The sequence below is a fragment of the Colossoma macropomum genome, unplaced genomic scaffold, assembly GCF_904425465.1.
Source record: "Colossoma macropomum unplaced genomic scaffold, Colossoma_macropomum, whole genome shotgun sequence".
Lineage (NCBI taxonomy): Eukaryota > Metazoa > Chordata > Actinopteri > Characiformes > Serrasalmidae > Colossoma > Colossoma macropomum.
The window spans coordinates 27,568,982-27,639,659 of NW_023494788.1; the positions used below are offsets into that span (position 1 = coordinate 27,568,982).

The 70,678-nt window shown below is 38.3% G+C and overlaps 5 protein-coding genes across 8 annotated transcripts; 1 reads left to right on the forward strand and 4 right to left on the reverse strand.

The window, feature by feature from the left end:
• Window positions 1-10,921: 10,921 nt before the first annotated feature.
• On the reverse strand, window positions 10,922-12,660 carry pttg1 (PTTG1 regulator of sister chromatid separation, securin). 3 transcript variants are annotated; one of them, XM_036567876.1, is made up of 6 exons: window positions 12,548-12,660; window positions 11,953-12,053; window positions 11,522-11,670; window positions 11,363-11,438; window positions 11,131-11,280; window positions 10,922-11,044 (listed from the first exon to the last, which is right to left on the reverse strand). In XM_036567876.1, exons 2-6 carry the CDS (start codon window positions 12,038-12,040, stop codon window positions 10,962-10,964), a joined length of 546 nt encoding a protein of 181 aa, XP_036423769.1. In that variant the 5' UTR covers window positions 12,041-12,053; window positions 12,548-12,660; the 3' UTR covers window positions 10,922-10,961. The 3 variants fall into 3 exon arrangements, with proteins under 3 accessions (XP_036423769.1, XP_036423770.1, XP_036423771.1); XM_036567877.1 differs by having other exon boundaries at window positions 12,466-12,612; XM_036567878.1 differs by having other exon boundaries at window positions 10,930-11,044; window positions 11,363-11,435.
• A 255-nt stretch (window positions 12,661-12,915) lies between these two features.
• Window positions 12,916-25,988, reverse strand: LOC118806453 (gamma-aminobutyric acid type A receptor subunit pi). The gene is made up of 10 exons (XM_036567879.1): window positions 25,795-25,988; window positions 23,898-23,977; window positions 23,681-23,793; window positions 22,570-22,637; window positions 22,239-22,456; window positions 21,936-22,018; window positions 20,532-20,669; window positions 20,234-20,386; window positions 19,013-19,206; window positions 12,916-13,701 (listed from the first exon to the last, which is right to left on the reverse strand). Exons 2-10 carry the CDS (start codon window positions 23,951-23,953, stop codon window positions 13,381-13,383), a joined length of 1,344 nt encoding a protein of 447 aa, XP_036423772.1. The 5' UTR covers window positions 23,954-23,977; window positions 25,795-25,988; the 3' UTR covers window positions 12,916-13,380.
• Window positions 25,989-53,057: 27,069 nt separating this feature from the next.
• On the reverse strand, window positions 53,058-55,109 carry foxi3b (forkhead box I3b). Its single transcript, XM_036567881.1, has 2 exons — window positions 54,334-55,109; window positions 53,058-54,177 (listed from the first exon to the last, which is right to left on the reverse strand). The coding sequence occupies exons 1-2, from the start codon at window positions 54,923-54,925 to the stop codon at window positions 53,615-53,617; spliced, it is 1,155 nt and encodes a 384-aa protein (XP_036423774.1). The 5' UTR covers window positions 54,926-55,109; the 3' UTR covers window positions 53,058-53,614.
• A 1,958-nt stretch (window positions 55,110-57,067) lies between these two features.
• On the forward strand, window positions 57,068-58,006 carry syce3 (synaptonemal complex central element protein 3). Its single transcript, XM_036567736.1, has 3 exons — window positions 57,068-57,180; window positions 57,613-57,721; window positions 57,825-58,006. The coding sequence occupies exons 2-3, from the start codon at window positions 57,613-57,615 to the stop codon at window positions 58,004-58,006; spliced, it is 291 nt and encodes a 96-aa protein (XP_036423629.1). The 5' UTR covers window positions 57,068-57,180.
• A 2,215-nt stretch (window positions 58,007-60,221) lies between these two features.
• On the reverse strand, window positions 60,222-68,062 carry lcp2b (lymphocyte cytosolic protein 2b). 2 transcript variants are annotated; one of them, XM_036567883.1, is made up of 15 exons: window positions 67,846-68,062; window positions 66,034-66,096; window positions 65,599-65,645; window positions 64,027-64,089; window positions 63,907-63,935; window positions 63,791-63,831; window positions 63,482-63,677; window positions 63,250-63,344; window positions 63,096-63,162; window positions 62,932-63,018; window positions 62,726-62,801; window positions 62,535-62,616; window positions 62,190-62,267; window positions 61,188-61,343; window positions 60,222-61,020 (listed from the first exon to the last, which is right to left on the reverse strand). In XM_036567883.1, the coding sequence occupies exons 1-15, from the start codon at window positions 67,921-67,923 to the stop codon at window positions 60,880-60,882; spliced, it is 1,299 nt and encodes a 432-aa protein (XP_036423776.1). In that variant the 5' UTR covers window positions 67,924-68,062; the 3' UTR covers window positions 60,222-60,879. The 2 variants fall into 2 exon arrangements, with proteins under 2 accessions (XP_036423776.1, XP_036423775.1); XM_036567882.1 differs by having other exon boundaries at window positions 63,791-63,834.
• Between the last annotated feature and the right edge of the window lie 2,616 nt (window positions 68,063-70,678).

Below are 70,678 nucleotides of genomic sequence, written 5' to 3' on the forward strand. Positions count from 1 at the left end.
CACACAGTTCAGTGGAAACACGTTGCAGTTTAAATACTCATACACAGTTTAGAGAATGCCTTGCACAGTTTGACCTTGCAACAACAGTTTAGTGTAGACAATGCATTGCAGTTTAAATACCAATACACAGTTTAGAGAAGGCCTTGCACATTTTGACCTCCCAACAACAGTTTAGGGTAGAGAATGCACCACAGTTTTAAAACCCATCCAAAGTTTAGAGAAGACCTTGCAAATTTTAAAGTCTGTGTTAAAACACCAACTAACAGGAGAGTAGGTTACACGTACAGTAAATTAACCAATAATACAGCATAATGTATTTGTTGAATTCTAAATTACATTACAAGACACCATGCCATAACTATGCTAGTCAGCAGTGAACTCATTTGCACAAGAGAAATTCTTGAGAAAATGCAGAGGACCTTGGTATCCTAAACCTAGTTACAGACAGGAAGAGCACTAATAATTGAAAAGAAAGTTTGGAGAAATGGTGGTAGTAATTACTTTGACTGGCCATACAGTGATTTCTTAGAGTGCTGTCAAATTCTGTCATCATTTAAAAAAAATAAATTCATTAATTAAAAAAAAAACAAAAAAACAAAACACGGGTATGCCCACACTATGCCCCCCAGCCCTTCCAACTCTGGTTTACAAATCCATACAAATCCTTCTCCTGAAGCCACTCCATGAAGCAGAAAAACAGAAAACACAAATTAATGAAAATAATAATAATAATAATATATATATATATATATATATATATATATATATATATATATATATATATATATATATATATATATATATATATATTTTTTTTTTTACTCACCATATCAAACTCAAGAGGAACAACAGAGAGTGAACCAAGGAAACAGTGAGGACATCAAGGAATGAGATGAGACCGTAGATTAGACAGCATGGTGAGCTGAATCTGCCAAATCAAAGGAACCCACTGTCTTTTGCATACTGAATTTCTTTAAGAAAGGAATTAAAGTCATGTTACAGAACATGAAAAATTCAAACAAAATGCAGCTAAATCCATTACCAGAAACTGTAAATAGGTACAACTTTGAGGCTTAATTGTCAATTCCTACATTTAGCACCCTTTTGGGTACCGGACGAAAACAAATAGAAACACAACTGCCGCAAAAACTACAGAGAAAAAATAAAATGAACATAATTAAAACAAACTGACAGTCTGAAAGAAAGCAGTTCATATGCACACAAGGTTTATTGAAATCAAACCCAGTGTTGGTCAATAATGGTGTTCAACAGGGTCTTACTACAAGTCACCACTTTTCTGGACTTCTTCCACTTGCAGGACCACAGAAGCAAATCCTCAACCTCTGGCACTGTGTCCATGATGAACCCAGCAAGGTGGACAGAGAAAAGCAAGAAAATTAGGCAAATAAGAAATGGCAAAACGCTGAATAAACTGTGTAGATATCGAGGTGGTGCTCATTAACGAAGAAAGACTTACCTGGACTGATGTCTACACAAAACACATGGAGATCCTATCTTATCCAGTCAGAGGAAAACTGTGCCTCGCTGATATGCTCTAAAAACTACACTTTAGCTCAGACACTGCCAAAAATAAAAGCCAGTGCAAGTACCTAGAAAGAAAGACAAAAATTAAACATAAGTGCAAAACAATGCATTCCAATAAGTATTCAGATTACTGCTCGCTAAAGTGCTTCATAAAGAAAAGTGTTTTTGATTTACGCTTGAAGACCGCGAGGGACTGTTTGGACAGCCAGTGGAAGTTCGTTTCACCACCTGGGTGGTGGGACAGAGAAGGGTCTTGATGCTTGTCTTCCATACATCCTAAAGGATGTCGGGTGAAGCCAAGCTGTGCTTGGAGCTCAAAGGGCTCGAGGTATGGATCGAGTTTTGATGACTGTCTTAAAGTAAGGAGGGGCTGGTGCATTTTTGGCTGTATTCTGGATCAGCTGCAAGGGCCTGACGGCATGAGTCAAGCCTTGAGGTGGCAAGAGGCTGAACAAACACCCGGGTGGCCTCCCAAAACAGACAGGGTCGAGTCCTCTGGATGTTGTAGACAAACCTGTGGGACTGAATCAGGGTCGCAATGTGAGCTGAGAACTGATAACTGGTCATCCAGAATAACACCAAGGCTCCTTGCATCTTCAGACGGAATGACCAAGGAGCTATAGATTGAGATGGCAAGATCATGGTGAGCTGCCATCCATGAAGAGATGTCGGACATGCCAAGATGCAACTGGCAACGTGAGTATCATTAGGTTGGAAGGAAAGCATTAGTTGGATGACATCAGCAGAGCGGTGGTAAGAGAAGCCATGAGAAGATATCACATAACCAAGAAAAAGAGTGTAGAGTGAAACGAGAAGAGAACCTAGCACAGTCTTTTGGGACACTGGTGGAGAGCCATGCAGCGGATGTGGACCCTCTCCAAGTTACCAGATCAGAGCGCCCCTCTAGATTGGACTCAAATTCTGTCCACCCAGTGCCAGTGATTCCAAGGTTGGTGAGGATAAACAGGAGGATCTGGTGGTTGACTGTGTCGAAGGCTGCAGAAACGTCAACAAGAATCAGAACCGATGACACTCTGGCTGATCTTGCTACCTGGAACTTCTCAGCCACTGCCATGAGGCCGGTTTCTGTTGAGTGCACTAGTTTAAAGCCAGATTAGTTGGGGTCCTGGAGCTCAACTGACTATACTATGTACGTTCAAGAATTTTGGTGAGGAAAGAATGGAGTGATGTTGGTCAGTAGTTGCTGACAAGGGCAGGGTTTTTCAAGAAAGGGAACGAAGGCCAAGGCGAAGTTTTGAAGGCCAATGGAACATGACCTCATGACAAGGAGCTGTTTAAGATAAAAGTGATGAAGGTCAGCAGGTCCATGGGGATTGACTGGAGCAGTCTGAATCAGATGGGATCCAGTGGTTGGATTGCTGGATTTGAATAGCTGTAGGATGTCATCTGTGAAAAGAGACAAAAACACATTAGGGAGTTAAGAGCAAGAGGATGAGGCCTGATGGCAGAAGTGGAGGCATAGGAAAAAGACTGTCAGATTCCATTAACCCTCTTCTCAAGGGTGACAATCCTCTGATGTAAGGGAAGAGGGTGGTGGAGGAGAAGCAGGGCTGAAGCGAGGAGAAAATGCTGAAGAGCTTGTGAGGATCAGATGCTGATGCTAGTTTCCTCTGTAGAAAGATGACGCTGCAGCAGTAATTTCAAGTGAGAACTTGGATCTTCGCTCCTACCAATCCCTCCTTTCTGAGTCAAGCAGGGATGTCCTCCACCTTCTCTCAGCCTTTCTTAGTTCTCTCTGGGTGCTGTGCAGGACATTTGTCTGCCAGGGCTACATGGGGAAGATTGTGTTTACCTGGAGGAGAGGGGACAAAAATGGTTAACTGCAGATGAAAGTCAAGAAGATATCTTTTAGCTGCAAACAGAGAGAGAGAGGAAAATGGTGGGGAAGGGTGGGGAAGGACAGCTGAAGCAAGAGACAAGGTAAGGATGGGGTGCAGGATGTGCTGAGGGAAGGAAGAACACGAAGGGGTGATTGACAGAGGGGAGGGAGGGAAAAGATACAAAGTGATGATCTGAGCAGTAAAGGGGGGTTACTGTGATATCCAGCGCTGGGTTAGGTCTGCTAAAGATCAGGTTCAGAATGTTGCCAACTCTGTGCGGTGGAGGAGACTATCATCCTTTGACCTCACTCTCAACCAGTGTTGGGAGGCAGAATAACTGCAGCTCATCCAGTCAAAAGGTTGAAGTCACAATGGAAATAGGGTTCCAACCATGGGGAAGAGACACAGCAGAATGTTTTAGTCATCTACTGAGTTGCCTAGAGGACAAGAAGGATGATAACAATGATATGAAGTTTAGTGTGGTAAGATACAGTAAAAGCATGGTACTCAAAAGTACAAATTGAAAGACCAGAAAATGAAAGTACAGTGAAACTGTATTTTCTAGACAGAAAAAAAAAACACCCACCACCCAGACCAGTCTGTTTCAGAGAAAAGGAGAAGTTAAAGGCAGAGGATAGAGCCCCTGGAAGCGGTGATTTACTGGGGGGGTAACACACTCCAAAACACAATTGAGTCAATACACCACCAATGATTAAACCCCATATATGTACAGTTTGGCGTAGAGAAGGCAAAAGACTAAATGGTCCTAGAAACACACACACAGCTCTCCCCACTCTGGTATCCAACTCTGTCTCATTAAAATTTTTCTGAAGTCATTTCATGATGCAGACTCAAAACACAAAGACAGAAAAGACAAATTAATGAGGCAAAAAGCCTGATTGTTGTTCCTTTTGAGTTCGATGTGATGGCTTGCAATTTTTTTGTTTTGTTTTTTCTTTACAACAATGTAATGAGTGCCTTGCTGTCCTTGGTGTAATGATCCTCAACAATTCTCTAAACACTGATATGCACTTCATCCTCTAGTCCATCCAGCCAGGCACAGACGTCAACAAGTCCAGGCCAGGAGGAACCTTGCTCAGTATAGTTCCATGCTAATAAAACCACTTTAAATTTTTACTCACAATGTTCGAGGAAGTTCATACAGATGCACAAAATAATGGCAATAATTTCATGTCAATTCTTTTCATCTTAACATCTGCTCTTTTACACACAAAGTTTAGTGAAATAAAGCCCAGTGTTGGTCAATAACAGTCTTCAACACTTTTCTGGACTTCTTCCCCTCGCAGGACCACAGAGGCGAATCCTCAAACTGTTGTACTTCGTCCAGGGTGAACCCCCAAAGTGGACAGAGAAAAGCAAGAAAATTAGGCAAATGTAAAATGGCAGAGGCTGAAGAAACTTTGGATATCGAGGTGGTGCTCCTTATTGAAGAAAGACTTACCCAGACAGACGTCCACATAAAACAGAAGATCGTTTTTTGCCCAATCAGCAGAAAACATCGCCATGCTGACATGCTCTAAAACTACACTTGCACTCAGACACTGCCAGAAGTAAAAGCCAGTACCAGTACTTAGAAAAAAAGATACAAAATAAAACACAGCATGAACGAAAAAACAATGCATTTCAATAAGGACTTGGATTAGTGCTCGCTTAAGTGCTTCAAAAAGAAAGGGGTATTTGGTTTACACTTGAAGACCACGAGAAAGTCTTCTGTATGGAGAACCAGTGTAAGTTCGTTCCACCACCTGGACGGTGGGACAGAGAAGGGTCTTGATGCTTTTCTTCCATACGTCTTCAAGGATGGTGGGTCAAGCCGAGCTGTACTTGTAGCTTTAAAGGGCTGGAGGTACACATCGAGCTTTAATGACTGCCATAAGGTAAAGAAGGGCTGATCCATTTTTGGCTTTGAAGGCAAGCATCAGGGTTTTAAATATGACACGGGCTGTTACAGGAAGGCTGTGAGGGGACTGCACACAGCTTAGGCCAAGCTGAAACACCATCTGTAGCTAGTATTTATTATTAAACACTAGGTTCAACAAGACAGCCTTGTGACTAGGAAATCTAAGCCAAAGTACATTAAAACAGCGTTACTTTACCAGCATAAAAACACATTCCAGTCTGATGACACAAGCACACAAATTCAGCTGTAGGAGATGATTGTTGTTAAATAAAGTGCAGCTAAAGCATTGATTAAGTGCAACCATGAAATGTCACTTTTCTGTTAAGTGATTTACAAAGTCTACTTTCAAAGAAATTTGCCAAAGCCACAGCACAGTGATCAACACTCCACAGTTATGTCCAGTGCTTGCTGCACAAACACAACAAACCCCCACAAGCGCTGTAACAAATAATACAGATAATTTTGATTATATGCAAGAGAAAACTAATCATTGCAAATAGATTAATTACAATTTAAGTAAAGAAATCAAACCGAATATGAGAGCATTTCACAATACATAAACATCAGCAGCGCACACCGTACACATTTGAATGTGAAAAAGTAACACTCTGAACGATCCTACACACTATTTGGCATCTAGAACACAAAGCAGTCAGAACTCCCAACGCAGTTTATGGGATCAACAAATTAGTCTACAGAAGGTATTGCACATATCGACTAGCCAATGATGTAGAGAACACAGTGCACAGTTGGATCTCCAAACACAGTCTGGACACAGTCTGGTGCAGAGAACACAACACAGTTTCACCAATTCGGTGAGAAAACAGTGCAAAGAAGATCTGTGAACAGATGACATCACATTAGATTTTGTGAATTAAAACACATCATCTTGGTTTCTAGAAAACAAATGTTTCAAAAGGGGCAAATAAATAAATAAATAAATAAATAAATAAACAAACCTGAGGGTTCTTAATGTTTTATGGATTATTTTGCCATCTCTTGGGTTAGGTTATGGTTAAAATTTAGATGGAACAGCAGTAGATTACAAATGTCTTTGGAACCTCTGAGTGAACAGTGAAATCTGTGCACACACAGATTTTAGGTGATGCTCTGTTTAAAAACTTCTCTCTTCCTAGTCAATGGTTCACTGGAAAAAGCCACAGGTATTACTATTAACATCAGTATGAAATCAGTAGTAATGTACAAAGCTACTGAAGGATTCTCCTGATGTTACATTTAAGAACTAAACACTTCATCTAAATGATGGCAAACAGTTATTTTTTTTTAAATAGATTAGATAAAGAAAACATCTGTTAAACTGGGTTTAAGAGAAATGACCAATGAGATCAATAGATGTATTGACCTAAAACTGATCAAATGAATATTAATCTATTTAAACTATTTGCTTTGTGGTATGTACAGCCATATGTCTGTGCATTTTAAGTTTATTTTTAATCAATTTAAATCAACTTTGATATGACTCTATCAGTGAGTTTCATAGATATATTTGTCTATTAAAATGACTAATAATACATTTAAAATGAGTAAAATAAGTATAATAAACAGAATCACTATTTTCAAAAGTAAAGCCTGTAGAATATCAGCAATCTGAAGCATTTTGTTTTAAGGCAAGCTTGATACAGTGACGTCAAGCACTGAGATTTACTATCATTTATTTTTACAAAAAAAGTTAACGTACAAAAATGCGTCCTGTTTAACAGAAGTCGTCTCATTTCTAATCTGAATTGACGTCATAAGAACCGTTCAGTGAGTGAACGTTTGGCTAGAAATTTATTCTAAAATAAATTAATCTAAAAAAAACTTCAGAACGTGTGTAATAATGTGTAAATGGATGTTATTATTTTACAGTAACTGAACTTCACAATACAGAACACTAAACAGGCATTTACTCCCATAAATAAAGACAAAACTGTGGAAATAAAAAACAGGATATTACAAAAATAATAATGATGGTGGAATTAAGGTGGAATTAAGGTGGAATGGAAAAATTCACGTAAGAAGATTGAGGCGCAAGGCTTTAACTGCTTATCATTTAAGGTGGAACAGAAAACAAATAGGAATGAAACTTAAGGATGGTAAGAAGACTAAACCGTTTTCGGGGGAATACAGATGTTTCCTTCATGAAGGACGTTCCACCCACCCAGTAGCTCGGCCAAGGAGAGATGGAATGAAACTACTGTCACGTCCCAGACAGCGAGCATATATCGGTCCACTGGCTTGATAAGGTCGGCATCCCGCCGGCTATTTGCCACTGCTGGTCCACCCTCGGACAACCCAGATTATTGTCCTGCATCCAAGCTCTAACTAGTTTTTAATCATCTCAAACAATTTTAAATACACAGAGCTTTTCTTTTTAGATAAATACATTAAGACAAATATTACAACCAACTAAGAGGAAAATAAATAATGACTGGGCCTGATGTGAAATGATTTTATAGAAAATGTTGTTGCTGACACTGTTAAAATTATTTTACTGATAAAAATGATTTGATAAACTAATTTATAATGTATAATGTATGAGTAGAAACTCTGCTTAACCACCGGTGGGCCGCCCAGAAAACGCTGAGCAAAACACCAGTGGACCATCAGCTTTGCCATCAGCGGGCCAACAGTGGCCCACAATCCTTTTGCTATCAGGGGTCTCTTTAATTCCCCGCTCTTCCTCAGCGCTCCTACAAACTGAGATTGATCTCTGTGGGAAATTAAACAACCACTAAACCACGCTCACCGCGCGCACAGATTAAGGCCTCAAGGCCGCGCGCAGTCACTAGATTTTCCCGCGTTGCGCTTCAGTGCTGCAAAACGCGCCAAAATTACCAGAATAAAAAACAAGCGCCGAGCTGAAGTTGGTCTTCTTATCCCAGATTTCCGTTCCACCTTAAATGGTAAGCAGATGCAATCTGATGCCTCCGGCACCGTTTAAGGTGCGACAGAATTGAAGGTGTAATGAAAAATTTGACATAAGAAGCTTGAGGTGCTACAATGTAACTGCTGACCATTTAAGGTGGAATGGAAAATTCAAACAGGAATTTAATTTAAGCCTCTTAAGAAGACTTTTCGCGGGAAACTCAGAAAAACATCCTCACTGTTCTGCTGAAAATCACAGCTCGGTTCTGCACTGACACTATTCAGAGAACCCAACAGACTTAAAGTGGAGGCGAGTTCGTTACAGAGAGCAGCAGCGCAGGTCCTACCTACTGAACATCCAGCAGAAATGAGTGGAACGCCGGCCCTCCACATCTGTATATGTACCGTTTCCAGCTTCCCATAATGCACTACCACTGTATCACGTGTTCTATTAAAACGCTATTTATTTATTTTTTAAATCCAATATTGTACTGTAGGTAATTCTTTAAGTTTTTAAGGGGTGTTATTTGTTTTTTTTTTGTTTTTTATTTGTTTTATATTAAAATTATTATTTTTCTGCTGCTCTAAAAAATAAAAAACGCATTTCTTTCGAAGCTGTGCATTGTGGAAAGGTGTAAGTAATATATGAACGTTAAGGCATCGAAGCTTTCTTTACCTTTTCAAAGCCTGTTGATTCTCATGGTGAATCAATGCTTGTATCAAAGTTACTGTTTTCGCATTACTATGAAGTCAAAATGAACAGGAGTGCTGGTTGCTGGATTTGAACCAATCCATGTCATGGCTTGGGACATCAAGGAGAATTTCGGAACTAAATTTTGCTGCTCTAATCAGGTCACAATATCTCAGCTACTTTTAAAAACATAAGAAATGCTTATTACATTTTACTGCACTGATTGTAATGCTCGTTTGTATTAATTCAAATGTTATATTGTGTTTTTACAGACAACTCAAATGTACGGACTTTGGTCTCTTACCTTGCAAAGTTTTGCAGTTTTGTGAGTGCATTTCTTAACCATATTCCATGTTCTTGTTCAGCAATGTCTCTTGTTTTAACCATTTTTCTGTTTTGTTGGATTTTGATCGTAATTTGCCTAGTTTGTGCCTGCTTGCCGGTGTACTAACCCTTCCTCTGAGTCAGTTTGTCCCTAATAAAGCGGGTCTGTGCATGTATACTGCCGCAACACCCCATTTGTTTTAACACATCTAGCAAATTTATAAAAACCTATAAATTTCAAGATTTTAATATTTTTAATTGTTTAATTTTGAATAATTATTAAATGACTACTTTGACAAACTGTTGACATGAAGATGTACAGATCTGTAATCACCTTTAGTGTACTTAGGCACATCTCATAAAGCTTGGTTTGGAAAACATGCAACATATATACGGAGTTTTAGGGGCACGTTATGCAAAGCTGCACCGGGCATTTTAATTTTTGGTAATACATTTTAGCTATGACACACCTACATGAAACATTTTGCAGTCCTACTAGAATATTTAATATACAATCACTACAATTTTTCTGAAATACATTTCTTAAGCATACTAAAAACTTTAGCAGTATACTGTAGAAGAATTAGTTTGTTTCTAGAACAAATAATTTGTCGCACATGAACAACATACAGTAGTCTGATTTTCATTATTATTTAATGAATGAAGTGTTGCTGAGACACACACGTGACAAAAAAATTATATTCATCTTTAAAAAAACCAAAAACAAAGAAATAAACCTAACAACAAAGGTGTATCCAGTCTACCTTAAGTACAAACTGCCATCAATGCATACAAAGAATGTGCAGAATTAAAATAAATATATTCTGGGGTAGGAATTGCTGGACAGCTGACTAAACACTAAACTAACAATTCATTAACAATTAAGAATTAGTTTTTGCAATGTTTCTATTTAAAAAAACACTCATGGTAGATATCTTCCTGAACTACTTCTTTTTACACATCTGTTTCACCCATTTCACATTGCCTTGTTGTTTCCTCATCTGAAACAGCATCTGGTGACATTCCAAGACAGTCTGCCCGAACTAACTTTTACCATTTCCAAATTCTAATTAGCCAAATAGAAGAAAATGTGTGATAACAGAAGCACCAAGTTAACATTTTGAATTCAAGCACTTTAAAGTTTTACCACAATAATTTTCTGAAAATCCCTTAAAAAGACACATAAGTGAAACTAATGTAAACTAGAAAGATAATCTAACTAGTGCATATTTTACCAAACTAAAGGTTGTAGTATGTTTGTCAGGCATGTCTCTGTACACTACAATTGATATTAGATGTGTAAGTCATAAGGATGTCTCACAGTACTAATTTGTTTTGATTTTAAATTTCATTAAAATTAAGGCATATCTTATCAAACCAAAGCTTGTATTTTATTTGTATGTTTAAGTAATTAAGTACGAGTGATTTTCTTTTGCAGTAGGTTTGTGCAGTGTCTCAGTGTTCTATTCTGTGAAAGTAGCAGGTTTAAAATAACGGCTTAAAGCATGATACAATTTCACCAAGTCATGTTGGTAACATTTTTCAAAACTAGAATGTGCTATACGGTTGTGACAATTCAATTTGTACCCAATATCAACCTCACTTTACCAAGCTGTATGGGTAGGGGGTGAAATGGGATTGGGCCAAAGTTATATTGTTAAAATTTAAAACACAGGACAGATCACAACATATTAATTCAAAGTGAGTTTATTAAAACCAACAGAACAGTATGCAAAACACACACCCACACACACACAAAAACTATTTAGCCTTAGTAGTCACACTCAGGGGGCAAGTCCACAGTCAGCTCATTGATAGTTTCTAGGAAAGCTTCCAGGTCATCTCTGCAGTACTCTGTGTAAACAGATCATTTAAAACACATCATTCAATTGCCTCGTCAATAAGCCCGTTGTCTAGACATGAATAATATGATCTAATACCTGAAGGCATCTTAAGAGGTGACTGTGGCAAACATGGATCCATGATAAAATCCTCCTCAAGTGAACTTGGGGACCACTGTTGTCTTCCCAAACCAGCCAACGAGAAGCGACTGAGGCAGACTTCCTCTGGTACACTGTATACTTCAAAGTCTGAAAATGATTCATTAAGGAAAAAAGTCACTTGTAAGCCAAGAATCAGAGTAATGTTTAAGTATTTTTGTAAAAGACCTACCACTTGGGTTGAATGGAAAGCACTTCTCAATCTCTGGATAGTCTTCACAAGCTGGCTGAGGGGGTACTTTACACTGCTATTAAAAAAAATAATAAAAGGAAAGGTGTTCAGGAATTTTGGAAAGAGAGCTTGGAATAACATGATATTTTAGTAACTAACCTGTGCTCCAAGAGGTTTACTGTGTGCTTCACCCTTATGAGAGACTGCTGGGGTGGATACAATCTTGTTGACTGTTCCCAGAGCTTTACGGGCTGATTGTACAGGAGCTCCAAGCTTCTTCACATGGAGTGGAGTTTTCAGAAGCTGTTCTATAAAAGTAACCAACCATACATACTTTACTACTGGATTCTTTAATTCTGGCGCTGAGGGAAGTGGAATCTACCACAGTTTGGTTTCAGACAGACCACCCCATTTCACATTAAGCCAATCTAAAAGACTGTTTACATCTGAACCACTGAATTATACGTAAGTTTTGAAATACCGGTGGAATTCCCTTTTAGGTAAAACAGCAAAGCGTACATACTCGACACAAATGAGGCAAACTTAATTAAAAGGGGAGCAAGTATAGAACTCAACCAAAGTGAGCTTACCAGGAGCTGACTGAAGTCTCTGTCGAGATTTGATAGTTGGAGCTGTGAGTCTGCCATTTTCTTGGTCGAGGTAAATCAGGGCATCCATGGTTTCTCACAGTCTAACAAAAGACAGATTTGTAACTAGTAAGCAACAACAGCTTACATAGTCGTAGGTTTTAGCGGACATAGTTCACAGCAAATGTTTACCCAAGAATTTCAGTTGTTTTCCTGTTGGGAAAAGAGTTCTGTGGCGAACCAATTCCACTGAATGTAGCTAACGTTACATGTTAATATGGGCAAACTCTGGTCGCCCTGCTGAACGAAAACCACCGCTTCTTAAGTACAAGTAACTTAGAAGCTGCGAGAATAATTAAGCTATAACGTTAGACCGTAACATTACAGGAAAACGGGGTTGTGACGCATTTAGCGCAGTTTAACAGTAAACTGCAAGTGGTTCATGTAGCTAAGCTAGCTAACAGTTAGCTGGCTGTTACGGCAGCACTGTTGTCATAACCTGGTGAAAGTACTTACCCAGTTTGATTACTAACCCCGTTAAACGACTTGATGCCAGACAGACAAACAATTTGGTCATAAAACGTGCCTGACGACTCACCACGAACTGTGCGAAGGCTCTCCTTAACCGTGCACACAGTTTAGCCTGATAAATCTGCTTTCCAGAGCAAAACGAGTTTGTTTTGATTTCAAGTTTCCCTGTTTTAAAAGGCAACCGACCTTCTGATTGGCTCCTGCGCTTCCTCCTTTTCTTCTGTAGTACTCCTGATTCAGTTCCTCTTTGTAACACTGCCGCCGTGTGGTCAAAACAGGCTATTTAGCGTTTAACGCAAGTAAAATAATGTAGTAGTGTAAGACAAAAGAATAACTAAATAAGTAATCAAATAAATAGATGACAATTATATTATTAAAGAGAAATAATTATAAGTAAACATATAAACAATTATAAAATAAAAAATAGGCAAATCATTTAGCAAATAAATAAATGAATTTAATATAATAAATAAACAAGTAGATGCAATTGTAGCCTATACAGAAGCGCACAGAAAGTAGTTTTTTCAACATACTCAAATGCATTTTTACTTCAACAACATACACATGGAATTTATATGACAATAACAATCAGATTCCAGTTGTCTCATCTTGCAGAAAAATAAATAATATAAATAAAATTCTTCCTTTTAACAATGTAGAGACATGAAGGCCATTACATATGAAATGGAAACCAACAACTATGTCACCGAATGTTGTAATCCGACGACTTGTTTTGGGTGTTGATTTATGTGATCACTACATTGTTTGTCGAGTACGGGTCCAGCTCAGCATTACAGGGCACTTAAGACTGGAGTGTTTGTTATAGCAGTGCATTCAGTCCTTGCAGTCACCAGGTTCCTTAGGCCATTGTGAGTAGATGAGTCTAGTATGTCAGTTCTGTTAAATGAACAGGTAATACAGCCAGTAAAAGATATTGACCAGAAGGAATGCCATGGGAAATAAGGTGCGCGCATGCCTATCGATATTGTGGGGATTTTCGACACTCATCATGGACACTGCTCTGCGTGACACCTGCTTAACAGAGGACAGGCCACAGCTATTCCCTTGCTTCTTCTCTGTTTGCTCATCTCCTTCTGGTTGCACGGACTGGTCAGTCATCTCCTCCTGAGTTTCTTGATTCAGGCCCTTGTTGGGTGTTGTGGAAGTAACTAACTGGATGGAGCCATTGCCGTTCGACTCATCAAACTCCTTCAGCAGCTCCTGAAACAAAATGAATAACAATAGTTAGAATAGTATTTATAGAATAGTATTTAGTGCATTACAATGCAGGTAAATGCATTGTAATAACACTTCTTAAAGTACTTTTCACTTTCACGTTTATATCTATCATGTTATTGGCAGAAAAATATCCATGATGGATTTACTTTTGTATGCTTATTTTTATTTTATTTGTATTTATTTTATTTATGACATATTATTCATTTAGGTAGCCAATTTAGTATTTTAAAGATTATTTTGGTTTACTATGTTTACTTTAGCAAAAAAAAGTTTACTTTAGAGGAATGTCAAAGAACATTTTAGATTTTCCCAACAATCGTTTTACAGTTGAGCCTTTGCAACAACAACAACAAAAACAACAGTATGTCATACTTTTTGTAAAAATCAAAAAAGTGTGGTATGGCATTGTTTAATGTCTTGTATTTAAAATAAAGGGATCACTAAAACATAAATAAAGCACTGTTTGGCTTTTTAATGTAAAAAATAAAAAATAAAATAACTAATAATCCAAAGAAGGATGTCATGGTTAATATGTGGCACACCAAGCCAACGTTTGTGTTTGCTGATGTTAGTTTGGTCATGTGCCGATGTCTTGATATCTACATGCAGTTCATTCTGCGAACCTCCTTTATCTCAGAGATGCTGTATTGAGATGTAGGGACTTTACAGGTTATTGTAAACTGAAGGTATAGTCATGTTTGTGAAATCAGCTTGAGATAATAGCATTATTTTGCTGAATGTATTTGTGAAAGGCTAGAAGGTGACCATCATGAAGTTTAGAGTCTGGCTTTTGGGCCACGGGTCACCTTCAACTGCCAAAATATTTAATACATATTATGGGCTCATACAATCGCTGAATTTTTTGTGGTTGTCCCTGCCTCATCCCTGCCTGAGCTGCTAGACTTAGTAACTTTTGAGACCTTTTTCACTTTATATATATTAAAAAAATATCTAAAAAGCGATAAGTGACAAGTCTTGCAAGGGGAAAGCAATAAATATAAATCTTTTACAGGACCTTTGTAATTTATTCTCATGCATGCTGCTCACAATAACGTTAACATCATTCTCAGTCTGCAGCTCCTCTGGCAGCAGTGTCTTTCTCTTTCTCCTCGCACCGTGTGCACAGGAGTGAGTTTAAATGGTTATGGGGAACAGCGGCAATGATTATGTGCGGGGTGGTGCTGACATCTATTTAACCATTGTGACCATTTTCTTTATTGAGTGTTCCATAGTTTATCATACAGTGGAGGAAATAAGTATTTGATCCCCCATTGATTTTGAAAGTTTGTACTCTGACAAATAATTAAACAGTCTAAGATTTTTATGGTAGCTTCATTTTAACAGTGAGAGATGGAATATCAAAAAGAAAATCTAGAAAATTAAATAATATTTAAATAAAAAATAATTTGCATTTTGTTGAGGGAAATAAGTATTTGATCCCCTAAAAACCATGACTAACGTCGGCTCCCACAGACCACTGACACACCCTAATCTCAGTGAAGTCGTTACCTGCATGAAAGACACCTGTTCCAAATTGTCACCTGTATAAAAGGCCACCTGCCAACAGACTCAGTGACACTCCAACATCTCCACCATGGGCAAGACTAAAGAGCTGTCTAAAGATGTCAGGGACAAAATTGTTGACCTATACAAGGCTGGAATGGGCTACAAAGCCATAAGTAAGAAGCTGGATGAGAAGGTGACAACTGTTGGCGCAATTATTCGGAAGTGGAAGAAGTACAACATTACTGTCAATCGACCTAGGCCTGGAGCTCCATGCAAGATATCACCTCGTGGAGTCTCATTGATCATGAGAAAGGCTAAAAATCAGCCAAGAACTACACGGGAGGAGCTGGTTAATGATCTCAAGGCAGCTGGGACCACAGTCTCCAAAAAAAACATTGGTAATACACTGAGACGTAATGGTTTAAAATCCTGCAGTGCACGCCAGGTTCCTCTGCTCAAGAAGGCTCACGTCCAGGCCCACCTCAAGTTTGCCAATGAACATATTAATGACTCAGAGAGAGACTGGGAGAAGGTGCTGTGGTCAGATGAGACCAAAATTAAGCTCTTTGGCCTCAACTCAACTCGATGTGTTTGGAGGAAGAAAAATACAGAATATGACCCTAAGAACACCATCCCCACCGTCAAGCATGGTGGTGGAAGTATTATGTTTTGGGGGTGTTTTTCTTCTAAGGGCACAGGCCAACTTCACCACATCAACGGGAAGATGAACGGGGCCATGTATCGCAAAATCCTGGGTGACAACCTCCTTACCTCCGTCAGGGCACTGAAAATGGGTCGTGGATGGGTCTTCCAGCACGACAACGACCCAAAACATACAGCCAAGGAAACAAAGGAGTGGCTTCATAAGAAGCATTTCAAGGTCATGGAATAGCCTAGCCAGTCTCCTGACCTCAATCCCATAGAAAATCTATGGAGAGAGCTGAAGCTTTGCGTTTCCAAATGCATGCCCAAAAACCTTAAGGATTTGGAGATGATCTGCAGAGAGGAGTGAGCCAAAATTACTCCTGAAGTGTGTGCAAACCTTATAAAAAACTACAAGAAACGTCTGACTGCTGTGCTTGCCAACAAGGGTTTCGCCACCAAGTATTAAATGATGTTTTACTAGGGGGTCAAATACTTATTTCCTTCAATGAAATTCAAATTAATTTTTATATCTCATTTCATGTAATTTTCTCAGTTTTTCTTTTGATATTCTATGTGTCACTGTTAAAATAAAGCTGGCATAAAATTATGAGACGTTTCATTTATTTTTTTGTATTAAAACTTTTAAAGTCAGTGGGGGATCAAATACTTATTTCCTCCACTGTAGCATCATTCAGCACGGTAGGCTACTGTATGATTTTCTTTACAAAGTTACTTAGTTAGTACCCAATTTTATCAGTTGGCCTTCACCATAGTTTATTGCAGTACAACAGTTACCATGGTCAAAGTACATGAAACTGGAACTGTCCCCCTTTTTTAGTTTATAAATAAAAACATTGGACATTTTAATGATACGTTGACTGCCGAACTGGAAATGTCCCCGGTTTTCATTTCAGAAATCTGGTCATCTTACTATTGAGTGCTGATGGTGAGTGGAGCAGCTCATTGAAGAGGTTCACACTCACTGACGTTATGAATGTACACAAGGTGCTGTTAAAAAGTCCTTTAACTGGAGTTAAAAAGTGCTCAAAAATATAACAGCAGTGTTAAAATGTTTCAGGAAATGAATGTGTTCTTCTATATAAAAAAAGTTAAATCATTTACAAACTATGATTTTGGTCAGATGCCCCATATTAACCCATTCATTATGGACTTGCTTGGGAGCGCCCTCTAGTGTTTGACAAACACAGAAGACATTACTGAGTGGCAACAGAAATTCTTTGTGGTGTGTGGGAGTAGAAATCTTCCTAAAGTCTGTTATGCTAATTTAGACCTGTGAGAGCTGTTATCATGCCAGATTTTAGTCTTTTTTATTTTATTATTTTATCAAAATATTATAGTTATAATTGGTAGTAGTAGTAGTACTTGTTGTAGTATGACAGAAAATATGTGTATTGACAAAAAGTGGGTATCCATCATGCGCTACAGGCATGGGGACTATGTTAATTTGTCACTCTGTACAGTAGTGGTCCCTCTTCTCCTGGAGATCTGCTTTCCGGCAGAGTATACTTCCAACCTGCATCTAACATGCATCTGATCCTGCTAATCAAGGACTTCTGAAGAAATTATTTGGCTGGAGCAGAGGTGGCAGATTGTTTTTGAAAATAGGACTTTTTGGACCAGGGTTTATGACTACTGCTTTGAGACAACATGCAGCCGATGATGGTCGAGCAAAACTAGGCCTGCCTAGTCTAGTTTTGTTTATTGTACTCTTTCCTGTAAACACCAGTATCCTCTGAGAGTTTGTAAGATGCTTGAACCACTATGTCTGGCACCAACAAGATCACATATAGTGCTCTGAAAAAGGATTTGGCCCTCAACTAATTTGTCTCATTTAAATATTTCAGATCATGAACTGTTCGTTTAAAGTCTTGCCACAGCTTCTTAATTGGATTCAAGTCAGAACTTTGACTCGGCCACTCCAAAACCTTGTTTCCATTGTGCCATTCAGAGTTGGACTTACTTGTATGCTTCAAATCATTGTCCTGCTGCATAAGCCAACTGCACTTGAGCTTTAGGTCAAGAACTGATAGGCGGACATTCTCCTTCAGGATTTTCTGATAGAGAGCAGAATTCATGGTTCCATCAATTATAACAAGACGTCCAAGTCCTGCAGAAGCAAAGCAGCCCCAGACCATCACACTACTACCACCATGTTTGACTGCTGGAACGAGGATCTCATGGTGGAATGTGGTGTTAACTTTATGTAACGGAACTCATGTTTTCCAAAAAGTTCTACCTTCTACCTTTTGAAATATTATCCCAAAAGTCGTGGGGCTTATCTAGATATTTTTTGGCAAATGCAAGATGACTTTAACTGAGGCAAGTGAGGCCGCAAATGGGTTCTGTGGTGGCCTCCTGGATGAAATGTTGGTAGGCTGGCCACTCCAGGGAAGGTTCACCACTGTTCCAAGTTTTCTCTATTTGTGGATAATGGCTTTCATTGTGGTTCACTGAAGTAGCAGAGCCTTAGCAATGGCTTTGTAACCATTTCCTGACTGGTAGGTTTAATTTGGTTAACTAGTTGACGTAGTAGCTAAGGGGGCAATTACTTTTTCACACAGGGCCAGGTAGGCCTGAGCAGCATTTTGCCTTCAACAAATAAAATCATCATTTAAAAAGAGCATTTTGTTTTTATTTGGGTTATCTTTGTCTAATATTTAAAGTAGTTTAATGATCTTAAACATTCAAATGTGACAAATATGCAAATACTTTTTACAGCACTGCAGCTTGACATTCTAATGTTTGTTCTAAGAGTAACCGTAACCTGACTTTATTCTAATTGTGAGAACTTCTAATAGTAAGTTAACATAGCAACTTATTTAGGGTTCAGTTAAATGCAAATTTTTAAGGCAGCCGGGTTACTTACTTTTTCAAATTAAAACACCTTTTTTTTACAGTGTGATCTACTATTTGGTGGAACTAACTATTTGCAGGTGTAACTAATAAAGTGAGCACTGAGTGTATAAAATATAGTAAATATGATATGTCACTTACATAGGCCACTATATTATAAGATTTCTATTTATCAGATGCTATTTTGATATATTTAGGTATATATATTTAAAAAAATTGAAAATATTACATTATAGTTTTTGAAAGAGATTGTACACAAAATACTTACTCTTTGTACATCTATAATTGTTTGGTGCTGCATAGTACAGAAATGGGCACAGGCGTACTCCAGCAGAGCTCCAAAAATGAAAGTGAAGCATATGCCGAGGTAGACGTCTATGGCCTTGATGAAGCAGTTGGCATTGGGCAGTGAGGTCCTGGCACCCATCATCAGCGTTGTCATTGTTAGAACAGTGGTCACCCCTGTTGAACACAAAGATCGTATTGAACAAGTTGGTCTTTGATCAGGTTGTTGTTAAGGCCATGTTTGTTCTGTCTTTGAGGCTGTGTTGAGTGTGGAAAGGTGACAGTAGCATACACAGTTCTGTCTGTGCAGCTAGGTCGCTCACTTTTGTATCTTTCATTAAATTAAGCAAGCCTGGGGTCGTGAAAGGCGCTGGTCATAATACATTTTTACATGCCAGTTTTCCAGCCTCTCTTTATACCTCATAATTAAACAGGCTGTTTTTGTTGCTGTACCTTTAAGACTAATATATGTAAATGACCTCTGTTCTAATTGTCTTGTGCCTCATTCAAAAAACAATGAATTCAAAATTGGTTGTTTCTGCAGCTCAGCCTATTTTTTTTTTTTTTCAAAAAAGCAAGACAAATTCCATTTTAAATGAGATGAGCACTTTACCACAGTTACAACTCAAGGCTCATGCTTTTTCCATGCCTTTTGTAAATTTGCCCCCATTTCAGTACTTTGAGCAGCATATATAAAATATTGGTTGGCAAATGTGATCATTTGTATACTGTATACTTGTATACAACAATAAATGTGAAAGCACTTTTTGCGCATTTAATGCAGAAATAATGCAGTGATTATACAAAAATGCAAGCCCTTGCAAATATTGCAATCACAAATACTGGTGATCACAAATTCCTGGAGGGACCGATCAGCTTATAAACACAAGCACAGCTATCTGAAAGAAGGATGACAAAACTAGCATAAAGCAGATCAACAGTGAATTGACTTTCTTCACAAAAGAACCGTGACAGAGAGAAGTGAATGAGAAAATAGAAGAGATGTGAATAAGCAAATAGAGGAGAAGTGGATGAGAAAATGGAGGAGGTGTGAATAAGCCAAATGAAGGAGAAGTAGATGAGAAAAAGGAGGAGGATGGGTTGAGAAAATACAAGACATGTGAATGAACAAATAGAAGAGATAGGATACAGAAATGGAAGAGAAGTGGATGCAAAATGGAAGAGGTTAAAAGTACTGCCTGACCAATGCAGGTACGAGCAGGGACTGAAGACTGGCTGATCCAGAAAGACACCCAGGACAGAACCACCAGCAGAGTGGAGGGCACGTAGGTCTCCAGGATGAAGAATAGAACGTTCCTGCGCAGAGAAAAGTGCAGCACCAGCTTTGGGTAACAACCTGCACAAATACAAATGCACAGGATCAGCACAGCACCAGAACGGAGACACTAGAATGGAAAAAGTAGAAGACAAGCAAATATTAAACACCCACATAATAGAGATATCATTAACTGTAAATGTAGTCCATGAAATATATAGAGTACCTGTCTCGTACACTGCCTCAGACACTGAGGTGTAGTAGCTCTCCACACTGTACTGAGCCAGACGGAGAGTGTCCAAACCCTTCACTGAGTCATTCCCTCGAGTCCAGTAAAACACTACATCCTGCAGATTATAGCCCCCTGACCACATACACAAACATAAATCATATGCAGTGTTAAAGGCTTCAAATACTGTACACTATTTCAGTTTAATAGAATATCAAGGGTAGAATAAAACTACAATTCTGTTTTATTTTACCCCTTTATCACTTTATTTATGATAACAAAAGCATGTTGTAATTCCATGTTCGTTATTTATTACTTGCAGATCTTTGAGACTTGCTAAGCGACACTAAGCTTGCATGTTCATAAGTAGAAAATAGAAATTTTGCAATGATTTGAATTTGATGGAAAGGTATTGTTGTGTGCATTCTTCTTTTATGAAAAAAAAAACATCCTTTACATTTTTGCTATGTTTTAAACTTTGAAAAAAATTGGAAAAAGTCTGAAGCGCAAACTCAAACCTGTCAATGACAAAATAAATGGAAGTAAATGGAACGTAATTCAACTATGGATTAATATTCATTACTTAAAGATAACATTGTTTTTCCATAGTACAGCAAGATGACTGCATTAACCCTGGATTTCTAATGGGGTTAAGGGGAATTCCAGTGATTTGTTTTTAAATACTACTTATTTAAATTGTTAAGATGGAAACAAAGTCACAGGGTGTCAAGGATTGTTCACAGTAGTGGTGATTCGAACAGTGTGCGAAATACCCCCTGGTATTCAGGGGGTCCCATGTTTGCTGGCTACAGTTGCTAAGGCATGAGAGACCAGGTGGGTGAACCAATATGCTACAGCGCCACCCTGAGGCAGACCAAGACGGAAGCTTGTGTCTATCTCACATCATAATATGTTCATTTCCAGGGAATTCCCAGAATTTTGATTTTGAGACATACATAGGGTCCAAGAGATTAATTAGGGGTCCCAGACAACCCAGGACCCCCTGTATTTCACACTTTGGATAGGAACCAGATTACTATGCCTTTTATTTATTTAATGCCTTTAAAAGAAAGTTATTACATGAATTTGTTGCAAATATGTTGCCTGGTCTGAAAATTTGTTTTAGGATGATTTTGAAATAAGATTTTGGAATTAGAACATATTTTTAAAAAAACATTCATAGTTTAGAGGTACAGGGGCATTGTAAGCCAAAACGTTATTAAAGAAAACTATTTTTTTCATTTCATTTCATTGCATATTAAAACTCAGAAGACATGACTCTGTAAGTTTATCTATAGTACATCATAATACATCAAACCACTCTGAGTGACTTTGTGTAAATCTAAACAACTGAATGCAGAATTTTTTCCTTTAATGAAAACTGACACTGCAGACACTCACAGCTCTCCAGCTGCAGGGTGCACACTTGTCTGTCCATTGGGTACTTGGTAAGATCCATGTTGCAGGCAATGGTAGCTGTGATTCTGTGCAGAGATAAAGAGAGAAAAGGCTTTGCATGCTTTCTCTTAGTGTCTGATTTTAGTGATCAAAACAGGATTAAGACTGATAGACGACGGCTAATACAAGACCAAACAGACAATGCTCTAGATATCCTGAGGCTTCAGTACACTTCAGCAGGTTCACCTCTTTTCCACTGAAGTACCTCTACTATCTCTGCTTTCCTAGGCCTGAGTCAGTGCTTACCGCAGAGCATAGAGTACAGTGCCATTGCTGAAGATTCGGATGAGTCTGTTATCCACAGTGACGTCATGAAGGAAAGAACGTTTGGAATCAGGAATGAAGGTGTCGGGGATCCAAAGCAGAGAAACCAGACGTCCATCCAAGCTCAAGCTTTCATTTCCAGGAAATATCAACCGTGAGTCCCGCCAACGCTGCCTCAGGAATATAGTAGCTGTATAGTCCTAATGTGGATGTTTTGCATACAAACAAGAAAATAAATCCAGTACTTGCAAACTGCCATTTAGGAAACTGTACACGGCTCAATCTGATGAAGGGTAAAGAGAATGTACTCTACCATATTGATCTCTGAGATGGCATCAATGCTGGCAATATCCAGACTCATCCCGATTTCAACAGGACCACCTGTGGAATGTGAAATTTAGATAGAAGTTGTGGTTAAAGAAGTTAAAGTTATAGTGATAGAAGTTATGGCTAAACAGATATGGCTGTAAGTTTATACACAACAGCTCAGAGGTTTTGAATGATTTTCTTTTGTTTCATTTTGTTTTTTTGTTTTTTTTAATTATTTTAGTTATTTATATCTCCCAAAATATCAGGTGGTGCAACCATACCATATATGCAGATTATGTCAATTATTAAAAAAAGGTAATTTAAATGTATAAATAAATAAAATAGTTTGGCTTTGTTTTATGGTTGAATGCTTTAAATCATATATACGTATGTTTTTTAAATGGCAATTTTTAAATATTCAGCTATATATTCTTATTTCTTAATGTCATTGGCACAACTGACAACAAAGGATGTTTTTTTTGAATGAACGTGCAGGGTCTTGCACCATAAAAAAGACCCCAATTGACTTTCATGATGCAAACCCATGCCATTTTTGAGTCCCAGTTAGGCTGGGTCCCAGTTAGGCTGATAAGGTCTGTCAGTGTGACCCCAGTAAAACCATAGATGTGTTATTATTATAATAATGTTTCTTTATTTGAACAAAAACAAAGAATGTATAACCTCCAGTTCAAGGACAGATTTATATGGGTGTCCAAGTGCAAAGACTGTATGTACACATTTTCAGTAGTGGTACTTTAAAAACAGTAATAAAAAAAACTTATATAAATATATTTATTAATGTGTGGTTGTGCCACACGACATTTTCTGTGATCCTGTTTAAAAAAAAATTCAACCACTATAAAAACAGAACTGTGAAACAAATATGAATACATTAAATTACAAATATGCAGTTTTTTTCTGTGTGTGTTACCTGAAGGCTTTAATTTTTAAAAGCCTTATTTGTCACTAACTTGTTACATCTACATTTCCTAAAGTATTATTGTATTTAAAATAAGAAAAAGTATCCACATTGACAGCTAAATTGTGAAAGTTTACTTTCTCCTCTTAGTGTAAACTGTGAGTGCTACACATTTGGGTGTCCTGCCATGACTCACCATTGAAATTCGGCCTGAGGTAGCGATTGTAGCCTTTCATCAGTTTCTGGATGGTGGGCTGCAGCTGAGACTCGTTCCATTCTCCAAAATGAATCCCATGAATGCCTTTCTCACTGAGAGAGTGAAAGTGAGAGAAAGAGGGAGAGAGAAACATGTTAAGATTCATAGCTGAGAGCACACTATTTCTACACGTGTCTGAAATAATGCAATGACTCACCAGTTCACAGAAGTTACAAGGAGGCCCAAGCAAATGAAAAGTGGAATAAGCATCATTTGTGAGTGACGGACAGCACCTGCCTAGAGGAGAGCACTCTACGTTACCAGTGTGATATACATTATACAGTCATATGCAAAGGTTTGAGCACTTCCAGTCAAACTATGTGTTTTGTTGAAGTGAAAATAAGCACATCAGTATATGGAGCCATCTACAGCACGTTCTCCATCAATCTAAAGAACCATTTCACCTTGTGAATAACCATTAAAGTATAAATTGGTTCTATATAGAGCTCATGGTTCCAAATAAAACCATTCCCTTTACAAAAGAACCCTTGAAGAGCCATCTTTTTTGAGAGTGTAGTTCATTGTAATATTGAAGTAACCTGACAAGTGCAAGTTTCCTTTATTGCAACGTCTTGCCACAAGATGGCAGCACTACATCAAGGCGATGTGCATCTACAACCTTGCGGCAATTTACCGTTTCATTTAAGGCTTCTTCTGAGTCAGTTGTTTTTCATGTACGCTGGAGGAGCTGATTGCAGTGCCTGAGGGCAAATCACACAAGCTCCTGTGGAGCTTTAAACAGGCAGTTCTCTAGTTTCGTATCGATTAGGAATCAGAGCAGTTTGCCACCACTCTTTTCTTTTTTGATGATAGTATTGTAATATTATAAGGCGTCCGAGTATCTTTCACCCTATTCTCTCTCTCTCTTTCTTTCTCTCTCCCTTTCTCTCTCTCTCTCGCTCTCTCTCTCTCTCTCTTCCTCCCTCTCTCTCACCCTCTCATTCTCTCTCCTCCTTTCCCTGTTTCACATTCTCTCCATCTTGTTTGCATTTTCTTTGTTTTGCTCATTCACCGTCTCTCTCTCATTTACTCTCTCTCATCCCCCTTTCATATCTTTCTCTACAACACTCTCGCTCGCTGACTTGCCTTCCTTTTTCTCTTTTTCACCTTCTCGCTCTCTTTTGCTAGCTTTCTGTCTTCTTTCTCCCTCTTGCATATTCTCTCCTCTCTTTTGTCTCTTTTTTCCTGTATATCGCTCTGTCCTCCAACTCTTTCTTGTCTTTCTTGTCCTCTCTCTCTCTCTCTCTCTCTCTCTCTCTCTGGGTTACTACACTGTACTATTACTCCTTTGTTGTCTACAGCAGTGGTGATTTACAGATTGTGCTCTATGTCGTTTATCTCTGGGGCGAGTGCCCTGCTGACGCCTCCACCCCAACTCATCAATCCAGGTTTATGGCTTATTCAATGAGAGCCCTTCCCCTGCAGCACACACAGAACACACACTGTGGACAACTGCAGGCTCTCAGAAAATATGTGCTGAAGGTAATTGCATGGCATAAGATAGGAAACAAAAGCATGCTGAGCCACAGTGTCAGAACTCTGCATAAGTGGAAAAAAGCTTTTCAAAATAATTTAATTTAAAAAATGATTCTTTTAAAGTAATTCTCCTCTTACTACTGCTAGCAATATAAACATGACATAATATAACAAGTCTTAAACATGAGTAAGCTGATTCAAATGTGTACATCATCTCCACATTAATAAAAACATCAGCACAGTTATTGTCAAAAGTATGTAAACTGAAAAATGAAAATGATGTTGATTGTTCTTTCTGATTTTTTTGTCATATAGAAATGACATAAAAAAATTCAATGCATTACCTTTTCAGTATACTATACTGTGTGACTAGAACTTGCAGGTAACACATTTTTAATTTGTACTTTGTTACCTGCGTTTCCTCTCATCCTGCCATCCTCCTCCTTTCATCCACCTCCTCCTCCTTTGTCCCATCCCTCTCTTCACCCCTCTAGGCTTTGCCAGTGTTTATCAGGATCACACATGCAGGAGTAGCCTGTGGTAGACTAGCTGTAGGTGAGATGCTGTTTTAAGCCTACCTTGCTTTTCTCGTTCCTTGTCTTTCTGTCTTTTATGTCCAGGCTTAGCACTGAAACAAAACTTTCAGCTGAGCGTCTTCTCTCAGTGCCTAACAACCAGTTTTTCCCTCCGTCTCTCTGTTCTCACAACTCCCTCTTTCATCTGGATGCTTCTTCGCTGTTATGCCCCTCACAGCTTCTGCTGATAAAAACATTCCTACACTGCCTCCCTCTCTCTCTCTCTCTCTCTCTCTCTCTCTCTCTCTCTCTCTCTTTCTCTCTCTCTTTCTCTCTCTCTCTCCTGCTCTCCTGTATGTGATTGCACTCGGAGCCCCTATAGCATTATGTATTCACCTCCTTTGCTCAGGTCCCGATATATCAGTGTCAATGACAATTTGTCTGTGCTTGATGGCTTTCTGTCCTGCGGCATCCCTCTTCTCCCCTTTTCTCCTCTGTGCTCTCAGTCTCTCATTCTCTCTTTGTGATGGGGGGATGAAGAGTTAGGTGCTTTAGGACATGACACATCATGGTATAGGAGTCATGATACAATACAATGTGATTGCATTAGCATAAGGAAAGGAATACGCATGAAAAAAGAAACTGTATCTTTGAGGACCAATACAGTCCTGTGCAAAAGTTTGAGGACCCCTGGTGAAATGACATATTCTGTTGATTTTCCTGGTGAAAATAAATTGTCACACCTTAAACAAGGGACAAACATAAATACAGCATTTTCCTGCCAATTTTAGTGCACAAACTGGAAGAAAATGGCCTTTGCACAGACCATGGTTTATGTTTATTGTTTTCCAATATCAGAATCAGAATCACTTTATTCTGAAAAGTATGTTACTCATACAAGGAATTTGTCTTGGTGAGTTCACACATACTGACCAGACAAGCCAAGTACACAGACTCTTAACAAGTATTTAACTGAAGGTACACTCTTATAAAAGATGGTTCTTCTTCTTTAGTAAAAAAATGGTTCTAAATAGAACCGTGAACACTTTGTATGATCAAAGGGTTCTTTGCATCATGAAATGGTTCTTCAGACTGATGAAGAATGTGCTGGAGATGGTTCTATGTAGAACCTTTTTGAAAAGGGTTCTATATAGCACCAAAAAGAGTTCTTCTATGGATACAAGGTTGACATCAGTAGCAGAACCCTTTTGGGTGCTATATAGAACATGTATATAGAACCTACTGAAGATGGTTCTATACAGCACATTCACCATCAATCTGAAGAACGCTTTCATGATGCAAAGAACCCTTTAATCATGCAAAGGGGTCATGGAGTGTTCATGGTTCTATATAAAACCATTCTCTTTACTAAAGAATCCTTGAGAGAAAATGGAACTCCCAACATCTGTACTAGACCAAGTCCTGTTAGACCACCGAAACTGTCACCATCAGATAAACTGCAAAACTTAAATCTTTCTCTCGCTTCAGATCTGAAAAGTCCACAGGTGTGACAAAAAGAGGAAAATTTGCAAATCAAACAAAGAAGCTGTCGGTGCTCTCAAAACAAAAGACTGACCACTCTAGAGTTCAGACCTTAATGTGTTTGGGATTACATGGATCGTCACAGAAAATGCAACCAACACCTAAGAGGTGTGGAAAAATATTCCTGCAAATTTCTTGGAAAAACTGAAAGCACTGAAAGTCTTCTGAAAAGAATGAAAGCTATAATAAAGGCAAAGTGTGGAAAATCTGGGAATTTTTTTATATAAATATTAGATTTAGCTGTTAAGGCTTCTGTGTATATTTTTGTTAAATATACTGTATGTATCCTGCTTTTTTCTAAAAAAAAATGCTATAATAAATTAGGGTTTCTCATTTTTGCACAGTACTGTTATATCACGGAAGATTCCATTAACTGGCATATAAAAATGAAAAGAAAAATCTCTTTACTGACACACACACACACACACACACAGGTATGTACAACCCAATTCCAAAAGAGTTGGAACAGTAGAAAAAATGCAAATAAAAAAGCAGTGATTTATAAGTCTGACCTGTATTTAAACAAAAACAGTACAAAAACAAGATATATGTTTTACCTTCATTGTTTTTTTAAATATATGCTTAATCTGAGACTGATGCCTATGACACATTCCAAAAAGTAGGGACAGGGGAAATTTAAGACTACAAATATTGAGAAGTGTTTAAAAAACATCTTAAACAGGTGATGCAGCCATGCTTGGATATAAAAGGAGCATCCAGGAAAGGCCCAGTCCTTTATGAGCAAGGATGAACCGAGGCTCGCCACTTTGCTAAAATGCATCAACAAAACATCCAATAGTTTTCAGCCAGGAATTGCAAGGATTTGAGGTATTTCTCTACAATACATATCATTAAATCAAGTAATATGGAGAAATCTGTGTAAAAGGAAAAGGCCAAAAAACACAAATGAATTTGTGTGACTTTTGACCCCTTACACAGCATTGCATTAAAAACTACTTTGACTAAATACTTTGTCAAACCATTAACAATATACACTGTTTATCACTGCATCCACAAAAGCAAATTAGGACTGTACTATGCATAGTGGAAACCATATGTCAGCAATGTTTAGAAACGCTTCTGACGTCTCTGAGCTTAAGCTCATCTGAAATGGAGTTCCCTATGTCAAAAAGTACCATTCAGATTGTTACCAGCATAAAGTTCAAAAGCCAGTATCTGTGACAGTATGGGGGGTAACCTGCACATCTGTAAAAGCACCATTGATGCTGAACACATTTTGAGGCAACGTATGCTGCATTTTACATGCCAGGTTTTTTTGGAATACACATGGTTATTTCAACATGACAACCAGAAGCCACATTCTGTATGTGTTACAACAGCACGGCTGTGTAATCAGAGTGCGGGTGCTAGAATAGCCTGCCTGCAGTCCACATCTGTCTCCCATTAAAAATGTCTTATTAAGCTTAAAATATGACAACAAAGGAACTGTACGGCTACAAAGCTGATGACTTGTATATGAAAAGAATGGCAAAAAATTCGTCTCTCAAAACTGATCAGTTTGTATATTCAATATATTCAATTAAACATTTGTTAAGTGTTGTTAAAACATTAAATATTACAATTTTGTACCATTTTTCTATTTAATGCAGGTCAAACAGAATTTACTAATCACTACTTGCTTTTTGTATTAGCATTTCACATACTGACTCTACTTTTTGGGAACTGGTGTATTATAACAGTCTACACTTAGCTACACATAGAATGCTGTTCACTGTTCTGTTTACTATGGTTTACTTTTTCCAATTAAAATGTGTTACACTCTGCAAATGTACAGTATCACGTCTCTATCTCTCGTCTCTCTCCGACATTCTGTTTACCTTTCACGACTGACATTTCTGCTGTAAACATGCCTCTGAATTACTGCAGCTTTTGTGATGTTTTTCCATCTGTTCATCTTATTCTCCCTCTCTCTGTTCCTCTCTGTCTCCCTTTTTTTCTTTCCTCTCTGTCTCCCATGTTCTGTCATTGCTCTGGGATTGCTCTCCATCTCCTCATGTGTCTCCCTCAGCTGTCATATTGCTGCCTCCCTCTTTTCAAGTTTCCTCAAAGGAGAAGCGCACATCAAGCCTGTGACAATACACCTGAGATTATTACACTGTCTTGTACGTCTCAGGATAGCCTGCACCTCAGAAGTACTTTCCCTGTATACTACGAGAACAGCTTTCATTCACTTCCAGGAGCTTCAGGCTTTATTGTGCTATGAGTTATGAGTTATGTCTCAGACGGAAGCCCTTAGTGGACACTTTGTTATGAAATTTACTGCCTCATGGTGCTTGCTGGTATTCATCCAATTACTTATCCTCCCTTGGTTAGCAGTTCTTCTGTTTGTCAGAAGCAAAGCAGCTTGAGTGAAGCGGAGTACTTGCACAGTCCTGCACGTTGGCTGGATTCTTGTAATGACTTCAGTCTCTCTGGATTTTTCAGCCAAAAATCACACTTACATAGTTTTATGCCACAAACAAAATCTAGTCAACAAGCCACATGAAACCCAAAGTTTGCTTCTTATGTTTTGTTAAGGAGCCATGAGGCCAAATAAGTAATGGAAGCGTAATGCAAACAGAGTGTGAAGGCTGACATGTAATTCAAGTGTGAAACATAATCTGTAATATTTAATAATATCAGTAAAGTTGGAACACCACAGAAAAACTACTCAAATCTGAGCTATTTAAAAATATTGCCACTTTAGTTTCAAAGTCACATTTTATGTTGGTATTTTATTTAAATTTGAAAAGCCACTGACATAATCTTTTTATGAAACATGAAGCTGTCAGTATTTTAGCCAAATTGAGCTAAATAATGGACTTCTCAGCATTAGTCTTTCTTCCTTTAAGAAATCCATACAAGACATTAAATCCATAAAGTAACCTTCTGTTTTTTTTCCATATTTAGGGGTATTTGATGTGTCTGTAACACCACTGACAAAAAAATCTAGATAATAATCAAGATTACTTATGAAAATACAGTTTCTAACACAGGTCTGATCATTTTAATGCATTGTTACCATTTAAACTGAATAACAAGCAAATGTTTGTCCCTAATAAAAATAATAATTCTGAGATTATACTCATCGGATTTGCATCTAAATATTTAAATTGCTATGTTTTGTGCATGTCCAAAGGAGGAGAGCTGGAGAGCTTTCTGCATCAATCTCATAACAGTGATGGGAATAAAAATAATATGAACAACATTATTAACCTTAATGTATGTTAATATAATAAGTTCATATTTTCTGAGCATTTGTGAATTCACTATAATCAAATTTCAAAAAGAAGATTTATCATAATGTTTTGTTGGGTAATTTAGGAATACAACAAGGACATACACAGTCATCCACTTGGTTTATTCTTATTTTCAGCTCGCAGACCTGTATACTGGACCAACTAGCATTGCATAAACTGCAGGCCTAAACTTGCGTTAAACCATGAGGACTTGTTGAGCAATCATAAATAGACTTGCTTATGTAGTTTTGGTCACTGTATGATATACTGTTATCCAGGGATGGGCAGGCCTTCAGCACAAATGAGACAATTCCTGGTGGGCTTCTATGTGTGTGGGCCAATGTGAGAATGAGAAAGAGAGGAATTAATGGTTGTTTCTAATGTTTCCTATATAAAAAAAACATGGAGGCAAACAGCATGTGCCAGGCCAATACTGGAGTACACATTAGTGACCCACTTCATCTGCACTGGCCAGTCATGCAAATGCCATCACCCCAGAACAAAGCAGATTGATAACAACCAGGAAAGTTGATAAAAAAAAAATAGAACTTAAACAAGACGCAAGAAATAAAGAACTGAAATTACATGATTTGTGTCAATACCAGAGCGCATTTTTAGGGGTCATAGAGGGGGGTATGTCACTGTGATTGTAGTGAGTGGGTCTAGACAAAAGTCCAGGGCTGAATTAAGTTCCTAGTCCAGCCTTTTTAAAAAAGCAAACTTCAGGCACTGAACAGAGCTGGCTTATCGACTATATCTGGGATGAGTGCAAAATTGTATATAATTGATTTTTCCTTTCACAGATTGGGCTGATTTTACTAATATTTCACAGCCTAGCAACAGTCTCTAGGTGCCACAATCAGCACTCCTTAACGCTTGATCTTAATGAATTAAGGTTTGACTTCCAGTACAGTTTGGTTATGACTGGGTTTTTTAAAAGTGATGACTGTCTTCAAGATAAACATGTCTAACACAGAAAGAGAGGCATTTCATACAGTCCTGAAAAGCATGTTTTCTGCAGAACGAATACCACAAATAGCCTTGATGGACAGGGACCAGGTGTGCCCTACATGAAAAACATTATTCCTCCCCCACTTCCACCATCATTAGACTTGCAGACATGTATTCATGAGCTCTAGCTGGTGGCCTGCTAGTGTTAGTGCCAAGACTCAGAGTCACTCTCTGTCCAGCATGATAAAGAGCTGTCATAGTCTGAGGTTGACCCTCACATGAAATTGAAGCAGAGTTCCATACTGAAGTAGCAATTAAGGTGTTGCGTTCAATCATGGATGTGCTAGGACAAATTTTTACTCTCTCTTTAAGATTCTTCACGATCCATCAGTCCAGGACTCATGGGACGCTGCTGACAGCCCAGAGCTCTCTCTCTCTCCTCGTTCCTTCATCCCCCAGTAGTCAGACTCTGACAATATTTTATTCATCCTGTCTTCATCTGTCCATTCTGTCACTCTGGGTTTGAGTGAGGTCATTTGAAGGCCACTCTCATGTCTCATTGTCTTCCATCAGCTCTGTTCTTAACTTACTTATTATGACAGTCTTTTAATTTTGCTACCTCAATGGCAGTGCAGCTCACACATGATGGACTAGAACTCAAATGTCTTCATACATGCATCATTTCCTGATTTGTGGTCACATGACCTGCCTCGAGCAAATTGAAATGTCACATTCTGCCATTTTGGTTTTTATGGACTGCTCCTGGTGCCCTACAGACACGCTCTTAAACATGTGTCGGGCTGCCATTTAAATAGAGATCGCCCCTGGGTTCAAATGTCTTCTTCTTTGAGACATTTTTTTTCCAATAAAGCTTCTTCTCTAGATGTTCAGCATTGTCTTTTCTGCCAAGTCTTACATTTTTTCTTGCTCTGTGCATCTGTTATCCGTTTCTACGCCACTGATTTTTCAAAAAATTGGTACAAATCATCTGCTGAGAAGTAAACAAAGTCATCTGTGTGATTTGATGGGAATTGTGCCAGCTTAGAGAAACTTACAAAGTTAGAATTTTTCACTGTGGTGGTGTCAGAAACCAGACGTCTGAAGAGTTTAATGTCTCTAAACGCTACATTTCAGAAGTTATCACATGACATGCCTGATTCCTGAGACCTTGTTTTGCAATAGTTTTGACATTGGGTTTTGGTCTAAATCGTCATTTTTAAAACACATGCAGGGCCAAGAGGCACACGAGGGCATTGTAAGGCGAAATAGTACAAATTGTACTCACTCTTATTTTAACGTTATCAACATTCCACAAAAACTCACACACTACATGTAGGTTCACTGGTTGATTTGGATAGTAAATAAAATGGCTATGTAGACATCACAACTCCTGGTTCCTATCACCTTCACTGTAAAGAAGATCAGTCCAAATTAGCACATTTCTCTACAGTGCACCATTTAACATCAAAATGTGACTTTGTTTACATATTAATAATTAAATTATGCAAATAAAATAGTGGAATGTGTAAAATTGGTGGAAGTCCTCTTTAAACAGCAGCGCTTACCTTTCTTCAGCTGTGAAGGTGTGCTCATGGAATGGTGGAAGTCCAGTCTCATACCTCTTTCTCTTTCTCTCTCTTCTCTCTTACTTTCTCTGAAGGGATGTGGTCTAGTGTTATCAGCAGAGGGTAGTGAGCATTCCCTGTCTCCATGCCAACCACAGGGATGACAAGGATGACAGAAAGTCTGAGTAGCAGGAATTAGTGCGAGCTTATTCAGCCTCCAGCAACATTGGGCTTGAACCAGAATGGACTTTATTAAGACCTCACCATATAAATCACTATAATCCCCTGTCAAATGACTCAAAAAGATTCTGTCTTGGGGGGAGGAACTACTGACTAATCATTTGGATGGCGTGATTTGTGAATTGTTAATGCCGAACTGAGGCTTTTCGTGTTCTCATTTATAGCATTTGAACAAAAGGTTCCAAGGAAATCTTTGCTATGAATAAGAGACAAATATGACAATCTAGAGGTCTGTAATCCGCTTACTCCGCCTCATTCCAAAAACCCTGCGTGATAATAGAGCTGTGCTGTTTAAAGTCATATTGGATGGCACTCGGGTAAATATCCTAAATGTTAACAATGTACATTACTGCAATAGCATTGATTGCATATTGTTGCTGTCATTTCAAAACCTTCAGTTTTCAGTTTTATTTATTTATTTTATATTTTAAAAATGTTCTTTAGTCAAGTCTAATTTATTGTCATAAAGTACAAAGCATTCATAGGGGGGTGTAAACAAGAATGGGGAGTTTTATATGTACAAGAAGGAGGTGCTGCACATAGTATGCCAGGCAGCAAGTAATAATAAATAATATCAGGCGTGCCAAACAGCTGGCTGTATAGGAAATAGGAATGGTAGAGATATATCTCACATAATGCAAACTTGTGGGATATGGATGTGTGGATACAGTACCACAAACTTACATTGTTGTAAGGTGAATGATCCAATAGAAATGGTCCAAAAATAACTGGTATATAATCTTGTAATATTAACACACGTTAAAGTTATTAATGTGGGTTTAATCTTATTTTCTTTTCCATGTCACCATTGTGTGAGAGTTTAAAGGTGCAGAAGGCTCTTTAGCGCTCCTCTTTTGGACATGTCCAAAACTTAGCGATTACTGGTGCGATACATTTAGATACTAATCAGATGTGCAAAATCTCAGAAGGACACCTGACCCAGAAATTGCCCTGTTTGGATACTATTTCAAAGCCAAAATTCAACTCCAAGTGGTAAAGTGCCAGTTCAGTGACAGTTGTAATGGAGGAGGGGTTAATGATTGCATTGGCGCATTCCTCTTTGCAAGCTGTCTTCAATTCCCCAAGGTTATGAGGGTCCCTCTGACAGACTTGCAATCACACATTTAGAGACCAGTGTTGAACTATTTTGCCTGTATGTTTGGGGTTGTTATGTTGTTGAAACGTTCATTTTCTCCACACATTTCCAATTGCATATTATCAAACCAGTTGAACTGACAAAGATATTTAATGTCTTTGCTCTGACTCTGTAGCTTTTTCCATTTGAATGTTGTTTAATAATGTTGTTCCCAAGAACTGTATGAGGTCCTTGCTATTCATTGCATGACATCTCCCCACCAATGGCAGCAACCAGATGGAATTTGTTTGAGAGGTTTTTTTTTTCAGCATTAATGTGTATAATTTATTATTATTTTTAACTTTTACATATAAGTATATTTTAATTAATAAATTTGTCAGTCAATATTGTTTTTTAAATGTACCTAACTATTTATAAGTACTAAGTCAGAAAATATTACAATATTTGTAAATTTAAAGTGAATATATGCACTGGAAGTATATTAAATAACAACAAAAAAGCTGGATAATGTTTTTCCTCACTGTATTCTTGCCATAATACCATGCTGTTCACATTTTAGGAATATGTAAAGTTGTTTTCTTCTCCTATAAAGTCGTATTTCTGAGAAACAAGGTTTTGGTATACTGTGGGTTTGCAGTACTACATGAGTTTGTGTGGGAACTGAAACTCCTTTTGAGGCTTCAGTGAGCAGTCATGTTTTTTTGTGATTTTCCATAGCCCTCCTGAATCCTTCAGCTACAGCTGCAGAGTTGAGTTGAGGTAGTTAATCAGGTTTCCTCAAAGGAGGAGGCAAGCAGACTACCCCCCGTGGAGAGTTCACTGCTGAAGAGCTGCTGGGGTTTCACACCATTGAAAAAATGTTCCTTTTGTTTTGGATTCATATCCACCCTGCAACCCCAAACGCTTTTCCTTTACAAGCGGCTACGTCTCTTACGTCATTCCTTCCGATTCAATCAAATACCTCCTGCATCCTTGTCCTCCTTTTTATTCTGACAAGATTTGCTCTGACTCTGCTCTTATGTCATAGACTTATAGCTTTCATCCAACATGACACTTCAGTCCAAAAGATTTCAACACATACAATATTGAGAAATTCAACACACAAACAGACAGACTTACAGAGAGTCACTGATAAAACTGATTAAAACTTTGAGCATCAAAGGAAGTCATTGTGTTGATATATATTCCCAGTGTTTCTAAGAACAGCTGAAGCCAATACCTGAGGGGCTGCATTCAGGGAGGTAGAGAAAGGGATGAATAAAACATTAGAGAATAAGAACGAGAAACAGAAAGAGACATGGAGGGAGGCTTGGAAGCTTAGCTCTGTTGGCAGGTGTGTGAACAGAGGCGGAGTGTTATGCAGTAGCTGGTCACCGGCTAGTGGTGTAGCACAGGGCCTTGTGCACAGGGCTGACACATTCATTACTTCTTTAGAAGAAGTGCCTCCTCAGTGTCCCCTTTTCTACTTTAGCACATCAATAATGTAACTAATAACCAGAAGGGAACTGTCAGGTCATGCTAGGGCTTCAGTGAAGTGAAATAAAAATGAAACACATGTCTGTAATTTTTTAGGTTATTTTAATTAAAGGAGTAATCATGCTTGTTGTATTACTTAGCAAGTATTGCAGTAATACTCTTATTTCACTATTAGGTTTTAGTTGGAAATAAAAGGGTTGAGAACTTGAAACACCCAACAGGAAATCTAGGCTTGTGATAAAAAAACATCACTATGGGCCTTGTGTAATTCCTAGATGTTGACAGTGAGTATGAATGGTATTCTGACCAGTACGTTTTAGCAAAAATGGAGAACAGTAGTGGCAGTTCCTTGCCAGAGTTCTTTGCTGAAAGAGTCACTGTAAAACTACAAACAAGGTCAAATATAGGGATTCACTGATAACACCTTTTACTTTGTGATACCAATACTTGACCCTTAAGTGTTAAGCCAATACAAGCACCAATACCGATACTAACTCTATCCAACCTAACTAGCTTATAAGTCCTAATATTTATACAATTTCACTTTTTAAACATTTTATTTTGGTAAAAGTCATGTTCTGTGTCACAAATAAAACATACCATGCTTGAATGATTAAAAATATATAAACAGCTTTAGCTTAAGACTAACCTATTTTTTTTACTTTATACAATTAGTATTTACTTTATATAATTAGTAATATATACCATATTTAACAAATAAATTGCAAAATATTTGTATTGTGCAAAATAGTTAAAAACAGCACTGAACAATACATAGGAAAACCTATAATGTGTACTCACAAGCATGCAGCAGCCTCTCTGGCTTGGCAAAAATGGAGATGAATGTTGCTTCACATGTGAATTTTAATGCCGTCAGTAGCAGTGGTTGAACTTGGTTGAAGCAAAAGCCGCCAGACCACACTGCTGTGGGATGCAGCTGACCAACAGAGGTGCTCTGCAAGCCACAAGGGTTAAACCAAGGCAAAGCCTATCATCACCCCAAGAGACCAGCGGTTCCTTCCATATGTCTCTCTAACGTTCTCTCCTTCAATAACAACCTGGACTAACATTAACTCAGACTATAACAGCAAGATATGAGGGATTACTGAAAGAAGCCTGACTCAGCTATTCAGGCAAGGGGGCTCCTGTTAACGTTTTACACTGTTTGTATGTTGTGTTATCTGGGGTATTTGTGACATACCCATGAAACAAATACCTTAGGAAGAATTCTAGCTCTCACCTACTACTGCTGCCTTTCCACAAAATACTAGCATTACAGATTTAACCAAGCATGCTGCTTGTCAACCCTCACTGCCGACATGTTAAGTTCCATCTACCGGTGCACATGCACGCATCATTTAGTCGCGCACATGTCAGGAATTGCTTCCCCATCTCCGATACTGATACTGTGTGTACGTCCCAGTATCTAAACATTAGTGTCTGTTACAAACTTAAAATAGAACACGAAGCTTCAGGTGTCCATGTTCAATCTAAAACAGCCAAAAAGTGTTCATGCAAATCACTGTTAGCTCACTGCTGACACACTACTAGACTCCCAGAAGGACACTAGCAGAAATTAGCATTATTGTAAAGTGTTTTTTTTTTTCTTGCTTTTTACAGAGTTTTGGGATGTATGGCCTGAACTGAAAGCCTAGCACTAAGAGCCACAGTTCACCACTGCTTAAAGCCACATCCTGTGTCTATGTATACTCACTGGCTACCCATCTTGTATCTACACTCATTATCCATTTTATCAACTTGACTTACCACGTGGGTACACTTTACAGTTCTGTAATCACAGATTTTAGTCCATCTGTTCCACTGCATAATTTGTTCACCCCTTTAACCCATTCATCTATGGTCAGGACCCACACAGGACCACCACCGAGCGGGTACTATGTGGGTGGATCATTCTCAGCACTACAGCAACACTGACATGTGAGTGGGTGTTGTGTTGGTATCAGTGGATTAGACACAGCAGTGCTGCTGGAGTTTTTTTTAGTGTACACTTACTGTCTGCTTTTTTAGACACCTACCTTTTTGGTACACCTTGTAGATGTAAAGTTAAGGGATGAGTGGTCAACTTGGCCCTGTTTCCCAAACACGACTTAATATCAGTAACATCTAAAATGGTAGAGCGTGTGTTCAATGTGATGCTCGCACTACCATGTAAAAATCATTTTTATGCCAAAATGATTTGGGAAACTGGGCCCAGTCTGTGTTAGTCATGCTGTCTTTCATATATGTATTCATGTAGGCATGAAAATAGAAGCCCTGAGTACCAAACCAAACAATAAAAATGAATGAGGTGTCTGAAACAAAGTAATCTAGATTTTAAAAATTACATTCAAGGAGAAATGTTAGGATTATTGTCTAATGCTTCTGAAGTTGCTGTGTAAATTTTCTGCTCTCTTTGCATGAAGACATGCATAAAGATCCCTCAAGCTAAACTGCACATTTTGTTAAGACATATTGGTATTGTTCGCATCCTTAACTTTCATTCTTGCAGAAGGGAAATGGACCTTGATGCAAATATAAAATCACAGCCCCTTAGGTAGAGCCACTGGAATGCTTTTTTTAAATACCAATACTGCTAAGTTGTGATATACACCATCCCGGCCACTTCGTTAAGTACACCTACTAGTATCTACACTCATTGTCCATTTTCTCAGCTCCACTTTCCATAGAGGTGCACTTTGTAGTTCTACAATACAGACTGTAGTCCATCTGTGTCTCTGCATAATTTGTTACCCTGTTTGTTCATTAGTGGTCAGGACCTCCAAAAGACCACCACAGAGCAGGTATTATTTGGGTGATGGATCATTCTCAGCACTGCAGTGAAACTGATGTGGTGGTGGTGTTAGTGTGTGTTGCGCTGGTATGAGTGGATCAGACACAGTAGTGCTGCTGGAGTTTTAAAACACTGTGTCCACTTACTGTCCATCCATTAGACACACCTTTGTGTTAGTCATCCTCTAGTCCTTCATCAGTGGTCACAAGATGCTGTTGGCTGGATATTTTGGTTGGTGGACTATACTCAGCCCAGCATGCTTGTGGGCCACATACTTGGGATTGTTGTGGCCCAGTGCAGAACTGGATCCTTGGCCCAAATCTGGCCTGCACACTGTAAAGTGAGTAGAACTAATGGATCTGGCCCAACTACATTGTCCACAACATTCATGCCAGAATTGGCCCACAAAATGTAGACACAAGGCAAAACTGTATGAAGCTGTCTGGTATCCAGCACCATTCTGGCCCGCATGCCTAACATCTTCCCAGTAGTCAGCCAACACTCGCGTAGGAAAGCCCAAAAATGCCTGCTATCTGGGTAGCCAGCAGAACAGCTTTCGTCACGAACATAATTTGCTCTAAACCGCTCCCAGCTGTTCATTTTTAAAGCAAGATGAAGATGAGAAAGTAGCAGATGCATGGATTTTGCACCATTTACTGGCACTAACTTCAGGTTAGTCGCTGCTTCCACATTAACACTGAATGATGGGACATGTGCAGTGAAAAAGGAATTCCAATCTGACTGTTTTCTGAGGTTGTATCCAATCTAAAACCATATGAAAGTAGCTTAGGTAGCATTTAAAATGATGAGATTTCTGTGTTCACACAAGTCTGAAAAAATCAGATCTGTGTCACATTACGGCAAAAGTTGGATTTGTGCCACTTCACGTTTGGTTATGTGAATGTAGCCAAAGTGTCCTATTGTTGAAATGCACATGCACAAGCAAATAGTAGTTACTGCTATACACTAAACTAATTGAAGTCAAATCATCCACTGTAGGGCTAACATATAGATAATAAAAGAAAAGAGAAAACACTTTCATTGTACATGTTTTTGAACAAAAGCTTCTCCTATAATGGCTGCAGTAAGACATCAGTAAGTACAGTATATTTGTTTTTGAGTTTGGGCTGCGTCAGTTAGAAAGTCTCACCTTGCAATAGTGGTATTATTTAGCAAATTCTCACTCTTTCTGGCCAAGTGCTGCTTCCTTACCAAAAATGCACCAGAATGTAAAGTGGAATAGTATTTTCATGTGTAGATCGCTTTTAGAATGATCACTTTCTAAAGAGTTTGGTAATGTGTCAGTGTCGCTATAATGCTAGCATTATTAACTTAGCATGTCTAAGGCTTATTATTCAGTAACTACAGGGACTTCAATGCAAGCTGTTTAATTCTTAGGTTATAGAAGTGTGTAATAAAACTTTGGGCCTGCTGGCGGGCCCATGACCTGTTAAGGGGTTAAGTAGTAGTAGAAATCATTGGCATTTGTTGACAAAAAGTGTCTGGTTGAAATCTGATGGCAGATAAAATTTGGGAACCCACGAGACACTGTGGGCATGTGGACCACCGTGCACGTAATACAATGAATGGTTGTTTATCTACCAGCAACACTAGGCTTGTCTAGTCTTGTTTTTGTTTTGTTTTTTTTATTTGTTTGTTTGTTTTTTCAAAATTGTTTCTGGGTTTTCCTCTCTTACACACTCTCTCGCTCTCTCTTTCTCTCTATCCATTTACATTTACATTTACATCATTTAGCAGACGCTCTTATCCAGAGCGACTTACAAAAAGTGCTTTGTCTATCCAGAGAAAGAATCTTCGCTAGCTACCGATAGGTTAGAGAGTCACACACAGACACACATGCACACGCGCATACACTTTCTCTCTCCAGCCTCACAGTACAGATGCATTATCACTTTTTCTTGCACCTTATAAATGCATTAGTATTCTCCACCTATTACCATTTCTGATCTCATGGGTGTGAGTGTTCAGATCAGGTCACTGTATTAATGGACTGCAGCCAAGAGGTCAAGGTTAAAAGAATAAAAATCCTTTTTATACTTGAAATTTGAATCTGTGTCCTCCTCTACAGTGTTCGAATCTCTATGTTGTCTCTCCTCTTTCAATCTATTTCAAAGATTTTTTAAGCTTTCATGCTTTCATAGCATTACCAGTGAAGGTGAGGATGAATTTATTGAATCCCCTTTGTGGTACTTTAATTGACTTCCATTTGACTATAGTTAGACTCTAAACTCTGTTTCTGGCTTGTGTACATTTGCATTTAGGTCTAGGCTTTACTGTGCTTCAATCTCTTGGTTTTTCTCCATTTTTCTGAAATTTCTTGAGGTTATCTGTATGCCACGTGCCATGTTCCCATAAAGCTCTGAGGAGGAGTTTGTTTACTGGTCATCTGAACATGAAACATCAGCTTCTACTTACCACATGTAATGTATTTTTAATTCTTCTGTATACTGTTGTGCTGTATGTCACACTTTATCTTTCTAAGATGCTCAGGTACTGGAACAAAGCAGATAATGGACCAAGCTTGTGCACTGCCTGACACAAGTTTACTCTGCAGAGACCTAATGAAGTATAAGAGCCGAGAAAGGCCCAACAGCATGAATCCATTTGAGGGTCTCCAGCGTATATTCCAGCTCCCCATTTTTTTCCTTTGGAAGCTACGATCTTCGCTCAATTCCTTGTGTGCGAGGGCATGCTGACGTACAGTATGCTGCCGAAGCAGGGCGCAGTGCTGTGCAGGGAGGGCCACGTCTCCCCCTGAGGGCCTGAAGAGAGCAGCATGGCTGACTGGAGCCTAGAGAACAGGCCTAATCTGCATGCATCATTGCGCACCGGCTCCTAGGCCGGGCAAGAGGAGCAATGAGACGATTTAAAAGGTCAACAGCCGTGGGCCTGAGGCCCATCTCACATAAGAAGGTGCAAGAATTCATTAGTGGGTATCATGACGAAACGTGCCTACAGAGATGCATGTACTTTTTTTCCTCAGTCCTTCAACCTTGCGGTGGGTTCCCTGTTGTTGAGTGTTTTAAATGAAGTTACAGGGGATTTTTTACAGTTAGCTTGCTTCAAACACCCACACACACATACATTTACATACAAAAAAAAAAAACCACACACGCTCATGTGCTTCTAGTACTGGCGTAAGGCAACACATACCGACACGTATTCCACCTTGTAGTACTAGCAAGGTGGTCAATTTGCATGGATCAAGAAAACGACTTTGTTATTCAAACGTCTGTGCGCCTGAGTTAGTCGATTCCCCCAAGACATTGTTCCTGGCTCTAACTTGATGACTTAATAGGTTAATTTGATTGAATTTATGCATAGTATGCTCCTTGTTGCTATGGAAATCCCAGGCGATACATGCCCAGGTCACAGTTCAGTGATTCCCAGCAATCCTAATCCTCCTGCCGTCTCCTCATAGTGTTTACTTTGGGCCCTTTTACACTCCAACTTCTGTGCAGGATCAAATAGCAACGGTGGCTTTTGATCCTGCTGGAAATGCGGTTGTAAACGCTCTCGGCCCACATCAAATGTACAAGCAATGAAACTCTGCTTCACTGAGTTTTGTCCAGCTCTTTCATGGATTAGCTTCTAAAATTTTAAGGACGTCTCCAGGGCCGTAACTAGGATGGAAATTTAAGTGACGTCCACTTTGCATAAAAGTCACCTGCATCACATAGTGAGTAAACTAACTGACTGATATGTGCATTTCAACTGTCAAGTTCTCCTTTTTTTAAACAATTTATTATTCCATTTTTACCCATCTATAATTGCTATGTAGTTTAATTTGTTCATTTCCCATTCATTATTTATTTTTGTTTTTTTGTCCATAAACTGCTAATGTTGATTTTTATTATTTATTATTATTATTTCTTGTTATCATAAAAAAATAGTCCCCCCCAAAAACATTTCTTTTTTCAGATTTATCATTGTTATCAACACTACATACACAAATTTAGAAGACACATGCAGGTTCACAGGTGGTTTAGGGTAGTAAACAAAATAGTTATATTTGTGTTGTAGACATCACGACCCCTGGTTCCTATCACCCCCTCTATAAAGACATTGCAGCTTCTCCACAATGCACAATTTCACATTAAACCTCTCTAAATGGCTCAGTGACTGAATTATGCAGACACATTTGAAAGATCAGTGGAATTACACATGTAGTCTGTGGCCAAACTACAGCAGTTCTGAGGTCAGCTGTCAGTCTGGGTAGTTGCGCCACTGTTTCCACCCTGAATCTCATAAAACCCTTCTGAAACTACAGAGGTCAGGACCTTTGTGTCCTCAAGCTATGACTATGGAAATTACTGCTTGTTTATGTAGTAATATGTCATTGGTAATTAATCTCAAAAGACCACTGCAGAAAAGTCTTCATCTGTAAAAATCATATGTAAAGCCATTTATCTGGCTTAACAAACATTAGAATAAACACAAATAAATAAGTAAACAATGTGATTATTTATGTGTAAGCTTGAAAATCCAGTACTCCTTTCAGTACTTCATTAAAAAAGAAATAATAAATAATCATTTAAAAGGTCAGTCACTATCCCTGCCTTTGCTCTCAACAAAAAAGACAGTTCCACTGGATTAAAATTATGAACGGCTAATGCTATTTGGAAGGAAAGTAGCCTCTAGAAAGGACCCCAAAACAGCTGCTTTAATAATAAAATGGAAAGCTTGCAGAGCTGTTTATGAATAAAAATTGAGTCTGACCTGTGTAAGAGAGGTTGGGAGTCTCTTACATGAAGATCTTTATTCATTAGCGCAGGTAGCACAAGGGTAGTCAGCAGTCAATTCGGAGCATGTGCTACAGAATTACTTGCTTGTGAGAGTGCGGTGGTATTCCCATGCGATCCCCACTTCTGCTATGGCAGTTACCAACCAATACCTAGTTCAACTAATCTTTCATCAAATTAAACAAAATCAGGTGTGCTGCTGGTGAAATTTAAATCCATCCAATGGCTGGATTGCACTAAGAATTCGGGAATCAAACTGTGTTCTTCTAACTGTATTATTCTAACCAAGATATTCATAACTTAAAAAAACACACTTGCTGCCAAGATAAATCATTTTTCATGGCAGCCTTAAGCAACATTTTGATTAATTTTTTCTCTTGAAAACTTTTACTCTTTCTGAAGTACATAGAGCCATTATCATTCAGTTATTAATTCCCTTTTGGGTTTAATTTCATTATGTTACACTGGTGACAGCATTGCTTTGCAATTGGACTATCTGACTTTGAAGTTTTTTATTTCAGACCAAAAGTACTTCAAAAAGTGAAGAACAGAGCCTAAGAAACTTGAGTTCCTGTAAAGTGCTGAATGTACTAATACGTTCTATAAGTTACTCCGTTTTTTGACCTTTTTCACCTCTATAGCTTCTGCTTGAGTTGCTATGTCATTGAAGCATACTTTCACTTGAGTATGGCTTTAGGCTACTCTGCACACCTCTGCTCTCTGCCAGTGTTGCGTATTTCTATATAAAAAAAGACAATGGCACTTCACAGTTTCCACCACAGGGAGGCACAACAGGTAAATTCACATTAATGTCTTCAAACCATTTATGTGAACGCATGGCTCTCAGTCCAGTATTCCAAAAGTGTTATCATCACCACAGCTTGTTATTTACTCAACTATCTTACAGACTGGCCTTCGTGCTGTGGTGCCAAGGAAGCTCACTTTCTACCTAAACATCCATTGGTTGGTGTTATCCAAAGGAGAATTTTATTTTTTTCTCTTCAGATCACATATTCCAGGCTATTCCAGGCTAGGACATCATCTTATTTGCTTCAGCCTAACTCTGAGCACAAATCTACTGCAACCTCCTGATGAACTGAAATGTGTACGTGGAGCTGTATTTGGTTAGAAAACAGTTCCAACCAGCAGCCTGCAGACTCACTAATCACTGCTTAACAATCGTACCTTCTTGTTTACGTCATGTTGACATGTCAAATATTTTAGGGTGAAATAACAGTACAATCCAATACAGTAATGCCTGTTTGTTGTCTCCCAACACTATTTTCCCTAAATATTCTATAAAAGCCCTGGGAGATGACAGTTTGGTCAGACCTCTGTGGTTCTGTTCGGACATAGAGACACATTTTTCATCAGACGAGACAGCCTGCTTTCATCACAAAGAATATGGTTCTGTCTGGTTTTTCATCTGAAGACAAATCTGGATTACTGGAGAAGGGGAGATTCAGTTTTTTTGTGATTTCACGGGATTCGGGCCTAGGAACTGTTTCATTCCCTGTTGCCTTCATATATGTTCTACACATTTGAAGACCAAAAGGAAGTAATAGGTGTGATTTCAGACGTTTGGCAGAAGCTATCTTCAGGCCTTATCCCATTTATTTCTGAATGTTCTGAATGATGGGCAGTTGGTTTGGTCACAAAAGCAGTTGAGGTTTCTGTAAGTGGTAGATTATACTATCAAAGCATTTGGTGTTCATATTGACCATAATTGAAGTTATAGAATGTGCTACCACATGCTCAGAACATTTTAAAATGCTCAGTTTTTTATGCATTATGTTAAGTGAATGCTACCTTTAGACAGTGTCCTTTGTCATAGTATTTACAGGAATATGTCTGGATATTTAAACTGTGGTTAGATGTTTGGTGAATCTGAGAGCAATACTGAAATCACATTAGAGATATGAGTGACTGAGTATGTGCATGAGTGAGTGAAAGGGGGGGCGGGCTATGTTGAGAGTGAAAGATGGCAATTCAAAGTTGGTCAATGCTTTCAGCTTCCTCACTTAATGTGTCTGGAGCGTGCACAAGTATTTACAGACAACAGAGAGCTGGAACTAGAAGGCCTGTCTCTTCCGTCATCTCTCTGCCTGGTGTTCTCAATCTGAGTTTACTAAACATAGCTAACTGGCAATACTGTTTTAGTCATAACAGTGCAGCGCGTGGTCACTGTTTGGTGTTCCTTTAGAAGCAGGGTGATTTGTCCTGTGTCAAGATGATGTCTTCTACAGCTTAAAATTTTGTTGCCTTGCCATTTTCTTTGGAAAGAACAAAAAACATCTTTAATACATTATTATTAAAGTCTTTGAACCTTATCAGGTCCTTTGCAGCCATTGAGTCTGATTACAGTTTTTCGGGCCCCACCCTTAGTTGTCCTCTTCATCGTGATGGATTTTGCCATGTCTGTTTAGAGTTTGTGGTGTCAACATTACAGAGAACATGGCTGTGTCCTACATGACACCCCGACTTAGTCTAAGCCGCACTGATGTTTACCCCTGCAGGCATTTACTTCTTATATCTAAGCAACCCTGCTAGGGAAAACCAGTAATGTAGGTGACTCTTTGTATATCTAAATATCTTTAATGGAACTCAACAGTCAGAAAGATTGAAGGCTTGAAAAGGATCCCAAAGAGCCAAAGTACCTGAAAAATGACTGTAAAAAAAAAGACTAAAGCCAGTTTCACCTTCCTGTTTGATGCACTGCCAAGTGAAACAACATATATAGTATACAGTTTGATGCACTGCCAGATGATACAAAACATTGAGAACAGTTTGTTTTCCTAACTGTGCTTACATGGCATAGGAATTTTTATAATTACCCAACAAATAGTGGAATATTTCAGCTGTTGCGGGTGGAACATTCTTATTCCAAGGTATTTCTTATTTGAAATACCCTGACTGGACTTGGATGTTTACATAACACTCACTTACTCAGAAATTTCTGTGTATGGAAATGTAGGCTGTGCTATTAGGTCATGAAAGCCATAAAAGTGTAAACTGCTACTGTTAAATGTCTGCATATACTGTACATACAGTGGGGTCCAAAACTCTGAGATCTGTGAAAGTGCTTCTATTTTGCATTCTTTTCTCATTTAGAACAAAGATTTTTAATACAGTTTATACTGTCAGTGCAATAAACAGAATGAAAAGTGGTATCTTTGGAATGTTTACATGAATTTCAGAATTTCTTAGTTTTTGATATGTTCCCTTTTTACTTTGCACATGGACTACACAGGCTTGTGATGAATAGATCAAATCCACCTGAGAATCTGAACGTGTGCTTCAATGAAAGAGATAAGACACAAAACAAAAATCTGAATTTTTTTGTACAGTGGCCCTAACACGGTCAGTGTCAAAAATTTGCTTCAGTTTGAAAAGTGACATACAAATAGAGCTAAATGTTGTTTATTTTTAGGTTTATATGAAAATCACATTTTTTTATATGCTACATTGGAGAGTTTTCGAGCATTAACTGCCTGTTTAAGCTCTTGCCACAGAATCTCAATGGGATTCAAGTCAGAACTTTGACTCAGTCACTCCAAAACCTTAATTTTCTTTAAACCATTCAGAGGTGGACTTGCTTGTGTGCTTCGGATTGTTGTCCTGCTGCATCACCCAACTGCTCTTGAGCTTTAGGTCAGGAACTGACGGGTGGACATTAGATTTCATTGCCTTTGTTTCGCATCTGTATTTGAATCTCTTTAGAATGTGGCAGCATGTGCTTTTTTGAAACCTTCTAGCCTGCTTCACATTGCTAGACAGGTTCTATTTAAAAGATGTTTTGATTTAGCAGGTCTGAGTGTGGCTAGTGAAATTGAACCCAATAGTCAGTAGAATTTGGTCAACTGGTTGATTTAGTAGCTAAGGGGGCAATTACTTTTTCACATAGGGCCAGGTAGGACTGCAATTTTCCTTCAATAAATGAAATCATCGTTTAAAAACAGCATTGTATGTTTACTTGGGTTATCTTCATCTAGTATTAAAAGTAGTTTGATGATCTGAAACATTCAAGTGTGACACATATGCGAAAATAGAAGAAATTGGGAAGGTGGCAAACACTTTTTCACAGCACTGTATACACCCACCATTTCCAAGAACACAAACCTCTACTCAGTACTGTGTCCTCTATCAGTCCTGTAGCTAGCGCAATAGCCACTTTCATTATCATTAATGTGATTAAACAAACGCATGAACTGAGTGACTTTGTTTTGAGTTAAATAAACTACAGTTTCTTCAAAATCTTTACGAATGTGCATGTAAAATATGAACTATCACTGTAAAAGATCTCATTTCTTGGAAAGAACTGCATAAATTCTCAGAAAGTAAACTTAACTTGGGTGATTACATTGCTTTAACATAGCCTTGTGTGTTCTCTTTGAATGTCAGGTGTGGGTGTGTGTTTCTGCCACACGACAGGCAGCAGGTCTGGCTGGAGATTTATAGATTTAATCTCATTATGCTGTTGAGCAATAATTCTCCACCCCAACGGACACTGGAAAGCATGAACTTGGACTCAAGGAATGAATGCTGGCCCTGAATCTCATTTACTCCAGTAAATACAAGTACATTACATTACATTACAATCCACAACATTACAATGCAATTCAATGCATATCACCTGTGATTACTGTGCTGATGGCATTACGAAACTATTCTTTTCACATTAGTAGATATAATAGAATCTCTGAGAAGCGTGAATGTGCTTGAGAGGGGGCACTGTGACTGAGAGTGGGCATGTTGTGCAAAAACTCTGAAAGCTCGATGTGCTACATAATTTGGCAAGATATAACATAAACATAATCAACTGAAGTAGGGGATTATATTACATGAGGACTTTTACTCAAGTATACAGGGAGAAATATCTATATGTATTAAATAAAGGAGATTTTCACAGATTTCAGGGGAAAACCATCTCATGTTTTTCTTTGGAACAGACATTAAAAAGATGAAAGAGGAACAAGAGGGAGATGTACATGTCACAGAAGCTTGATTAACCGTTGCACATTTGCATTATTGCAGTAGGCTATATCTTACATCTTAAACACCCCCCCCCCTTCAAAATTAGTGTCTGTATGTGCCAGTATATTTGCGTTCTTCTGTTCTGATCTCAACCACCAGAAACCTCTATACAATCTGCACTATATCTGGCAAGCATCCAATGAGGTTGTTTATAAATCACCTTGCTGTCTACTTTTCTTATTCATCATACTATATATCTTTAACATAGCCTAGATATAAGACGATCTATTGCATAAAGAAATACATAAATGAAAAAAATGAAAAGAAGCTGCTGGACTGACCACCCCAGAGTCCAGAACTCAGCATCACTGAGACTTTGGAGGTATATACATGTACTTTTTTTCCCACACCTCCAAAGTCTCAGTGATGCTGAGTTCTGGACTCTGGGGTGGTCAGTCCAGCAGCTTCTTTTCATTTTTTTCATTTATGTATTTCTTTATGCAATTAGATCATCTTATATCTAATCTCCTTAGAAATATCTCCTAAAAAAGTAAATTATTTATTATACTTAACAGCCATTTTGACTGGAAATGAAATAACAGAAGGGTGGTATCTGACTTTTGCACTGTATAATCAGGGTAATGTTGACTTTCTGCTGTTTTGTCAAGGTTATAAAATAATTATGAATGATTGAACAATGGAAAAATACTTTTAGGTTTATTGGGAAGTGCAGCATTATTATATCAGAAAAACGACTCACTCATTTACAGAACTCATCTCGTGTTTGACACAGTTATGCCCAACAGTTTTCACAAAAAAGAAAACACTCTGTTTGATGCTTCAATTACATGCAAAGTGAGTCAAGACGTTGTAAGAGACACGCAACATCTATCATCAATTTTAGCTGTCTTTCATCAAAGAGCTCCTAAAAAGAGAGTGGGAGCCAATTTTTGTTTCAAACAAATGGTAAACTCCAACATGTTGCCTTGACTGAATCAACTCATACATTCAAGTAAAGATTCTTTTTATGTGTTTTATGGTCTTTTACAACTGTCATTTCTAAGTTTAAGATGATGGGTATCTGAGAATCCCTGCGATGGACTGGCGACCTGTCCAGGGTGTATCCTGCCTTCCGCCCAATGACTGCTGGGATAGGCTCCAGCTCCCCCTGCGAACCAGAAGGATAAGTGGCTTAGAAAATGTGTATGTGTGGGGGTATCTGAGAAAGAAGAAGTGTCAAAACCCAATTACAATGTCTCTCCTAACAACATATAGTCATTCTCTATTAGTTATTCTTGACTGTCAAATATATTGGATCAGGAGTAGCCTTCCTGATCTGGAAAAATGAAAGATGAGGAATGCTGATTGGCACAGGGCTGGTGTTTTGTTGCTATTTCTTGCCTGTCAAGCAATTTTTCACAAGAAATAAGATGTAACATGTTTAGCATCACTGTTGGAACAAAACCTAGTATCAAGAACCCTTACTGGTGCCATATAGAACAATTTTCAAAAAGGTTCTATATAGAACAATATACAACACATTCTCCATCAACCTGAAGAACCACTTCTCCATGCAAAGAACCGTTTAAATATGAAATAATTCTAGGTGGACCAAATGGTTCTAAATAGAACCAATGCCTTTTCTAAAGAACCCTTGAAGAACTATCTTTTTTGAAGTGCAGAATGTACTTCAAAAAAAAATATTCATGAATCAAGTTTATGCATATACTGTATAGCCTCCATTTCCAAGAACACAAACCTCTACTCAGTACTGCATATCAGTCCTGTAGCTTGGGGAATAGTTGTTAAATTTGTTACCGAAATTAGAGTCTGTCTGTGCCAGTATATTTGCGTTCTTTTTTGGGCACATTATGCATGTAATCTACCCGGCATGCATGTAAAGTCAAAAAGTGTCAGGAAACACGTATTCTCTCACTCTCTTTAAGTGCAGTTTGGTTTCAGATTGACAAGGGCAAGCCGTGTGCCAAGGAAATCTTTGACAGTGGCTCTGCAAGTTCAAACTAAAGACAGAAAAACATTTGAATGGGCCCATATTATTCAGAAAAAAAGCTCTCCTTTAATGTCCGCAAAACATTTGTTTGTTCTTCATAAAGGCGTCCTATGACAATATCTCACTCTTGCCATTTACAGCTCAGAGCCAAAGAGGGGCAACAAATCAATTCTCACATCGGCACACCTCTGAGTATCAAGTTTACTAGGAACTGTTATGCAAATAAGTTGCTACATGATCAGATGTGAAGTTTTTGGTACAGATCAGTTTTTTAAAGAAGGGCGTCTAGCATTTCTTGGAATGGCTGGCTATTACAAACACCCAAACGATTTCTGTTGTAGTAAGGTGCCTGATTTGGTGGTGCATTTTGCCTCTTGATGATTTCTTGATAAATCATCAGAGCTCTTCATCATAAAAACAACTCAGAACAGCCTACGTGGGAAGCATGTGAGAAATTACATCACTGCTCCAACAACTGGACTACAAAAACAAAGTCTGGAGTCCCACAAATCTGAAACTTCACGGTGATCTAGATCTAGACTCTGTCTTTCAGTTGGAATTGCAAGAGTGCTGCCTATGTTTAGGGGTAAATACTATCCTAAGGCAGCATGGAGAAAGGTGCAGGTTGTAAAAACAACTGAACAAGTGAAATTGTTGTGATCTACCCGGCACACTTATTTTTGGCACCTGGAAGGTGCTGATTCTATCAGGTGGGAGGGAAAATACATACCATAGAAAAGAGCTTAACACCTCTTCTAGTATATGCCAAGGTGAAAATGAAGGGAGCATATGCGACTAACATTCTGACATCAGAACCACAAAAAGTTGTTGCCACCACCTTTGGAGGCATCCCAACAATTAACTGTTTGTTTAATCAAACATGAGGTCATATTATGACTCACAACAAAGAATTAAACAACCAAGCATCAGCACCTGCTTCACAAATTAGCATCAGGAAACCACTTGCTTCTGCTCATATCTCAACCACCAGAAGCTCCTACACACACTGCACTATTTCTGGCAAGCATCCAACAACATTGTTTATAAGTTACCTTGAAGCCTACCTTTTTTATTCAGTCCGCTACACTGTCTGCAGTTTCATTCATTCCTGCTCTTTTTTTGTTTTTCTAACTTCTTTACAAGTACTTTTTATGTGTACTAGTCTGTGATGTGATGTGCTGAATATATCAAATTTGAGTATACAATCTACTGTGCTGTGAAAATGTCAGAGACCACCCTTCATTTATTTAATTACCAAGATATTTTTGTGTCAGAGAAAAAATGCAGAAAACATTCATTTAATAGAAAATTGCACCAACAACTAAAGATATAAACATTATATGTGATTTTTTTTAAATATGCAAAATGTATTTACCTGTCATTTTTGAATCTCTAAATATATGCACATATATGTCAATATATGAAAGAGTGTGCATTTTAATAGTTAAATATATTTGATCTATATGTGTAAATATATTACAAACTTGATACATTTTTTTTGAAAAATACATGCAAATTTTTTTTTTATTACTCCCCTGGTTCCACGGTTCCTGAGTGTGCCTCTCCTTTCCCCTAACCACCTCAAATCTCCCCCTCAGGCTCCCACTCCTCTTTAAGTTTATGACTGTTCCCTGCTTTATGCAACTGGATTATTATCTAATCTCCTTAGAAATATCTCCTGAAAATGAATATTTATTGTATTTAACAGCCATTTTCACTGGAAATTAAATAACAGACAGGTGGTCTCTGAATTTTTTTAGGGAAATGATGACTTTCTGGATGGTTAGTTTTGCTAAGGATGTAAAATAATTATAAATGATTGGATAATGGAAAAATACTTTTAGGTTTATTGGGAAGAGCAGCATTATTTTATCAGAAAAAGGACACACTCATTTACATAACTCATCAGAGCAATTATGCCCAACAGTTTTCTAAATAAAAAAAAAAACATTCCATTAGATGCTTCAATTACATGCAAAGTGAGATGTTGTGAGTGGCACGCAACATCTATCACACCGATCATTCTCGGCTGTCTTTCTTTTCCGAAAAGAGCTTCTAAAGTGAGGGTGGGGGCCAATTTGCGTTCAAAGTCAGTTTGTTTGTTCAGCATTTACAGACTTACTTTACTTGCTTAGCTGTTGGTTTCAAACAAATGGTTCAACCATTCAAGCTTCAACATATTGCCTTGACTGAATCAAGTTATTCATACATTCAAGTAAAGATTCTTTTTGTGTGTAGCAAGTTTAGTTTTATGGTCTTTTACAACTGTTTCATTTAAAAGTTTAAGATGATGTGTATCTGAGAAAGCAGCAACGTCTCTCCTAACAACATACAGTCATTCTCTAATAATCATCTTTGTGATAATTCTTCCTGATCTGGAAAAATGAAAGATGAGTAATGCTGACTGGGACAGGACTGGTGAAACAAGTTTTTCCCCTCAAAGATCATCTATTTTTGTCTGAGGTACTGGTGTTGTTTTTATTTTATCTCTGAATTCTATGTCTGAACAGCTCATGTATACGTGTATACATACATACATATATATATATATATATATATATATATATATATATATATATATATGACAGAGAGAGAGAGAGAGAGATGACTCCTTACAAACTATGGATTCTTGTGGTCACATTACATTTATATTAAAATAATTTAAGTTTAACACGGGATACCTTTTTCATTCTTTTATTTTAAAAAATCAGCAGGCATACATTGCAGAAAATTTTATTCAACATTCATTTTCACCCTTACATGTAAAATACATCACCACTTTCCATTAAACAGACAAACAAGACAAAGATAAAAAAAAACTGACAGGATCAAATTACAGTTGTAGACTTAAGAGTGCTGCATCACATGCATTTCTGTAAGGTTACTCTGCCAGTTGAAGGTCTTTTTTTTAGCCTTGTTTGGCTTCATAATAGGTGCACTTGGTCTTGGTGATATGATCAGTGAAGAGAGAGAGATAGGTGGAATGGCATTATGTCAGCAGCAGGCCTAGGTTAGAGCTGCTGGTGTCAGGGGCCTTTGGGGAGTGTCATGCATATCACATGCTGAGTAGGCTGTTCCTGTGGGAATCTGTTCTAATCTCACACTCACGGGATCATCTCAGAATTCATCTGAAGCAGTCCACTCTAAACGTGAGTAACGTGAAACTTTTTGGCCTTCACCAGACTTTGGCTGGAATTCATCATGCAACTTTGTGTCTATTCTCAGTCCAGTCCCGTCACACTTCTGTACCCTCTCGGGGGTAGAGAATTCCAGTCGAGCTCAACCCAGGGTAGAAATGGCCATTGAACTGGTTGAGAGTGGGGCTGCTGTAACTTAAAGAGGAGTGGGAGCCTGAGGGGGAGATTGGAGGAGGTGGGGGAAGCGGAGAGGCCCACTCAGGAATCGTGGAACCAGGGGAGTAAGAGCCAAAGCTTGTGGGTTGGGGGGCTCTCTGTGTGCCATCCACTGGTAGACTGAGAGCAAGAGGCCGGTTGAGGGGGTCGCCCCTCACCTCCACTGATCCGACCACCCCAGACATCTCTGTCAGGAAGTTGCTGAGGCAAGGCGAGGGACCTGTGGATGGAGGAGAAAGGCCTTTCTCAGGTGAGGCTGAAATGTCAATGGCTGGATTTTTAGGGCTACCCCTGCCGCTGCCATCTCCTGACTCCGTGCTGAGAGACCCTGCAGAACTGCCCTCTCCAGTGAGACCGTCTGACTTTCTCTTCCTCTTGCGCCTGAAGTTGCCATTGTCGAACATCTTTTCACAGTTTGGGTCAAGAGTCCAGTAATTACCCTTGCCTTGAAGGTGAGAGAGAAGGAAAAGCTTTGATTTGATTGAAAATTGATTGCAAATTGAAGCAAAAACAACAATCACACTATAAAATAGCTTAACCACCATTACTGAAAATTCGCTAAGAACAGTTAAAAAAAACAAACACATTCAAGAGCTCTTACCAGGGTCATCTTCATCCCGAGGTACCTTCTTGAAACAGTCGTTCAGAGACAGGTTGTGGCGAATGGAGTTCTGCCAGCCAGCCTTGCTCTTGTTGTAGAAAGGGAAGTTATCTGCTACGTACTGGTATATCTGACTGAGAGTCAGGCGCCGGTCTGGAGCACCATGTATCGCCATTGCAATGAGAGCTGAGTATGAGTAAGGTGGTCTGACCAGCTTCATAAGGTCCTCTTGAGAGGGCATGGAGAACCAGCTCAGCTCTCCACCAGCTCCTGCAGGACCCCCAGGCCCAAGGTAGGGCCTCTGCATGCCATAGTGCTGAGGCACAAAGGGGGGACCTGCAGGACCTGGTGCTCCACCAAGATATGGGGAACTGTTAATCCCAGTTCCATTGAACCACAGGTAGGGGTTAGGTGACGAAGCCGCGTATTCTCCAAGGTCATACGAGGAGGGGTTGGTCCTCTGTGGACTCGGCAGTGACGGAGGAGGATAGTAGTTGTCGCTGTATAGGCTCAGCTCTGGAGGCTCCTGTCCCAAGCTGGGGAACTGGGGACCACATCGAGTAGGAGACTGACCTTGTTCGTATGATGTCATGATGAGTGCTTCATAAGGTGCTCCTCTCTGGATTAAAACAGGTCAAGCAGTTCCAGGTATTAGATGCTGTTTCTTCTTTGGTCTTATGGTCCAGAAATCTTTCTTGTTTTGCTTGTCTTCAGGACTGATTCTCAGTTGAGAGACCTGCATATATCTTTTCCTTACTCTGCCACTGTTTGCCCTTGTACTCTTGTCACCTGTCGCACCTGTTTTATTTATGCATACCTGGCACCGCCCTTCCCTCTTCTCATTGGTTACTTTCCCTTTCTAGTGTTTTGAGTAGATTCACTCTTTTGTCAGTCAGTTTTACTGACACTCAACAGGCTTGAGAAATTAGTCTTTACTGAAAGGACTTGAGACATGGGCATTCAAACCTAATTTCAGGTTTATCATTTTTCATTTTGATAGTACAATATATTAACAAATATACAGTAAGAGCAGCATCTTTCATTTTGCTTTCTGAGTATACAAAAAGATCATTTCAGATTAATAAAAGTTCTCAATAATAAAAGTTCTCAATAAAACTTAAAAAAAAACTGTTACTGTGCTGATTGATAAAGAATTGCATCAATTTAAATGGATGTTCTGTTTGTTGTGATAAGACAAAGACAGCTGACACTCTCAACAAATGTCTGAAAATTTCTGAAAAAAAGTGTTGCCTCAGTGATGTTTACGGAGCTTATTCTAAAATATGGGCATAATAAACCAGACACCATAGTGGCCTATAGAATGAGAGGGGACAGAAAACCCGGCAAGATTACCACAGCCTATCTACTAGATTACATTTTAGCAGATGTAATTTAGATTTCTAAATTATTAACCTGAAAATAGTAACCTGATCTCCAAAATTTCAGGCTACTAATAACGGCAAGCCTTTTAGGCTATTTGATTATTAGTGCTATCTTAAATGTCTTACCTAATATTGTTGTAAGCAATTAAGCAATTTATTTAATCAAAAACAGTGCTGCAATGTAAGCTAGAGTGAAAAATGTAAATAAATAAATACATTAAATAAGTAAACGTTGTGATTCGGCTCGCTGCAGAAGTTTTTTTTTTTCAGAAGTTAAGCTCGAACTCTCAATGTCTCACTTTATTCACAGTCACATAAGTTTTTGTTTTGTATTTTGTCGAGGACAAACGCTCTCGCTTAGAGAGCAGAGTTTTTTGAGTAACTTACTTTATTAAGTAAAGTAAGTTACAAAGAAAACATTTGCATAGGGTATTTTTTAAATGCTTATTGGCAAGACTTCGGCTTTTGCACACTATAAAGGCTCATACGGGTTTAACTTGATGTGATTCATGCTTTGAGAAAGAAAATAACTTGGCCAGAACCTTTACTGTCTCTGCCAGGTTTTAGTCTAACAACAGATGGCTGACAGCACTATTTGCACAGACAGTTTGAAGGCTACTCTCTTAAAATGATGGTTCTTTAAGGGTTTTCTAGTAAAGAAAAAAATATTCTTTATAGAACCATGAACATTCAAAGAACACTGTGCATGATGAGAGGTTTCTTTGCATCATTAAAGCTGGGTTTTTCAGATGGATGGAGAATGTAGTGTAGATGGTTCTATATGGAACCTTTTTTGAAAAATGTTCACAAAAAGTACCCTTTTTGTGGTATATAGAACTCTTTTTTATATATATAAGGTTCTATATAGAACCATATGCAACACACTCCATCAATCTGAAGAAACTTTTAATCATGCAAAGGGTTCTGTGAGTGTTAATGGTTCTCTATAGGACCATTTTCTTTACTAAACAACTCTTGAAGAACAATCTTTTTCGAATGTGTACATAATGCATACTATGAGTTTTGGTATTAACTGTGTTTAATTACAGGTTGTAGTTTAAAGACAGGGAATCAGACTCTTACCCAAAGAGTTCTTGCGTTCACAATATTCAGTGTAGTCCGTATTTTCACTATACGTCAGTGCATGAACAAAATTATATACTTAATTTACAGTTGTCTGCACACATCTGGGCTTTTTATGCTAAAGATTATAATCTATGGCTGTGTCTCAAACCGTATATACCATACTAAATAGCATGTCAATTCAGTACACCGCCAACAACGCGGTTACTATTTAGAACATACTATTTAGTACGTTAGTATGCGGATTGAGACACAGCCTATGCCTGAAAGAAGGCGCGTGCACAGACTAAGAGAAACAAGGTTCACCCTGAAACCGACCTTAAAAAACACCGGCTCTTAGAAATACTGTCGCGCTGTGCTAATAAGCGGTTAAGAGTTAAAGGTAATGTGGTGTCTTACTGAACGTTTTACATAAACTTTTATGTCACTCACATCATGTTGAGCTATGACAACTACGTTAGCGAGCTAAGTTAGGATAGCTAACCTAAGAAGGCTCGCTAGCTAACCTAGTTGGCTAACGAACGTCTGTGCGCTTGCTTCAGATTAAATAACGTTAGCTTGCTAGCTAGCTAGCTGTTTAAATGACATGACTAACTAAGTAGTTGTATGTACAGACCTGCGAATGGTTTTATACAGCTTATTTACTTAACGTTACCTAATAAGAATTAGCTATTTTACTTCTCTCAGAATTTGGAAATTAATTTAGCTAACGTTACCTAACTTAATTTGCGCTTGTTTCTGAAAAGCCTGTATGCTAATGTGAACGATTTCGCGGACTGGGTAATTTAGTTCAACCAGCTCTGACGGTTTTTAGATGGTTGGCAGTGCTTCAACTGGTGAACAACGTGAGGATTTTGGTCGTGAGAGTTTACAGCTGAACAAAGATTTAGAGAAAATGACAGAACAAATGGAGAATATTTCAGGTAACATAGGCCAAATCAGTGTATAAGTTACCTCGCTAGTTTTAAGTTTATGTAAATGTTGCAGCGCACTTACTCCTGTTTCCTTGTGTCTGTCTACTCGCAGTGCATTTGACTTGGATGGCTTACGATACGGTCGTACTGCGTACTGACCCCCAGCTTGCAAAATCCCTCAAGAGGTTGGAGGATGAATACCTTCGTTGTGAAGCTGTTATACGCGGCTCCGCAGACAAGAAACATGGAGATGTCCACTCTGCCGTTTTAAACCAGAAGGCAGCCCAGGAGTAGATGCTAATCTGTTTCTGTACACAGCTTGATGTTTCTGTTATTCATTTGTTGTTGTCATTGCTTTCGTAGTTCATGAAAATTTGTAAATACAGCACTAGTAGTTTCATTAACAGTTGATTTTCCCGAGCATGTACCTTGAAAGTTGATTTTCCTGAGTAAAAACCAATAAAAAAAACGTAAATAAAATCTTAAGTCTCATTGGAATTGGTTTAATCACCAGTGCACACCAGAAATAAAATGTTTTTTTGGCTAATTGTTTGGAACTTTTATTCTCAATCTGTTTGCATTTCAGTGGTTATATGGTTATATTGAAGGGTGATTAAACTGCATACAGCTTCAGTATATCCATTCTGTTGGCTTATGCAGGGAATTTATTTTAGATGACACAATCTGAAGATTGTTTATTATTTTTATGGGTGCAATACATGCATAACTTTCATGTATTAATTTGAATGCTTTTGTACTTTGTTACAGATGGAGAAAGCAGAAATGGCCGCAGGGAGCAGCGAGCATGGTGCTTCTCTTGACTTGAATTACATATTGATGCAGCTGGATTCTTCTTCTGCAAGTTTGGATCAGTTGGAAGGTGTGAACTGCAAAGTCAAACTTTCACATTTTGATCATGCTGACCTTTTGGCTGAGTAGATTATTGATTTTGTGAAGAAACAAAATAATATAAAAAATCTGGCCTGTATTTTTGTTATTTTTCAGTTACTTATACTATTGGCCTTAGACAATCCAAAATGCATGACTGGCTTTTACCTTGATTGCAGTGGAGATTGGAGGATGTGCTGTTTACACAGTAAATGATCACTTACTGTACACACAAAGAAAAAGCAATGGGATTTTTTGTGATATCATGGAAGAACCACTTTTGGTTCCTTAACAAAGTTAAAAACAGGATTTGTGTGTGAAGAACCTTTTAAAGGTTTAAAGAACCTTCACTTGATGTAAGAGTAAGAGTTCTTCCTAGAGCCTATACACTAAGTGTAGATTCTTTAAAGTTTAAAAACGTTGTTCATTCTCACACTTCTGATTTACGAAAATGGTTTTCTTAAGAACCATCCATCAGAGGTCTTTAGGGAAACAGAAGTGGTTCTACTATGCAAAGAACCATTTTTGCCACCTTGAACTCAGTACCCTGAAAGACTTTGTAGGCCTTTAAGTAGAGCTTTACTTATTGGAGTGGCAGTTTGTAATGTTTTTCTTCGATATGTGTGGCAGGCCTGTCTACTGCAGGACATAGCTGAATACAACAGAAGGCTGACTCTTAAGAAAGACCTGATAAGAGTATGACAGCACTCTGTCCTAGGGCCAGTGCCATCTTTATGTCGCTTAGTAGAGCTTTCAGTTATGATGCAGCAGGTCACGGGTTTGCAGCCCGCTTGGGGCAAAACTCCCGTTACACTAGTGCTGTGACCCAGATCAACATCTGCTGATGCCTATCAGCTGTGGGGGTTGCTGTAGATGAAAGAGAAGTCAAAAGAGAGGTGATACATGATGTCGTAGTGGAGGACACTTACAGAAAGGCTAAATTAGAGTTCTATCCTAGGAGCAGTACTTTTGTTCCAGTGTACAGTCTCACTTACTGCAGATGTCAGGGAAATGTTTTAGAAAGATTGAAAAAGTGAATTTCATTATTCTCAATAAAATGGTACTGTGATCATAAGGGCATACTGAGACTGTGGATTGGGTTTGAGCCCAAGCTGTGTCAGGTGCTGCTGCTGGACTGCTTTTGCAGGACTTTAACAGGAAGGGAAGCATTCTTTATCACCTCACTTCCTAGTATTGAACATCATGCCAAATGGTTATATAGGAGAGTTAGTAGTCATGTTCCTGTGGTTCATTCAAATACTGCATGTCAGTTACTTATAAAAGAAATACTGGCACACTGATCATGTATCAGTAGATCATGAGTAGGTAATGTATCAGTTCTGGTCTTCACCATTCCAGAGTGAATGCATTCTTGTATTATACTCTGGGGAAAGAGTCATACTACATGAGGTATTATCAGTAACCATATTGCAGAGATTTTTTATGTATGTATTTATAAAGAAAATAAAAAGCATTGACCTAAAGCTATGTTTCCTGAGCTTTCAATATGCTTGTGCTAGATCACAGGAATATTGTTTGCCATGAGAATGCAGGTACAAGATGATGTGGTCAGCGCTCACAGACTATTGTTAACTGTTATTTCATTTTTTTTATCCCATGGTCATATAATAGTGTGGTTATCTTTGACTACTTTAAACCAGTATTTCTCAATCCTACTGGTGGGGACCTGCTGCTCTGCACAGTTTCAGTTATTCCCTGTCTGAACGCACCTCAACCGATTATCATTCATGAGTTGGATCAGGAGTGTTAGGGCTAAAAATTAGTTGAAACTGCAGCCCCCAGGAGCAAAATCAAGAAATATTGCTTTAAACTTTGGTACATTTTTTTCATTTTCAGTGAAGACTCAGCTGTTGCAGTGTCATCTTACTGTGTCCTTTACACGCCCTGATAAGTCAGCATGTCTGAACTCTGGTGCAGAGGACTTAACGTGGTTGACAGCAGTTTCAGAAGTGGAAAACTGAAGAGGTAATTTTTGTGACATGGTAATTAAATTTTCAGTTGACTTTATTTACATTTGTAATACCAAGTGAAGTTAAACATTAAACATGCAGTCAAGTATAAAGATAAAAGTAATTTGATAAGCATGGGGCATTCTTAAACTTGCTATCCCCAAAAAGTACCAGACCAGTGCAAGTACACTTTTATACTTTATTTACACTAAAAGTCCATGCTAGTGCACAGTAAAACAAAGAAACAATCCTCTAAGACTGTGAGTGCTTTGACTGTTTGCTCTGAGCTGAAAGCTTTTCTTCTGCTCCTCAGAAGTGTGTGGGTTCACGCATTGCTGGATATATTAGACAGCACTGATGCTGAGCTCCAGTCCCACGTTCCATTGCATCTATCAGCATCAGGTGTGTGGTTGTGTGGTGTGTGACCATTTCTCTCACACTAGGGAAACTCTGTAGCACATGAACCATTGATTGGATGTTAATCAGCCAGAAGTTCAGTGAGCGTTTTAGATAAATTAGCGAATGACAGTGTTAAACCATTCTACTGCTCTACTACAGAAGCTGCTTTTTTGTAATTAGAGTAAAGGTCATGATTTATATCTATGTCAACTGCTCACCTCTGTACCACTTAAGCCTGTGCCCAAGGAGTAGCCATCCTTGTTTCCATGGAAACGGATCTGGACGTTGTACACTTTTTGTTTGTTCAGTATCATTAGTGTATATGGCTGATCTGTGAAATTTTTAGAGCTGTCTCTTATGAGGAACGTGCCATCCTGAATACATGCATTTAAAAAAAAAATACAAGAACACATTGTTATGTGATGTTATGTTAGCATTGGTGCTAGTGGTTTTTGTAAAAAGGCCACCGAAAAAGAAACTCATGTTTGAGATGGTTTCCTTTATATTGTGTTACTCTAATAAACAAGATATGCTGTGCAGTCACATAACTGAAAACCTTTGTAACGCTGATATGTATAAACACACACATAAATATCCAGTGACACAGAGACCCCAGTAACATGAAGCAGACAGGCCAGATTTTTCTACTGCAAATTCAGGGATTTTCATACAACACTGTAATGCCACACCCACTATTGTGTTGGTATATAATGGAATGCAGTATATCTTGGAATGTAATAGTGGACTTATTTTCATGTCAGTGAGGTTTTAGCATATTTAGCATTATTCATATTCAGAGAATACAGTGATACTTGGGGGTGGGAGTCTAGACAGGAAAAATGTCAGGTTTAGAAAATTTTTGTTTACTATAAGACACGCTAACAGTGATTCTTTTTTTTTTTTCTCATAATTTTTCACAAAATCTGCAAGACCTGGAGTTCTTAATACAGGCAAAAACGCCAACTACAGAATGACGCATGACTTCAGAGATCTATACATCTGTTTTTATTCTCATTGTTGATACACTAACGGCTATTCCTGGGGTGACTGTGCCACTAATTTTGATATTTATAATTGCTGCGTTCATATACATGTATGTAGACAACACACAGTGTGTAATAATTCTTGTTTTTGTCTGTTTCTTTCTGCTTTACATTTTTAAAACCCAGTCTTTGGCAAACAAAAGAACATCTTTTTTTCTTGACCCTTTCGTCACTCACCTTGTTTATTTGTCTCAGAGTGACTTCAGCTTCCCCTCGTGTCATTGGTCCTACATACCACTGAGGGTCCATGTCCTGCTATTAGATATTCACGGTCACAGGTTAGGTATTCTGTGTGTTCAGATTTGTTTATGTTTAAGATAGCTGCATCAAATATTAGACAGTGCATGTCATAGATTGCCTTCTGTTCATACTGATGGTCATTGGACTCACTACACAACACAACTCGTGTTACAACATTGCCATCTTGTGGTTGTGTAGACAACTGACACCCTGTCGCTTGACATGTATTTGTTAGATTTATTATTCATGACATTTATTTGAAATCATTAGAACTGCCTGTACCTGAGCCTCTTGGGAATTTTGGACCATTGAATTTTGTTGTTCTGGAAGGTGGAAAGAGCTCTCATGCTGATTGGTACCAAATCTATGTTAAGACAAGATTAAGAAACAGCATGTGTTCAAAATAGTTTCAGTGCTCTTACATGGCTTTGGAAAATTAATTTAAGGTTTTTGTTGATTTTAAACATACATACCTTGCTATGGGTAATTTGGGTAACTGTGAAGCTGATTGTAAGTCATTTCTTGTGTTCATAGGGTGGCATCCTTCTTCTAAAAGTTTAAGTGATTACAGCAAATGTAAATAGGAGCATTTTGTAAAGATAATTACTCATAATTTTAGGATGTCCCATATTAATGATGTGTTACAAATTGGATTAATTATGGCTTAAACCAGTTATACCTGATCTGTCTTGGCTGGTTTTTGAGAAGCTTGTTGATCGTGGTTTGGTCCTGCGGTCTATATGAGGTGCTGCTTTACTAGGCTTTGCTGCAGGGATGGAACATTCAGCAATTAAGACTACTTTAAAAGAGCAATCCTTCCAGAAAAAAAAATCCTTTACCTACATGGGGTGTTGGATGGTAAGGGTCTGTGTGGGGAAGAATCAGGTCTTGGAGCTTTAGTTGCCAGTAACTGTGAAGTAAAATAGTTAAGGGCAACAAACTATATCAGTATCCAACATGAGATGCAACTTATTTTAAAGATTTTTTTTTAACTTACTTTAGTATTGCTCTTGGCTGGGTGTGAAAATGTAGAGTCTGGCCGCGGGGGTGGCCTCATTGACCTTTCTTTGGCTGGACAATTACGGACGCTATCTACACACACAAAAGAAAAGAGCAACAAACATAAGAAAACTGTATAGTGTTAATGTTTATCTAAAATATTACCAAAGAGCTTTGAAAGAGATGCTGTATAACTAGCTTGATTACAATACAGTGAGATTAAGGATCACCTATGTAGTCACTGTTATCCTGAGGCATGGCAGCGCGGAAGTGGCTTGGTATTTCATTAGGTATTTCACTGGGGGGCATCTCATAGTCATAATCATCTTCCCCTTCATCATTAGCCTCGTCTGATAGTGCACATATATAGGTGTCCTCACAGTTGTCAGCGTCTGGCTCCTCATAGTCTTGGTCACTGTCTTGATCCTGTAAACAAGAGGCAAAAGAAAATTTTTAGAATAATAAACTGAATTGAGTGAATATGATAGTTGGATAGAGCAAGTTTAATAAGTTTGGTGAGTTACAAATGACAGACTTACAAACTCTTCTGAGTCCCAAGTTTCTTGGGTATGTCCAAAGCCTACTAGAAATGAATAAAGGAAACGTGGTGACCCAGGGTGTACAGAAATAAGTTATCGGTATGTGTTAGATTTACCCTGACTTGGAGGTTGCGGAGGTTTTGGTCTGCGTAAGGAAAAGTACATTTGGATATTAGATAGGGTGTTATAAGGTAAAGACTTTGTGCTTCTATATGATAGTCACTTCTAAAACTCACCGATGAAACAACCCCTTCTTTTTTCCACCCTGGTTAATGTCATTGCAGATCTTTGTGATAAGTCTTTAAGGAACAAAGAGATTGAGAATGCAAGCTAATTCAAAATACAGAGAAAGTTATTACGCTGTTAACTTAGAATTATAAGGTTTTATTTGTGTTCAGTGCAGTTTTGTTGATGCTTAGGGTCAAAGATTTCACTTTCAAAATAGAAAAACTCTTATGCAGTATAGTCACCATTCAGATGCTAACAAAGTTAATGTTTTGAAATACATTTGACCACTGAATGTTAAAGTCATATTTTAATATTTGGAAATAGATTTTTTAGTCAGAATGGATTAAAGGCAGATAGAGCTGCATTCTGAGAGCTCTTTTAAGTTTAGAATTATATTCTATCTGTGAATAAAGCCAGAGTGGAATGGAAACTTCACAGTACTGTTCAAGATTCAAAGTCTGTTAGCACAAATACTTAAAATACAAACATAGGTAAATATAAAGGCAGCTGTTTCAGTGTAATACGATGTATTGCACTGTTTTACATTGATTTTATTTTCAGATGTTTGTACAGTCACATTAATATCATGAGTGGGTTGATTAAAATATAGCCAGATGAGAATTATGACAAAATATCAAGAAATACACATCAGAACAGGTTAATTTCATAGTGTAAATCTGTTGTACAACATCAGTATGAGAATTTTACATAGAAGAATAGTATTAGAAAGGGAAAAAACAAGGCTCCAGCATGCTTACTTCTTAATATATATTTATTGTATTTCTTTAACATTAGAAATATTCTTTCTGCTGCTGTGTCTTGCAGTTGTCTCACTGTCTCTGTGCTCTGTGTGTTGGTTCTCTCTCTCTCTGTGGTTGTGTTAACACTTCTGCTTCACTGCCACTGTCTTGCTGCAGTTATCCTCATTATTTCCTACACTAAATTTCTGAAATTTACTTTTGTGTCATTATTAGCTAATATATCTGGGTCCTCTGGTAGCTAGCTTGCTGCTTTTCAGGTGAGGTAATTTTGCTAAGTAAGATGGATATCATTTAGGTAGCTGGCTAATTAACACCAGCTAGATAAAAGCAAGTTAGCTAACTTTTATATTTAATTCTCAAGCAGCTAAGCTCCAAAGATGTTTCTTGGCACATGAGTAAAACATTAATTCTAGTTGGTTAACCCATGTTCATCAGCTGCACAGATTGGACTGCAGGTCTAACCTTATAATACAAATTTAGTGTGCCATTTTCAAGAAGGAACCTTGTACTTTTTCAAAATACAGGCTTTATGAACAATCACCACAGGTATCAATTAGAACCTTGTAATTCTAAGCCCATGTCAATTCTGCTACAAAAAAATTATGCAGTAGAAACATACAGCATACAGTTAATTGTGAGTTCATTGTTCAATGTACCATCAGTTTTATGGAGACCATGAGAAAGCATTTATTAAGTTCTTCTATATTGGTTGTTCTGCACATAACATAGCCCAGTAAAGTGCTACTTCCTGCTTCGCTCTATCTGTTAAAATGTGTAGTGCTTGGTGTGTGAATGTAGATCTCAATCCTTGAAACTTACGGCACATGAACATTGGGGAACTTCTGCAGATCACTGCCTGACATTGCCTGGAGTAATACAGACCAAAGAGTGTTAGTGACTTACTTTTTTTACTTACTTTAATTTGTGACTGCCTATAAATAAATTGTTGATAATACATACTATTAATTGGCTTGGTCTTTACCAAAAAGTTCATGTACAAATGTATCTTTTTCTGGCATGTATTATTCAGAATTGATACATAAACATTCATAAAGAACCACAAGAAGTACTTGTGATGTGAAGGAACAGTGTTTTGACACGTCAGTTAGTGGCATTTATTAATATCATCAGAAAATTATGTTTTGAGATGAGCTCTAGTTGTTGAATGAATATGCTTCAAATTCGTAGCATGAATGCTTTTCTGAAGTACATCATTATCAGCAGCAGCATTTACAAAAGAGGAAATAGTCCTACCAAGAACCTTGCACCGTTTATGCCACATCTCTTCACCACTGTGTCACAGCCAGCCAGCCTCATCTACAAACAGAAATGTGTGAAAACACATTGGGCTGCAGTAACACTACTGAGTAGCTCAAAGTCCTTTTCACATTTTATTTCACAGTCGCTTGTTTTTTGAGAAATTGTTTTGGTTGTTTGTTCTAGGAATAATACTAGCTGTCAGTTTCAGTTAAAAAGTAGAAAAAGTAGTTGCTAAATCTACAATTGGAATCAACGAGAATGGTTTGTTGTTTAAACTGAGGGTCGTTTCTGTACTTTTGGGAGCACTAAACGATATCCTACACTGTTAGAAATAAAGGTACTGTGTAGGTATATTTTTCATTCTTCAAGGTACATACAATGTAAAAGTACCTTCAAGGATAAAACAGTGGTTTTAAGGTCCAATTGTGAACCTTAAATAAGTTTTTCCTAGGTGAAAAGTATCCTAGGTATTTGTACATTTTCTTAATCTAATGTTTTAAAACAGAACAATAAAAATAGCCTGTAGACGCAATAGGGTCTGTAGAGTCAATACAACTTAGAAAATATAATTTCAATGGATTATGATACAATTATGTTCCCTGACCAAAGGTGCTGAGACTAGAGGGGTACTGCCCCAGTGACAGTTCCATGCCTTCATTTTTAAGAGTGTACCTGGCAGCCCATGACACACATGGGTCATAATAATTGGTATAAAATAATAAATCTGTCAGACAAACTAAATAAATACTACATGCTCATGGTAATGGGTTGGGGGCTTGTCCTCTCTATCAATACCAAATCTCATGTTTTCATGGTCTCTGCTTTGCAGACTTTTACAAACATTTACAAACTTTTGGGGCCTGTGTTTGCTTAAATGGGTCTTTGTTTCCTTCAACAAATGTAGCCTAACATGCTTCATGTTTGTCAGGGTTTACAGCTCACCTGACGGCAGAAAAGGTGATAGTACAGAATTAATATATTTTTTTTTCATTCTGTTCAAATTGCCAAGTGTGTATATCAGTTGACATCCTCTGTGTTGATGCTGTACCAAGCTAATCAAACACAAGGAATACATTGACTGTGATAAATGGGTCAACTGCTGTTAATGTTACATTGTGTTAGTTTGTTAAATTATATATGTATAAACAGATGTAGAGCCTATGTATTGCCCGGTGCCACCAACCAAAATTCAGAGCCTGTGGCCCAAGTTGATTAAAGTTCTAAAGTAGTGTTTCAGCTCTCAGTGTTTTTGAATGAGGAACGATACATAGATCAGTCCTAAAGGCACCCTATTTGATTCTAGAGAATGAAGAGAGGCTGGAAAATGGTAATGTAAAAAGTAATTATGACCATTTTTGGTACTCTAAGAAAAATGTAGGACATGGGCCCTTGAAATAAGCTGCGTTACACCACAGTAAACAGTACCTAATGAAATAACTTGGATTGGGGCAGACAAGCTTTGCAGGGGAGACCACCATGGTCAGCAGACAGCAATGTTCTTATTAATAGAAAGTTTTAAATTAATTCCTTTTTTCAAAGCAGCATTTTTACATCTGTCTACCCCTGTGTGTAAATATATCACTGTGCATCAGCAACATCAGCTGATTTGAATATTTGATCTACCTAAAATATGGGCATTAAACACACTATGTACTTCATCTTGTACGTATATGTGATACCTCACTTTTTCATTATTTTGTGCTGCTGTAAAAAAATAGTTATTTAATCATCAGGAATAGAGGTTTGTCATTTCTAGGTGTTGTAAAATGAAAGATGAAGTAAGTTAAAATGTCTGATCTTACTTACTCTCTTTAAGTAGTCAGCCAAACGATCTGAGTTCCAGCCCATAACCTCTGACTTCGAGGGAATATTATCCAAATTCATTGTGACCAAGTAACTTTCTGTTTTGCAATACAATAAAGAAATAATTGTAATATAACAGGATTAACCTTGGAGTACTCTCAAGTTACTGTGTGAAAAAGACAGATGCAGTGAACGTTTTTCTTCTGCTGGCTCATCTGGGTCACAGAGTATGCAGCAACAACCACTCCTTCCTTCTGCTGGTGGCTTTGAGTAGAGGAAGTGTTTTGTCATTAGTTATTTTAAAACACTGTGTTTAGAAACCTTGCAATGCTGATGGTGAACTTAGACATGCAGACTTTATGCTTTAGATGAAAGCAGCGTTGGAGTGCAGAGTAGTTGCATACACAGTAAAGGCTTCAAATATCAGACTAACTTTTAGCTATCTACAGTCTTTACTGCAGACCTATACCAAATATTCTATTTCTTCTCAAATAAACATTAATGTATTTTCTTATTGATTTGGTCTTAAATACAGTTCTTGAAACAAAGCTACTCACTAAACACACAGTTCTTTGCTTCCAGAGTAATATATTTCATGCTCTTTAAACAAAAATAAGCACAGGCTTTCATTTTACAAAGTAGAAGGGAAAAATGTTGAAGGCTTGTATCCTTCAGATGAAGGGGAGCACATGAGAAATGGTTTTGGCCTATAGGTGATTGCATGATGAACTGATACTGGTAGGATGATTTACTTGAGTGCAAATGTGGGTCAGTTGTACACAGCAGTACAGAATTATCTGCTTTAGATTACCCTAACAAAGCCATGTTATGTTTAAACCATGAGACTGTCTTAAACATTAAGCACAAATACTTTAAAATGTTTGATAAACTTGCAAAATATGTACTTAGAAAGTGGGTACAAGGAAACAATCCTGAGAAAAATCTGGTCTTTGTGCAACCTAAACCTAATCTACAGTGTAGTTTCTGGTTTGACCCCCAGGTTGTCTTATTATGCATGGCCTACACCAAACAGAAAAGGGGGAAATCCCTGGTGGGAACAGAACAGTCGGCCAGCTGCTGAGCCTTTTCCTTATAACACCAAGGTGAGAGTCGTGAGGAGGCTCATCACTTACCTCCAGGCCAGCAGGAATCCCAGTGAATGTAGCTGCTGCCCTGGGGGGCTTTGCACAAGGTTGCCGCCTCACTTTTTACCCAAAAGAAGCCTGTAAAGAAGGGCGGAACTTTCTTGTCTCACTCAACTGAGAAAAAGGTATAAATGATGTGAATATGTTGACGATGGTGGCAGTATATTACCATTATGTAGTCATATACATAAAGCTAACAGGCACCCTTAACAATTTATGGCTTGCGAATATTGAGAGATTGATTAAAACAAAAGAACATAAGAAATTATCAACCTTCATACAAACCTTTTTTTTTCAGATGCAATCTGATTTGCCACTTGTACAAAAACAACTGACTTTGACTGGCCTTGTATTGGGAGCCATATCACAAATGAATTGGGCAGTCTGTTCTTCATTTGAGGGAACGTGTGCCACAGCAGTTGCTTCTAAGGCAACACAGCACTGCACATCTTTGTCATGCGCAAGTGGAGCCTTTAAGCATAAAGGAAATGGGCCTTTTGTGGAGTGGAACAGACTGGGCTCACTCTCGGTGCTGGTTTTTTGAAGAGGGGGGAACCAAAGGGCTTTACAGAGATCACAGTCTGATTCTATCCATATGAAAGGTCTGTAAGAGAAGGGGTGGGGTTGGTATGGGTGGCTGTGGCTTACTTGGATGACAACATGGCAGTGTATTTAGAAGGATGGCCATTTTGTTCCCCATTCATTAGGGCACAGCAGGACAGCCTGGGAAAAACATGGTATCCCTAAAGGCAAACAGGCAAACTGGGGTGAAGAAGTATTCCACAAGCTGCTCAATTTTGTGTGAAAAGAAGGAAGACTTTGAATAGATGGCATTATCCCTCTGTTTTATCTCTGACACGGGCTCCGCTGGGATAAAGAGCCTAAAATGTGCAGTCAAAATGACTTTAGAGTTCACACAGAAGTATCCACAACTAATTCTTAGCTCTTCCTTAATTATTTCTAATGACCATGTTTAATGTTCTTGGAAAACGTTGTCGCCAAATGTCAGAAATGTCCAAAGTAGTGTCAGCATAGGGCAGAGAACACAGTAAGATGGATACTTTAGAGGCTGTAGTATTGTTAAGTAATAATAATAGATTGTTAGGTACCGGAATCTGGTATGTTGAGTGCAGTGATTCCTTATTGGTGTTTTAAATTAGTGCTACAAGGAAAAACAAAACATCCTATTAAACCCCCCTTCGCTGCCCCCAACTCCTCGGGGTTAAGACCCCCACTGGAGCCAGTATCCCATCATTCATCAAGCCAGACACACTGGCAGATTTATGGCATGTCCCACTGAGCAGAAGAGATTAACTATGTATTAGGGGAAATAGTCAAATTAGCGGAGAAAGCTGGAGATAAGGTGGTTGGGAACCACATGCCATAGTTACAACAGCCCTCTTTTTCAAGTACCCTGATTTTTACTTAGCATTTACCAGAGGACATATAAAGTCACTTTTCATGTACAAGCTATGTCGTCTTAGATCTTACTTACATCTATGTTTTATTCTCCATTACAGGTCAGGACATGGTTGCAGCATTTAAGAGCTGACCCTAAATTCATTGTGATGCATAGTTTCAAGTGTGACTGTGTACACCAACACAGCAGTGACCAGGATTACCATGTCAAACACCTACATGCATACTGGCCTTTTCTCCACGCCTGTGTTACAATGGCGATGCATAGCATC

Coding starts and splice junctions, on each gene's coding strand:
- foxi3b (XM_036567881.1), bottom strand. CDS start 54,925: ATGACATCATACGAACAAGGTCAGTCTCCTACTCGATGTGGTCCCCAG. Junction 54,178..54,333: donor TCGGGATGAAGATGACCCTG/GTAAGAGCTCTT, acceptor CTCACCTTCAAG/GCAAGGGTAATTACTGGACT.
- lcp2b (XM_036567882.1), bottom strand. CDS start 67,923: ATGAATTTGGATAATATTCCCTCGAAGTCAGAGGTTATGGGCTGGAAC. Junction 64,090..65,598: donor TTCCCCAATGTTCATGTGCC/GTAAGTTTCAAG, acceptor TGTTCCTTAAAG/ACTTATCACAAAGATCTGCA. Junction 62,268..62,534: donor AAAATTCCCAAGAGGCTCAG/GTACAGGCAGTT, acceptor AATATCTAATAG/CAGGACATGGACCCTCAGTG.
- LOC118806453 (XM_036567879.1), bottom strand. CDS start 23,953: ATGATGCTTATTCCACTTTTCATTTGCTTGGGCCTCCTTGTAACTTCT. Junction 22,457..22,569: donor CCATCTCAGAGATCAATATG/GTAGAGTACATT, acceptor CATCCACATTAG/GACTATACAGCTACTATATT. Junction 19,207..20,233: donor CCCTGCTCGTACCTGCATTG/GTCAGGCAGTAC, acceptor TGTGTTCAACAG/GGGTGACCACTGTTCTAACA.
- pttg1 (XM_036567876.1), bottom strand. CDS start 12,040: ATGGATGCCCTGATTTACCTCGACCAAGAAAATGGCAGACTCACAGCT. Junction 11,671..11,952: donor GAGACTTCAGTCAGCTCCTG/GTAAGCTCACTT, acceptor TTACTTTTATAG/AACAGCTTCTGAAAACTCCA. Junction 11,439..11,521: donor GTAAACCTCTTGGAGCACAG/GTTAGTTACTAA, acceptor TTTTTTTAATAG/CAGTGTAAAGTACCCCCTCA.
- syce3 (XM_036567736.1), top strand. CDS start 57,613: ATGGTTGGCAGTGCTTCAACTGGTGAACAACGTGAGGATTTTGGTCGT. Junction 57,722..57,824: donor ACAAATGGAGAATATTTCAG/GTAACATAGGCC, acceptor GTCTACTCGCAG/TGCATTTGACTTGGATGGCT.